Genomic DNA, 72,089 nt, shown 5'->3' with positions numbered 1-72,089 from the left:
TGGCCACAGCGGGAGGGGGTTAAAGAGGCTCTGTCACCACATTATAAGTGCCCAATCTCATACATTAGGAGATCGGCGCTGTAATGTAGGTGACAGTAATGCTTTCTATTTAAAAAAAAACGATCTATTTTCACCACTTTATTAGCGATTTTAGATTTATGCTAATGAGTGTCTTAATGCCCAAGTGGGCGTGTTTTTACTTCAGACCAAGTGGGCGTTGTACAGAGGAGTGTATGACGCTGACCAATCAGCGTCATGCACTCCTCTCCATTCATTTAGGCAGCGCATAGGGATCCTTTTAGATCGCTATGTGCTGTCTTATACTAACACATTAACAATACCGAAGACAGTTTTGACAGTGAATAGACATTCCACGGGATGTCTATTCACAATCCCTGCACTTCGTTAATGTGTCTATGGTAGTTACAGATGAAAGGTTACAACGAGATGTTGCCCTAGAAAAGGGCCAAAACAAAGAGAGCCCTAAAGAGGCCAAATAAATGGTACCCAAATGAGGACCATAGAAATGGTTCCTGAGTAAGAACTATATAAATAGTGGCCGAGGACCACTGAAATGGTGCCTGCGTATGGCCAAAAACAGATGCCCTAGAAAAGGGTCAAAACAAATAGAGCCCTAAAGTGGCCAAAATAAATGGTACCCAAATGAGGACCATAGAAATGGTGCCCGAGAAAGGACCATATAAATAGTGCCCGAGGACCACTGAAATGGTGCCTGCGTGTGGCCAAAAACAGATGATGCCCTAGAAAAGGGCCAAAACAAAGAGAGCCCTAAAGAGGCCAAATAAATGGTACCTAGATGAAGACCATAGAAATGGTTCCTGAGTAAGGACTATATAAATAGTGCCCGAGGACCACTGAAATGGTGCCTGCGTGTGGCCAAAAACAGATGCCCTAGAAAAGGGTCAAAACAAATAGAGCCCTAAAGAGGCCAAAATAAATGGTACTCAAATGAGGACCATAGAAATAGTGCCCGAGAAAGGACCATATAAATAGTGCCCGAGGACCACTGAAATGGTGCCTGCGTGTGGCCAAAAACAGATGCCCTAGAAAAGGGTCAAAACAAATAGAGCCCTAAAGAGGCCAAAATAAATGGTACCCAAATGAGGACCATAGAAATGGTGCCCGAGAAAGGACCATATAAATAGTGCCCGAGGACCACTGAAATGGTGCCTGCGTGTGGCCAAAAACAGATGATGCCCTAGAAAAGGGCCAAAACAAAGAGAGCCCTAAAGAGGCCAAATAAATGGTACGTAGATGAAGACCATAGAAATGGTTCCTGAGAAAGGACTATATAAATAGTGCCCGAGGACCACTGAAATGGTGCCTGCGTGTGGCCAAAAACAGATGCCCTAGAAAAGGGTCAAAACAAATAGAGCCCTAAAGAGGCCAAAATAAATGGTACCCAAATGAGGACCATAGAAATGGTGCCCGAGAAAGGACCATATAAATAGTGCCCGAGGACCACTGAAATGGTGCCTGCCTGTGTCCAAAAACAGATGATGCCCTAGAAAAGGGCCAAAACAAAGAGAGTCCTAAAGAGGCAAAATAAATGGTACCTAGATGAAGACCATAGAAAAGGTTCCCGAGTAAGGACTATATAAATAGTGCCCGAGGACCACTGAAATGGTGCCTGTGTGGGGCCAAAAACAGATGCCCTAGAAGGGTCAGAGCACATAGAGCCCTAAAGAGGCTAAAATAAATGGTAATGGATGAGTATAATATAGTGAGTGTGGGTAGGTTTGTGTAAAATGGAAGTGTGTTATTTAGTGAGTGCAAAGAAGTATATAATAGATGAGTGTAAATTAGTGATTTTGGGTAGGTAGGTATATAATCGATGAGTGTAATATAGTGAGTGCAGATAGGTAGGTATATATTGGATGAGTGTAATATAGTGAGTGCAGATAGGTAGGTATATAATGGATGAGTGTTATATAGTGAGTGCAGGTAGGAAGGTAGGTATGTAATGGATGTGTGCAATATAGTAAGTGTGGGTTAGTAGGTGTATGTCACGTAGTGATGGAGGTATGTGGTGGTGGCCAGGAGCCAGAGGACGTCATGTAGAGGTAAGTATATGGCAGCCGCAGAGAGCCTTATGCCCCCTCTTTTTAGCCTTGTGGGGAAAGTGAAGACAACATTTCCAGAGGAGAGATGAAGCATGATCATTTTCCTCAGGTTCCCAAGATTTCTCCTCAGACCAAAGATTTTCTAATTGACCAGGTACCGGAGCTTCCCTCTGGACCTCTTGGTGCCCAGAATCCCGTTGACTTCATACTCTCTATCAGGAGTGGAGGAAGCAGGAGAACGAGGAAACTTCTTGGAGAAGTGATTCCGGAACAGAGACTTGGGAAGAGGCACATGAAAACATTTGGGAGTTTTCAAAGACTGTGGGAGTCGGAGCTTGTAGAAAACCAAGGATCCAATTTAAAACAGTGGGTCCTCAAACAAATGTACTTGGTGGATAACTAGACCTTGTCTCCTGGGTGGAATTGTGGAGGAACTCTATACTTCTTGTATGCATTTCCCTTCAATCGGCCTACTCCTTTACTTATAGACTCCTTGGCCTCCTGCCCTTTGTGCAAGAATTGAGTGAAACTGGCTGCTGGAACTTTGGACAGTGTTGGAACTGGCAGAGGGATTCTTGGATGCTGTCCATAAATCAAGAAAAAAGGTGTGAATTCCCAGGTGTAGTTATTATAAGCAAACTCTGCCCAGGGAAGAAGACTAGTCCAGTCATCTTGAAGTGCGGACACAAAATTGCTGAAAAAGTTTTCCAAAACCTGGTTGAGCCATTCCAATTCTCCATTAGATTAATGGTGGTAGGCGGAAAGAAAATCCAACTTAACTTCAAACAACTTGCAGAGTGGCCTTTAGAACTTTGAAGTAAATTTCACTCCTCTATCGAACACGATATGCTTAGGGAGTCATCGCAGACGAAAAATGTGTTTACTGAAGAGATTAGACAGACTTTTAGCAGAAGAAAGGCCGGTCAGAGGAATAAAGTGTGCCATCTTCAAAAAACAGTCAACTACGAACCAGATTACAGTACAACCAGAGCAACTTGGTAAGCCAAGTCCAACCTGCTTGATGAGGGTTTAGTTTATATGCCGTTTGCAGATACAATAAATTTTTGTGATCGGTGTAGACAGTGATGGCATAATGAGCACCTTCAGAACCGATAAAAACACAGGGACATATACAGAAACACCGACAAAGGCCATACTTACAAATGGACACAGCCAGGCCAGAAATGCTGATGAAAGGGCGAGCAGGTGCTTTAAATAATAATAGCCACTCCCACTAGTCTTGAGGGGAGTGGTGTGTGGTGCATGGGATGTGTAGTAAGAAATAATAAATGAATAGTGTGTGTGCAAGTGTAATACTATAAGTGAAATATAGGGGGCAGTAATAAATGAAGTGCCTCAATAGAAATAAATGGATAATGGGGTGCAAGTGAGTGAAACATGGAGGGATAGTGTGTACGTCATGAGGCACAACGTGTATAGCCAGGTAGAAGCCTATTTGTGACGCCTTGATAATTCATAGAGCGGGCTACCCTGCTTGCTATGCCAAACAACAACACACCATGCTCTCCCAGCATCAAAGACCCGGCTGTGTCCAAGAGAAGCGAATATACATAATAATGAAAAATACCTGGGGTATTGGTAATCATTTTGGCCAAAAGGACGCAAGCTCGCAATCCACGACAAGGATCCCCAGACTTGCGAGTCCCTAACTCCTAAACTGGAACAGAACGTTCCTGATGCACAAACAGAACCGATAAAAACACAGGGACATATACAGAAACACCGACAAAGGCCATACTTACAAATGGACACAGCCAGGCCAGAAATGCTGATGAAAGGGCGAGCAGGTGCTTTAAATAATAATAGCCACTCCCACTAGTCTTGAGGGGAGTGGTGTGTGGTGCATGGGATGTGTAGTAAGAAATAATAAATGAATAGTGTGTGTGCAAGTGTAATACTATAAGTGAAATATAGGGGGCAGTAATAAATGAAGTGCCTCAATAGAAATAAATGGATAATGGGGTGCAAGTGAGTGAAACATGGAGGGATAGTGTGTACGTCATGAGGCACAACGTGTATAGCCAGGTAGAAGCCTATTTGTGACGCCTTGATAATTCATAGAGCGGGCTACCCTGCTTGCTATGCCAAACAACAACACACCATGCTCTCCCAGCATCAAAGACCCGGCTGTGTCCAAGAGAAGCGAATATACATAATAATGAAAAATACCTGGGGTATTGGTAATCATTTTGGCCAAAAGGACGCAAGCTCGCAATCCACGACAAGGATCCCCAGACTTGTGAGTCCCTAACTCCTAAACTGGAACAGAACGTTCCTGATGCACAAACAGAACCGATAAAAACACAGGGACATATACAGAAACACCGACAAAGGCCATACTTACAAATGGACACAGCCAGGCCAGAAATGCTGATGAAAGGGCGAGCAGGTGCTTTAAATAATAATAGCCACTCCCACTAGTCTTGAGGGGAGTGGTGTGTGGTGCATGGGATGTGTAGTAAGAAATAATAAATGAATAGTGTGTGTGCAAGTGTAATACTATAAGTGAAATATAGGGGGCAGTAATAAATGAAGTGCCTCAATAGAAATAAATGGATAATGGGGTGCAAGTGAGTGAAACATGGAGGGATAGTGTGTACGTCATGAGGCACAACGTGTATAGCCAGGTAGAAGCCTATTTGTGACGCCTTGATAATTCATAGAGCGGGCTACCCTGCTTGCTATGCCAAACAACAACACACCATGCTCTCCCAGCATCAAAGACCCGGCTGTGTCCAAGAGAAGCGAATATACATAATAATGAAAAATACCTGGGGTATTGGTAATCATTTTGGCCAAAAGGACGCAAGCTCGCAATCCACGACAAGGATCCCCAGACTTGCGAGTCCCTAACTCCTAAACTGGAACAGAACGTTCCTGATGCACAAACAGAACCGATAAAAACACAGGGACATATACAGAAACACCGACAAAGGCCATACTTACAAATGGACACAGCCAGGCCAGAAATGCTGATGAAAGGGCGAGCAGGTGCTTTAAATAATAATAGCCACTCCCACTAGTCTTGAGGGGAGTGGTGTGTGGTGCATGGGATGTGTAGTAAGAAATAATAAATGAATAGTGTGTGTGCAAGTGTAATACTATAAGTGAAATATAGGGGGCAGTAATAAATGAAGTGCCTCAATAGAAATAAATGGATAATGGGGTGCAAGTGAGTGAAACATGGAGGGATAGTGTGTACGTCATGAGGCACAACGTGTATAGCCAGGTAGAAGCCTATTTGTGACGCCTTGATAATTCATAGAGCGGGCTACCCTGCTTGCTATGCCAAACAACAACACACCATGCTCTCCCAGCATCAAAGACCCGGCTGTGTCCAAGAGAAGCGAATATACATAATAATGAAAAATACCTGGGGTATTGGTAATCATTTTGGCCAAAAGGACGCAAGCTCGCAATCCACGACAAGGATCCCCAGACTTGCGAGTCCCTAACTCCTAAACTGGAACAGAACGTTCCTGATGCACAAACAGAACCGATAAGGCTCTTGAGGCACTTTTCTTTGATGCTGGGAGAGCATGGTGTGTTGTTGTTTGGCATAGCAAGCAGGGTAGCCAGCTCTATGAATTATCAAGGCGTCACAAATAGGCTTCTACCTGGCTATACACGTTGTGCCTCATGACGTACACACTATCCCTCCATGTTTCACTCACTTGCACCCCATTATCCATTTATTTCTATTGAGGCACTTCATTTATTACTGCCCCCTATATTTCACTTATAGTATTACACTTGCACACACACTATTCATTTATTATTTCTTACTACACATCCCATGCACCACACACCACTCCCCTCAAGACTAGTGGGAGTGGCTATTATTATTTAAAGCACCTGCTCGCCCTTTCATCAGCATTTCTGGCCTGGCTGTGTCCATTTGTAAGTATGGCCTTTGTCGGTGTTTCTGTATATGTCCCTGTGTTTTTATCGGTTCTGTTTGTGCATCAGGAACGTTCTGTTCCAGTTTAGGAGTTAGGGACTCGCAAGTCTGGGGATCCTTGTCGTGGATTGCGAGCTTGCGTCCTTTTGGCCAAAATGATTACCAATACCCCAGGTATTTTTCATTATTATGTATATTCGCTTCTCTTGGACACAGCCGGGTCTTTGATGCTGGGAGAGCATGGTGTGTTGTTGTTTGGCATAGCAAGCAGGGTAGCCCGCTCTATGAATTATCAAGGCGTCACAAATAGGCTTCTACCTGGCTATACACGTTGTGCCTCATGACGTACACACTATCCCTCCATGTTTCACTCACTTGCACCCCATTATCCATTTATTTCTATTGAGGCACTTCATTTATTACTGCCCCCTATATTTCACTTATAGTATTACACTTGCACACACACTATTCATTTATTATTTCTTACTACACATCCCATGCACCACACACCACTCCCCTCAAGACTAGTGGGAGTGGCTATTATTATTTAAAGCACCTGCTCGCCCTTTCATCAGCATTTCTGGCCTGGCTGTGTCCATTTGTAAGTATGGCCTTTGTCGGTGTTTCTGTATATGTCCCTGTGTTTTTATCGGTTCTGTTTGTGCATCAGGAACGTTCTGTTCCAGTTTAGGAGTTAGGGACTCGCAAGTCTGGGGATCCTTGTCGTGGATTGCGAGCTTGCGTCCTTTTGGCCAAAATGATTACCCATACCCCAGGTATTTTTCATTATTATGTATATTCGCTTCTCTTGGACACAGCCGGGTCTTTGATGCTGGGAGAGCATGGTGTGTTGTTGTTTGGCATAGCAAGCAGGGTAGCCCGCTCTATGAATTATCAAGGCGTCACAAATAGGCTTCTACCTGGCTATACACGTTGTGCCTCATGACGTACACACTATCCCTCCATGTTTCACTCACTTGCACCCCATTATCCATTTATTTCTATTGAGGCACTTCATTTATTACTGCCCCCTATATTTCACTTATAGTATTACACTTGCACACACACTATTCATTTATTATTTCTTACTACACATCCCATGCACCACACACCACTCCCCTCAAGACTAGTGGGAGTGGCTATTATTATTTAAAGCACCTGCTCGCCCTTTTATCAGCATTTCTGGCCTGGCTGTGTCCATTTGTAAGTATGGCCTTTGTCGGTGTTTCTGTATATGTCCCTGTGTTTTTATCGGTTCTGTTTGTGCATCAGGAACGTTCTGTTCCAGTTTAGGAGTTAGGGACTCGCAAGTCTGGGGATCCTTGTCGTGGATTGCGAGCTTGCGTCCTTTTGGCCAAAATGATTACCAATACCCCAGGTATTTTTCATTATTATGTATATTCGCTTCTCTTGGACACAGCCGGGTCTTTGATGCTGGGAGAGCATGGTGTGTTGTTGTTTGGCATAGCAAGCAGGGTAGCCCGCTCTATGAATTATCAAGGCGTCACAAATAGGCTTCTACCTGGCTATACACGTTGTGCCTCATGACGTACACACTATCCCTCCATGTTTCACTCACTTGCACCCCATTATCCATTTATTTCTATTGAGGCACTTCATTTATTACTGCCCCCTATATTTCACTTATAGTATTACACTTGCACACACACTATTCATTTATTATTTCTTACTACACATCCCATGCACCACACACCACTCCCCTCAAGACTAGTGGGAGTGGCTATTATTATTTAAAGCACCTGCTCGCCCTTTCATCAGCATTTCTGGCCTGGCTGTGTCCATTTGTAAGTATGGCCTTTGTCGGTGTTTCTGTATATGTCCCTGTGTTTTTATCGGTTCTGTTTGTGCATCAGGAACGTTCTGTTCCAGTTTAGGAGTTAGGGACTCGCAAGTCTGGGGATCCTTGTCGTGGATTGCGAGCTTGCGTCCTTTTGGCCAAAATGATTACCAATACCCCAGGTATTTTTCATTATTATGTATATTCGCTTCTCTTGGACACAGCCGGGTCTTTGATGCTGGGAGAGCATGGTGTGTTGTTGTTTGGCATAGCAAGCAGGGTAGCCCGCTCTATGAATTATCAAGGCGTCACAAATAGGCTTCTACCTGGCTATACACGTTGTGCCTCATGACGTACACACTATCCCTCCATGTTTCACTCACTTGCACCCCATTATCCATTTATTTCTATTGAGGCACTTCATTTATTACTGCCCCCTATATTTCACTTATAGTATTACACTTGCACACACACTATTCATTTATTATTTCTTACTACACATCCCATGCACCACACACCACTCCCCTCAAGACTAGTGGGAGTGGCTATTATTATTTAAAGCACCTGCTCGCCCTTTCATCAGCATTTCTGGCCTGGCTGTGTCCATTTGTAAGTATGGCCTTTGTCGGTGTTTCTGTATATGTCCCTGTGTTTTTATCGGTTCTGTTTGTGCATCAGGAACGTTCTGTTCCAGTTTAGGAGTTAGGGACTCGCAAGTCTGGGGATCCTTGTCGTGGATTGCGAGCTTGCGTCCTTTTGGCCAAAATGATTACCAATACCCCAGGTATTTTTCATTATTATGTATATTCGCTTCTCTTGGACACAGCCGGGTCTTTGATGCTGGGAGAGCATGGTGTGTTGTTGTTTGGCATAGCAAGCAGGGTAGCCCGCTCTATGAATTATCAAGGCGTCACAAATAGGCTTCTACCTGGCTATACACGTTGTGCCTCATGACGTACACACTATCCCTCCATGTTTCACTCACTTGCACCCCATTATCCATTTATTTCTATTGAGGCACTTCATTTATTACTGCCCCCTATATTTCACTTATAGTATTACACTTGCACACACACTATTCATTTATTATTTCTTACTACACATCCCATGCACCACACACCACTCCCCTCAAGACTAGTGGGAGTGGCTATTATTATTTAAAGCACCTGCTCGCCCTTTCATCAGCATTTCTGGCCTGGCTATGTCCATTTGTAAGTATGGCCTTTGTCGGTGATAATGAGCACCTTCTAGCAAACGTCTCCATTCTTCGAGAGCTAATTTTATGGCCAAGAGTTCCTGATCTCCAATGCCATCATTTTTCTGGGTAGGGGACAAGGCATTGGAGAAGAATCCACAGGAAAGCGTTTTTGCTTTATAATTTTTTTGAAAAAGAACAGCACGCACTCCTTACAGATGAGACCTGCTTCTCCAAGATGGAGGTTTTACTGTAGTCCGGTCCATGGAGAACTAAGGCAGAGGAGAAGGCCTGTTTAAGGCTGAGGAAAGCAGAAACAGCTTTAGAAGTCCGAATTTTGGCAATGAAACCCATTTTGGTGATAGCAGAGATGGGTGCCACCAGGTAAGAAAATTTAGGAATTAATTGTCGATCATAATTAGTAACTTCAGGAAGTCGTTGTATGGCTTTGAGTCCATGGGGACTAGACAATTTAAGTACTGCTGGATCTATTTGAATTCCTTGATCAGAGATATATCCTACAAAAGACAGTCTGGATCACTCAAAAAGCAATTTTTTAAGCTTGGCATATAGATGATTCTCTGTAAGTCGGTGCAGAACAAGACTCTATTGCTTGCGATGAGTATAGTGGTCTAGGGAGAAAACAAAAATGGCATCCAAATATAACAAAACACAGCCGTATAATAGATCTTGCAAAATGTCGTTAACTTGTTCTTGAAAGACAGCCGGGGGATTTCTGAGACCAAAAGGCACAATTAGATATTCATGGTTTCCATCTCTAGTGTTAAACATGATTTTTCCCTCATTCCCTTCACAGATGTGAATCAAATTGTAAGTACCACGTAAGTCTAGCTTGGTGAAAATCTTAGCACCTTGCAGTCAGTCAAAGAGCTTGGAAATGAACGTGTTTTTTTTTTTATCGTGATTTCATTAAGACCTCGGTAGTTAATACAGGGCCTGTTCATCCTTGATGCGGTCTGCCAGACCTTTCCAAAACATAGCGACAAGAGAATCAATGTTCCACTGTAACTCTGTGGATAATGTGCAAAACTGGATGGCATATTGTCCTACTGGAGTAGTGACGAAGAAGCAGATGATGACTTTTTTAAAAGTCGTGAAAATTTCTTGGATAACAAAGATGATGGGTTTTTCCTTTTCCATAGAGGTGAAGCCCAGGCCTGCGCCTCACCAGACAGTAGAGACAAGATGTTGGCTACCTTAGCGTGGTCGGAAGCTAATTGCTGCGCTACTAGCTCAAAACGGATTGTGCATTGATTTAATCCTCTACAAGGCTTGGAGTCGCCTTTGTAACGTGGAGGAGTTGGAAGATGCAATCCAGGACTGAAGGCAGCAAATTGAGGAGGTGGCGATTGCGCCCCAGCAGCAGATAAAACACTTAAATGTGAAGAAACATTTTGTAATAACTGATACAATTGATACTAGCGGACACGTTGCCTGAAATGGTGTCGAAAGTTCTCTAGGATCTGGTTGACCCTCTCCACTTGGCCATTGAACTGTGGATGGTATTCAGAAGAAAGATCTGACTTGACTTCCAGCAGGCCACACAGAGCTCTCCAAAATCTTTAGGTGAACTGTACACCGTGGCCTGAAACAATATGATGGGAAAGAACATGCAGGCGAAATATATGCTGTATAAAGAGACCGGCAAGATGAGGAGCAGAAGGCAAACAAGACAAAAGACCAAAATGTGCCATTTTGAATAAGCGATCTACCACCGGCCAGATGGTATTGCATTTGGATGAAAGGAGTAGATCCCTCACAATGTCCATCGCAATATGTTGCCACAGAGAATCAGGGACTGGAAGAGGTAGAAGAAGACCAGGTGGTCTGGACTTGGAGGTCTTGTTCTGGGAGCAGAAGGAACAGGAAGCCACATAGTCCTGAACATCCTGGACCATGGCTGGCTACCAAAATTGATGAGAAATGAGCTCTCTGGTTTTACGCACTCCTGCGTGACCGGCCAGTTTAGGGTTATGTCCCCAGGAAAGCACTGTCCTTCTTCTGGCTGAGGGAACAAAGGTTTTACGATGATGGATATCCTTCAGTAGGACCGGAGCCACCAGAATGATGCGAGAAGGATCGATATAATATGTTTCACTTGATCAGAGTCATCAAATCACTGAGACAGATTCGGATATTACATCGCTGAAAGGTTTGGCCTCAGCTTACTTGTCCTTAAACACCCACAGCTCATTTCTCAAATTGAAATACATGTCTCAGTGGGAGACGGATATGGGTCGGGACTGGAGGGCTGCTTTACATCACTCACATAGGATATCCAAATGTGTCAATCATATAGAAGCCGTTAGGAAAATTCAGTTTCGTTGGTACCTCACACCTGTTACAACATATGCAAGCCAGGGCTTCTCCTTTGTGTTGGAGGGAATGTGGAGCAAGGGGCACATTATTTCATCTATGGTGGACATGTAAATCAGTCTACCCATTCTGGAAGCTTATCTTCCGCTACATATCAGAATTAATGGGAGCAGAACTTTTACCTTCCCCTGCATTGGCTTTAACTGATATGCAGATGGATGAGATCCCTTTAGAATATAGGTGGCCAATAAGCCATATTCTTATCGCTTCCAGATTCCATATAGCCAAGAGATGGAAAACAGCTGAGGCTCTGAATCTCTCGGAGGTGCTAAACAGGGTTTATCTTCACTTCTATTACGTATTGCACTTTGCTACATCTAAAGGTTATAGGCAGAAGTGTTTGTCTCAATGGGCCCCTTGGACGGAGTTACCCCATGTTCAACTTCTGCTCCGCAAGAACTCTGTCACTCTGTGAATGTATCTGTGCTAACTTATACATGGTTTTCGTATCCTGCATCATCCTGTTCCTTTTTGACATCTCATATGTATAATTGCTTGTATTTATCACCACCACTCTTTGTATGTCTGTTTTTATGTTTGTTTGTCTGTTAATATGTCAGTATGTCAACGTCCGAGGCACGTTTCTGATATCTAAAGGTGCAAGCTTTTTCTGTGTTCTGTATACAACACTGTGAGACTGTATCATTGGGATGTTGTATACTTTTGTATTGTACTTTGGAAAAATAAAAACCAAGTTAATTTCAATTCACCGAGACAGAGCGTCAGCCTTAGTATTCCTTTCGGCAGGACGGAAATGTAACAGAATTTCAAATCAGGCAAAGAAGAGCGCCCACCTGGCCTGGCGCGGATTCAACTGCTGAGCGGTCTGTAGATAGACCAAATATTCGTGGTCTGAAAATAATTACAGGATGCATGACCCCTTCTAGCAGATGTTTCCACTCTTCCAATGCCAATTCAATGGCCAGAAGCTCCTGATCTCTAAGAGTAATTCTTCTCGGCAGGAGAAAATAACTAGGAGAAGAAGCCGCAGGTGACAGTCTTGCCGGTAAGACCTTTTTGCGTCAGGTCTGCACCTGCATCGATAGTAGAGGCATCCACCTCAAAGAAGAATTGCTTGGAGATGTCCGGATGCTGCAATATAGGGGCGGCAGAGACAGACTGAGTTGAAGAAATGCCAATTTGGTCTCTTGGGTCTCATTTTTGGCATTCACTCCTTTCTTTGTAAGAGCTGAAATAGGCGCCAGTAATGAAGAGTAGTGGGGAATAAACTGCCGGTAGAAATGTGCAAATCCCAGAAAGCGTTGAATTGCACGGAGACCCTGAGAACAAAGCCAGTTCAACACAGCAGATGTTTTGTTGGTGTCCATCTTCAATCCCTGGTCAGAGACTATATAATCTAGAAAGGGAAGGGAGGATTTCTGGAAGACCCACTTCTCCAACTTTGCACAGAGCTTATTCTCCAGCAACCGTTGAAAGACCTGTCGAACACGTTTCCAATGTGTAGTCAAAGCGGGTGAGAAAATCTTGATGTCGTCTAGATACATCACCACATTGACATATAACGGATCCCGGTGGATGTCGTTAACTTGCTTATCATTGCTTTGCATCAAAAGAGCCTTACAGGCAAAGACATTGCTGCTTGTAAGATTACCCCAAAATGAACCATTTATCGGATCATCCAGTACTTCAAGGAGAGAGGTTCATTTGCTATGAAGAAGGCTTCAGGGTGTCCATGAAATTCCAGCAAGTACCAGGACCTTCTCCTAAAGAGGATTCAGCTATGGGATCGGTTCAACAGCAGTGCAGCGCTTCCTCAGACATCTGTCAGTGCATCTGCACGCACAGTGAGGTGAAGGCTTTTGGAGGCTGGACTGGTGTCAAGAAGAGCTGCAAAGAAGCCACTTCTCTCCAAGAAAAACATCAAGGACAGACTGACATCCTGTTTTAAGTATATTGATTGGACTGCAGAGGACTGGGGTAAAGTTATTGTAACGCTGGCGGCAGGTCCCTCTCCTGCCAGTGGTCTCCGTCGCTGGATCCTGTACCTTGCTTGACCGCCTCCTCCACCACGAGGTCACTAACGTCCACTGATGTCTCCTGCTCACGGCAGCCGGATCCCAAGTGCGCGCTGGCCCAGGCCGTTTCTTAAAGGGCCAGCATGTAAGTATATAATGGATGAGTGTAATATAGTGAGTTCAGGTAGGTATATAATGGATGAGTGTAATATAGTGAGTGCAGGTATGTATATAATGGATGAGTGTAATATAAAGAGTGCAGGTAGGTATATAATATATGAGTGTAATATAATGAGTGCAGGTAGGTATATAATGGATGAGTGTAATATAGTGAGTGCAGGTAGGTATATAATGGATGAGTGTAATATAGTGAGTGCAGGTAGGTATATAATGGATGAGTGTAATATAATGAGTGCAGGTAGGTATATAATGTATGAGTGTAATATAGTGAGTGCAGGTAGGTATATAATGTATGAGTGTAATATAATGAGTGCAGGTAGGTATATAATGGATGAGTGTAATATAATGGGTGCAGGTAGGTATATAATGGATGAGTGTAATATAATGAGACAAGTAATGTAGGGAGAATTTCTCCAGCTCACCTTGTAAAAGTTGATTTGGTTTTTGTAATGGATAATCCTGGTGCTCGGATCCTCGTGGTGGCTCACGAAAAAAGTTTACTTTGAAGAAAAGGATGGTTGGATCCTGCGTTCGTGGAAATAAAAGGAATCTTTTTCCAAGTTTTAATTATTCTTGTTAAAAAATAGGGTATTCGATGGCGTATATAGTATCTTGCAATGAAGAAAGGAGTAATGGTAGGTAGCCTACGCGTTTCAGACGGTGTCTCCGTCCTTATTCATGGCTTAGGATCCTAAGCCATGAATAAGGACGGAGACACTGTAATATAATGAGTGCAGGTAGGTATATAATGGATGAGTGTAATATAATGAGTGCAGGTAGGTAGGTATGTCAGTAATACACTGCAGAATTAAGGCGGGATTCACACGACAGGGTTTCCCGGCCGGGTGCCGGCCGTTCATAAATCGGCCGGCACCCGGCTGCATTAGGAATAATAGACCCCTAATGGGGCTATTCACACGACCGATTTTTTGACGGGCCAGGAAAACCGGCCGTCAAAAAATGGGACATGCCCTATATTCGGCCGGGTACCCGGCCGCCCGGCTCCCATAGAAGTCTATGGGGCCGGGTAATACACGGCCAGCACCGGAATGTGTCCCGAGTGATGGCCGGGTCAACCGTCACTCGCGCACTCTCTCCTCCTCACAGTGCAGAGTGCATGTGAGGAGGAGGAGTTGATGCCATTCGGACGAATGGCTACGCTGGTGATACTGTGTGGCAGGGTCGGGGTGTACAGCAGGTGGAAGGGAGCGCTGCGCTGGCTCCCTTCCCCTGCTTGTTACGGTTCCCGACCGCTGGCTGTGTTTTTACGGCCAGCGGTCAGGGTCCTTAAAACCCGAGCCATAGACTTTTTACGGCTCGGGTTTTAACTTGCTGCCCGCGCGATCGGGCAGCTGAATGTCGGGTCTCCGGCTGTCCGTGACTGCCGGGGACCCTGAGGAGAGGATAGAAGCAGCTTTCACTGCTTCTGTCTTCTACGATGTATTTTTACACAACGCTCAATGAACGCTGTGTATAGAAATAGAGACAGCAGCGGTGCTGTCTCTATTCCTCCCGGTGATCATGTGACTGGTCACATGATCACCGGGTGCCGTTAGTGACAGACTGCTGCTGGGTCTTACTAGACCTAGCACAATCCTATTAGTGACAATCGTCACTGTGAGAGGGCTGATTTCCCCTGTAACTGGGGCTGCTGTATAGCTCCAGTTACAGGGAAAAACATGGTGTAAAAGAAAGAAAAAAAATATTAAAAGTTCCAAAAAGGTCTTTTTTGACCTTTGAGGGACAGAACATAATAATAAAAAAATAAGTAAAGTGCAAAAAATTAATCCGATTAAAAAACGGTCAGGGAAAAAACCGGATGCAAATCGGGTCCAAATCGGCCGGTAAAAACAGCAACACGGCCCGGAACGGAATCGGAACGGATGCAAACCGGCCGGGAAAATCGGCCAAAAACGGCACATTTTCCCGGCCGACACTCGGACCCTGTCGTGTGAATGAGGCCTAAGGCGGGATTCACACGACCGGGTCGCGCCCGAGCCTGAGTGCCGGCCGGTAAAATCGGCCATTCTGCCCGGCCGGTTTGCATAAAGTTTTGCATCCGGGCCGGGCAGATCTGGACAGTGACATCAGCGGCAACTCCTGAAGGGGAATCCCCATGTGTTCGGGGATTCCGCTTCAGGAGTTTCCCCTGATGTCACTGCCCAGATATGGACAGAGACATCAAGCGCTCTGTCCAGGAGCGGAATCCCCGAAAACACGGGGATTCCGCTCCTTCAAGGAGCTAAAGTGCGGCTAGCACATAGCAGAGCGGGGAGATACCTCCCCGCTCTGCGATAGTGGCGTCGCTGCAGTAGTAGCAGCCGCAGCAGCTGCTAGCGGCGCCATCGAAGGTGTCGCCGGGCCAGGGTGCTTTTAAAACAAGCAGGGGAAGGGAGCCAGCGCAGCGCTCCCGTCCACCTGCTGTACACCCCGGCCCTGCAACACAGTGTACAGCGATGCCATTCGTCAGAATGGCATCAACTCCTCCTCCTCACATGCACTCTGCGCTGTGAGGAGGAGGAGATAGAGCGCAAGTGCCGGAAAACCCGGCCATCACTCGGGACACATCCCGGTGATGGCCGGGTATTACCCGGCCTCATAGACTTCTATAGGAGCCGGGCGGCCGGGCACCCGGCCGAAGATAGGGCACCCGGTCGTGTGAATAGCCCCATTAGGGGTCTATTATTCCTAATGCAGCCGGGTGCCGGCCGATTTATGAACGGCCGGCACCCGGCCGGGAAGCCCTGTCGTGGGAATGAGGCCTAACGCAGCATGTGATTACGATTTTTATAAATATTATTCACTTGTATTAAATAGATTTCTACTACATGTAACCATAAAGGTTTTCTATATTTTCTTTGCTATCTTTTCTCTACCCCACATGGCCACTCTATGGTGATGCAGGTGGTGGCGCTATTTCACTGTTTACCTCCGGCAGCAGAAGGGCGAGGGGCAGCCCTGCCACACAACAACAATCCTGGTTCCGCAGTAGAATTTTCTGTTTTTTTGGTGTAAACTTTTTGCATAGATTTTCATTGTAGGATCTGTACAAAGTGGAGCTGCCAGGAGATGGGAGACTTGATGAGATGGACGCATGCAGCTCCCGTCAGGAACATACTGGTTAGCTGAGTAGTCCCACCTCATAATATCCATGAAATATGGAAATAAATAGGTTTTGGACAAATATCAAACTATCACTGCCAGGCAAAAAACTTTAAAACAGAATTTTTAATAAATATTAACTGTAAAAAAAATAATCAAATACCAATTTAATTTTACTACAAAACACATAGCACCTCGATCAGTGGTACAAGCATCTTTGGGGTACTCCAGCGGGTAGAGTTCATAGAACAGGGTATAATACTAGTAATACCAGTTCAGTATCAGGGCATAATAAATGAGTAGTCCCACCTCCCCTTTCTCATCCATATTAGGCTCTGTTCACATCTGCGTTGGGGTCCCGTTCTGACGTTCCGTCGGAGGTTTCCGTTAGAACGGGACCCTGAGCAGACACCGACGAAAACCAGGGGTTTCCGTTTCCATCACCATTGATTTCAATGGTGACGGAGCCGGTGCCCGTGGTTTCCGTTTGTCTCTTTTGTGCTCCGGACCCTTCGTTTTGCCGGAAGCAATAGCTTAGTCGACTACTGAAATCAATGGTGATGAAAACGGAAACCCCTGGTTTCCGTCGGTGTCAGTTTGTGTCTGCTCAGGGTCCTGTTCTGACGGAAACCTCTGACGGGAACGTCAGAACGGGACCCCAATGCAGATGTGAACAGAGCCTTAGGGCATGACCAGACGTGGCGGAATTGCTCTGCAATTCCGCTGCGGATAGTCCGCAGCGGAAATCCGCAGTGTACACGTTTCTCCATTGCTTTCCACAGCTTTTTAGTTGGGTTCGTTTACACGTTGCGGACAATTCTGCGGAGCATAGGCTGTGGTGCAGAATTTGGTGTCCGCAGCATACACTGGCTGTTGCGGACGTGTAGCGGACTTGTTGCGGACTCATTGCAGAATTTCTCCATTGACTTCAATGGAGAGTGAAAATTCCGCAATGAAGTCCGCAGATGTTATGTGTGCTGCGGAGCGTACTGGTTTTACTAACATGATAGTTCTTCATTCTGGCTAAACCTATGTATCTCTAGATCTACAGCCAGACTGAGGAAGTCAATGGGGCTCCCGTAATTACGGGTGATTACGTGTGTGCACCCGTAATTACAGGAGCGTTAATAGGCGATGTCAGTAAATAGTCACTGTCCAGGGTGCTGAAAGAGTTATACTATTGGCAGTAACTGTTTCAGCACCCTGGACAGTGACATCCGATCACAATATACATCAGCCTGTAAAAAAAATAGAAGTTCATACTTACCCATAACTCCCTGCTTCTTCCTCCAGTCCGGCCTCCCGGGATTACGTTTCAGTCCAAGTGACGGCTGCAGCCAATCACAGGCCAATCACAGGCTGCAGCGGTCACATGAACTGCCGCGTCATACAGGGAGGTCGGGCTGGATGTCGAAAGAGGGACGCGTCACCAAGACAACGGCCGGGTAAGTATGAATTTCTTTTTCTTTTACTAGGGAAAGGGCTGTCCCTTCTCTCTATCCTGCACTGATAGAGCGAAGGGAAGCCCTTTCCCCCTCAATACGCAACGGCCAGTCCGCATCAATTTAATGCCCATTTTAGGCAAAGCCGCGACAGAATCTGCAACGCAGATTATGTGCGGCATTGATGCGGACAGTGTATGCAGAACTCCGCCACGTCTGGTCATGCCCTTAGACTGTCACACAGAAACCTCTGCATTTTCTTTATATCCACAATTTCTAGTTATAATCCCTCCTCATCTGGCTGCAGCGGCCAAACCGCAGGAGAAGTGGGGGGTGTGAACATAATCTTAGGCAGCCTTGGCTGGAATTACAGCTGTGATTGGATAGAGTAGGTCACATGTGAACACGAAGTCCCTGTTTACACACCAAGTTTTTTGCAGGTGGAAAAATCTGCCTCAAAATTCCTTCTGCCGCTTTTTTTACGCATTTTTCGACCACGGCCATTGAGCACCGCAGGCAAAAATGCTGCGAAAACCATCTTCTTTGCCTCCCATTGATGGCAATGGGAGGTCAGAGACGGAAACACTTGAAGAAAGGGCTTGATGCTGCTTTTTACTGTGAGTGTTTTTTTCTCGTGGGAAAAACGCCTCTGCATCCCATTGAAATCAATAAGATTAGTTTTCGGACGTTTTTTGGTGCGGTTTTCGATGCGTTTTCCACTTAAAAAAACGCTCCAAAAAAACTCTGTGTGAACTAGGCCTAATATTTCTCCATATATTACATGTGGCTTTTGCAGAATATTTGGCTGTGCATCCTTTGCATTACAATCTACTGCAGATTGTTACTGCTGCAAGTTTATGCAGTTTTCTAGAACCCTATTCACATTCATACTTTGTGTCAATTTGACCATGGAAATCTGCAATAAATATGTAACATGTGAACATAGACTTAGGAGCTACACGTGATGTTTCAGGCTACATTTACACACTGCAACCAGGTTACATCACACTTGTCTTCTCTCCCAGATTGTCCTGGAGACTTCCAAACTAGGGAAGATCTTACATGATGTAGCTGCATAAAGGAAGGCACTCTGCTGGGACTATTTGTGAGGGGGAACTCTGCTTGTAGTGGTTATTGGGGGCAGTCTGCTGGCACTAATTATTGGAGGCACTTTGCTGGCAATATGGTTTATTGAGGGGGTCTCTGCTGGTAGTGTTGTTTATGAGGGGGCAGTATACTGGCACTGTTTAAGGGACAATACTCTGCTGGCACTGTATGGGGGCACTCTGCTTAGTCTAATGATGGGGTCGCTCGCTGATAACTGAGGCTTCTTAGCTATCCTTATGGGTGGCGTTTACATAGGAAAGAAATTCTCAAACCACATCTCAAATCTCCCTGTAGTTGATTCTAAAAACAGACAAGTATGGCTCAGAAAAACGGCTGCAAACAAATAACCATTGATGTGAATGGAAATGAACAAAATCTTTTTTGCTTTCTGCGATTATTATTGACATGTTTTATAAGACATGTTACATCTCGTGTTATACACAGCAGGAGGCAACAGCACACGTCTTATCACACAGGAAGAGGAAATACATCAGAAAGGGAAACGGGAAGAGGAAGAGCAGCCATGTCATACAGGAAATACAGGGAAGTGACATCATCACAGGAGGTAACGTATATCCTGTGTGCGGGGACCCCAGAAATATGATGACACTGACGTATCAGGGCTGATACATAGTAATGTTATGTTAATGTTATGTTATTATATATCATTACGTGTGTGTTTAGGCTGTGCTTATATATGTTAGTAGGTCGGACCAGAAGGATCGCGTGTTCTGTATACAAGCTCCAGATAAGAAGAACATGGATCAGCACAACAACACCAGCGCTCCTGGGACTGCGCTCCAACCACACAGCATTTCATCCGGAGGATCGACTGTTCCGTAGTCCAAAACGTCACTTCTCGGGTTCTATTCCTACAATGGAGGAAAAAGTCAATTACATATTTTCAGTAATTATTGTTACAATATCTCCATTAAGGAAATCTCATGTATGGAATATTTTTTTGTATCACCTTAACTTCTGGTTACACCTGAAATGCCCTATAAGGGTATTTAGATATCATAGAGGGGGGTATCACGCTGGAGACCCTCTCTATGACCCAAATGGAAGCTCTGCGCCACCTCTGTCCAGAGGCTGTGTGTGGTATTGCAGCTTTTCTGTATTGAAATGTATAGGGCTAAGCTGTCCACACACCGCACATCACCTGTGGACAGGTGTGGCTCTGTTTTTGGAAGATATCAGCTCTATTTTTCTAATTATGTACAACCCCTTTAATTACATCATCTCTTTAGAGGGTTTTCTCCATCTCAGACGTTTATGTGATATCCACCTATGCGCATGCACGCAGCTCTCTCCGTTCTGTACTATGGGAGTTACGCAAATAGTTCAACAGCGCTCAGCTGTTTCCGAAACTTCCATAGAACAGAATAGAGAGAGGGACGTGCGAGGCCTTTCCGAAGTCATTCTCCACCTGGAATCAGCAGCCATTAGACGGGACAGGGATCTGGGAACAAAGCAGGAGAGGGTCAGGGAGAGACCTCCGTTTTCCACATAGGTGTGAGTCCCAGAGAAATAGTAAGATGGGAGTACCCCTTTAAATAAAACTTCTTAGTGATGATCCATTTTCTTAAGGTGTTTAATTAAACTATGGACAGTGAGGTCGAAGAACCCGCACCCAAAATATCTATACTGGAGTGACATGCCTGTTACTAACGCTGTATACAAGCTCCCCCCGTATAACAGACAGGGCCCTCACTGAGACTTTGTAGGGGCTCCTAGAGACAAATATATATTGATGTACAGACATTTTCCCCTCCGTTATTGTGCAGCACGACCTCCCCACATATAACAGGCAGGACCCTCACTGACCCCCTGGACAGACACATAGGCCTGAATATATTTATATCTTTATATTTTCCATTATTCACCTGCAGGAAATGTTATTTTTAGAAATGGGGAGAAATACTTGGAATTGTGTTTTTTTAGTTTCTGATGTTATTTTTGTTACTTCTCAGGTATAAGGAGAAAAGTATCCGGCACAGACAAGATGAGACGTGGATGAAGATGTGCGGAGGACTGTACCCCACCGGGAAAGAGCGGGCTGTCACTGGTATTACCATGGGGCAGATTTACTAAGGCCTCATGCACACGACCATAGTGAGGTGCATTGACCATGACTTACGGCTCGTACGTCCGCGGAGTGTCACCCACGGCCACCCTCAAATCGCGGGCCGTGCATATGACCGCGTGCATTATTTTCTATGAGCCTATACCGCAAAACACGACCGTAATAAGACATATCCGTTGTTTTTGCGGTCCAGGTTCCTGGGCAATGCATGGACCGTGGAAACCAAGGTCGTATGCATGGGCCCATTGAAATGAATGGGGTCGCAATTCACCTGCAGATTTGCGGGTGAATTGCGGCCGCAAAAATAAGTTAGTGTGCATGGGGCCTAAAACTATCTGAGTTTTACACAGTGTAAACTGATACAAGGAAGTCAGAAATTGCGCCAAATTTATCACAGTGGTGCACGATGTATGATAGATTTTGCTAGACATGTTAGACACTTTTCTCTTCCTTATACCACCTCTTGGTTGGCTTAGTTTAAGACACGCCCCTTTATTTTAGGCCACGCCCCTTGTCAAGCACGCCGCAAAATGTGTCTAAAACAATTAATAAATATGGCGCACAACGTTTACGCCATAATTCTGGCTCAATTTGAATAGTAAATCTGTCCTACTATAAATGTAATATAAATTTGGGGTTAGTATTCAGGGCATATTCCCTATTTAAAGAATTGATAAGAGTCGGGAATCCTTCAGCTTAGTCCATTCTCTCTACTATCAGTCAGTACAGGGAGTAGTAGTACATATAAAACATTACATTGTCACCATGTCAGGTTTATTCTGCCTGCACTGACAGCACAAAGTCTTCATGGTGACTGCAGGACTGGAAGTCAAGGACCACCTCTATGATGTCCGCGGGACCTAATAGGGATATGGCTCTTTTTCCATTTATTTGTTGTTGTACTGTAATGAGAATATTATTTACATGCAGTATTTATTGCTAGGGGTATTTTTTTTTTCTGAAAATTCAATAAAGAGCAAGTGGCGTAGGATTGTTTCAGACTAGTGACATCAAGACACAAATGTGACCTCAAGAATTCGTCAATGAGCTGATAATCCCGGTGCCAATTCTGGCTGCAAGTAATATATAAAGGGGCACACCTACCTCAAGTACTGGCACAGTATAAGGTCATCAGGGTGACTGCAGGACTGGAATTAACGCTCTTTTATGAAAAGTGTGTTTTGCAATGTTCAGCACATGGCAGCTTTGTGTATATAGTAGTATATAGACCCTACTGCACTGATTCTTCATACTATACCCTAATATAGCATAGTTGACAATATTTGGAATTTCTTTCTAGGGACACTTCGGTTTCAGATGGATTGAGACAGGACTTGACAGGGCGTACCTTTGACAGAACGTGGTTCATTGGGCATGGCTTATCATGGGGCAGGGTTAGTCAGAATACGCTTTGTGTACCAGATATTCCCTGTATTCTGTCCTCACTATAAAAACCTTGCAGTAAGGACAGTATAGAGGGAGGGTATCGCCTGCAGAAGTGATCTAAGTAAGTATGGCACGTGACCACTGTGGCCAGTGATTGACTAGTGCGATCATGTGCCGATACGGGACATCACTGGTCCAGCCTATGTAAACAGGCCGGCAGGGGATTGTGAACCGCCGGCACTGGAGCCGCAGAGATTTAGAAGGTGGGTATTTGCTAAATGGTGCAATTTTCAGTTTGAATTACAATTTTTATAATGCCTGGAAAACCCCTTTAATACCAAACCCTAAAATGTATTCAGACCCCGGACAAATCCCCTTTATGTACTTCCCGCTCCTTCAGCAGCTCTGGGTCCCATTCGGCTCCGGACCCCACCTCTGCTGGCTGAGCCAGGAGCTGTTAGTGATATTGGCCTTTACATATTGGAGTAATCAAATAGATAAAAGCTAATTTTTTAAATAAAATCTTGCGATGTAGTTTGGGTGGGCACTGCGCCTTTAATTGCATGACACACTTTTCTTGGAGTTCCCCTTCAAAAATAGATAAGCAGCGGGTAACACAAATACTTCACACGGGGACAGTAAAGTAAAGCCCATTTTATTTTGACGGTGTTTCTGGACTGGACTGGTTCGGGACTAAACTTGACTGATCCCTTCGTCAGGTTAAGATCAGATAAAGGGACCAGTCGTGCCAGAAACGCGTATTTAAATAAAATTCTACCATTGCTTGGCGCCCTATCTGTCCCCGTTTTTAAACATTTCTGTTAACCGCATCTTAAAGTTGAGCAGATTTACTTGTGAATTTATTTAACTTAGTTGAACATAGAACGCACTATCTACCTACCTGGCAGACAAAGGGTCTTGGTGTGGGTCACGGGGAATATCTTCAAGAGAGCAACTCTTCACTAGGACATTTTATTTATTCTTGTTTCAGAACTGAAGGGAATGTACCGTACAACATCAGCAGGAGGAAGCCCTGGTGTCGAGAACGTCAGCCATGGAAAGGGATGTGCCAGATCAAGGTCTGAAAGCTAAAGAGGCAGCAGATATGAACCACTAATGTCCATCTAAGAATGCCGGAACGTCATCCGTCCACACCTCCTCCTTCCCATCCCCCACTGTCCAGAAGGGGTTTTTAAGATCCATCCAATTAAAAGACAACTGTGCAGAAGTCTTTGAAAATGAAGCCTTGTCCATGATTCGCAGGGCTGCGGTGAAGTACAATGGTTTTGGGTGTTTAATGGCAAGTCTCTTCAGATGCCCGGCAATGGACTTCCTCCCCTCGTCCTGTTTGGTAGGGTCTCTGCACTCCCTTTCCTGTAGAACAGCTGCCTCTACAGATTCCCAAGGCCATCCATATTTTTTTCCCTGTCTGGCTGATAGCAACACATGTCAATAAAAACATACCTCAATATATTTATTGTATTTCTAATAAAAATGGATAGACAAATACATAAAAAGAACTTGTTTTAATTCCAAAGATCTATCATGAAATCTATATTATACCTGTGTAATCAATTGTGGACATGGTCACTGATTCATTGAAGAATGAGTAGGCTGGGTAACCCATGGAGTAACATCCAAACAAGAAAGACATCTTCCTGCTACAAAAACAGAGGTCATAATCAGGACGAACGTACACCACCATACAACAAAGTCCAGCAAAGAGATCCCCCAGCCTGAGACATACTGTACTCCGTGTCAGAAGAACAAGAATCTACAAAAAGAGAGACAACTGCATCCAGTCGATGTTCTTATCAACCAAGAGGTTCACAAGGTGAGAAGACTAGTTTACATTTTTTTTCAAGGTATTACCCTAGGGAGCGCTCCTGATAACATCTTTTTCTCACACTGTATTTTCCTAAGGTACTGTATACATTTCACTCATTAATGCCGACCTAGTCAAGTGAGCACACAACAAACTAAGCCTGCGCACCCAAATAGAGTACCAACCATCTACACATCATTCCAATAAAGGAGTTTTGCCTTTGCACAGCGCTCCAAGGGGAGCACAATACAACTTCAATGCTGCAAATACCTAACCTGAACGTCACATCTGCACCTTCCTCTTCTCTTTTGAAGATGTTAGTGTACAGAGTAGTAGGGGAATTGACCAGACATGATGTGCTGCCTCGTGGACTGTCCTATATTTCCAGAGCGAAGGAAAGATAGGTGGTCTGGCCAGTTGTAGACTTCATCCCTAACATCTGACACAGACCAAAATAAGTATTCGGCACTCAAAGCTAAAGTTTTAAGAAATCTCAAGTGTGCCAACTACAGCGGTCAGCCGCCATTCGGAACGAAGCGCCAACTACTGGATGTACCAGCAATCAGAACGGCACAGTGCCTGATGAAGGTCATGTAATGACCGAAGCGTCGCACTAAGGCTGGGTTCACACGAGCATGTTACGTCCGTAATGGACGTAACGTATTTCGGCCGCAAGTCCCAGACCGAACACTCTGCAGGGAACCGAGCTCCTAGTATCATAGTTATGTATGATGCTAGGAGTCCCTGCCTCTCCATGGAACTACTGTCCCGTACTGAAAACATGATTACAGTACGGGACAGTTGTCCTGCAGCGAGGCAGGGACTCCTAGCATCGTACATAACTATGATGCCAGGAGCCCGGCTCTCTGCAGTGTGTTCGGTCCGGGACTTGCGGCCGAAATACTTTCCGTCTATTACGGACGTAACATGCTCGTGTGAATCCAGCCTTAGCCTCTGGCATCTACAACAACTTGAAATAAAATCAAGATTTCTTCTTTAAACCTCAGCTTTGTGTGCCGAATACTTATTTTGACTATGATTGGGTTGGGACCCTATTCGTGCACCTACATCGTCCAGTGCGTTCTGAACCACTACTTATCTGGCACAGACCATCCTGGAGCTGAATGTCTCTGAGGCTGCTCTTTCAAAGTTGCTAATGTAGCTCATCTGGGCTCCATAGACCCAACCTTTATATATGACTCCTAGAGAAATGAGTTAGTGAAAGAAAAAGGTATAATTCAGATCCTGGAGGCCATTGAGTATGTCAACCTTTAGACCTTGATTGGCACCTACGCCATATTTTCAGAGTAATCCATCAGATGTCTCAAGAAGAACATTTTATGAGGAAAGGACAATGTTGATGAGATTGCAGGTCCTCCTGTTTCTAACTCAGATAATTATTACCCAGCATCCAGGTAAATAGTGCATACAAAGTCCAGAAAAATAACCAGGCGACTGTCCAGATAAACATTGGATACAGCGCCCAGAAATGGTGCATTGTGCCCCGATAAATATTTCCTTAAAAGGATTGTCCGAGAATTAAACTAGTTGCATGGAATGTTTTGAAATGAAAAAAACAGCCATTACTCTCCTGTTAAATCTCCTGCGCCCATGATCTGGTGGTCAACCCGATGGGTTGATTGAAGAGACTACCCTACGTGGATTGACACCCGCTACAAAATTCTCACCCAAAAATTAAGATATGGAATAGGTTACCCCCTTCTATGGCAGATCGAATAGCCGTAATTAAAATGATAGTATTACCCCAGTTGTTGTATCCACTGATTAACAGTCCCATATGGATAGAAAAGACATAGAAAGTTTAATGAGGGAGCTAATTTGGAGAGGAAGGAAACCCAGGGTAATGTTAAAATACTTGATGGATAGAGGAGAAGAGGGTGGACTGGCAGTACCTGACGAGAATATATTTTTTGTCTGGACAGTGGAGAAATATTTTGAGTGGGAAACAATCTCCATTTATACAAAATATTACTAAGTCTAGTAGGGGCCATCTTCAGAATATACTTGAGGTAATGGAGTCCGGGCAATTGAGAAATTGTAAGGAGTATCCAACAATATATATGATGCATGAAATTGGGGTTAAATTAAGAAAAATGTTTCATTTAAATGGAGCATTGAGTTTCACAACATTAATTGGCAACTTTAATATATTAGAGGTTAATAAAATAACTGATTGGAGTGGATGGTCCAAATATGGACTCAGGTTGGTTAGACATTTTATTTTTTTTCTCTGTGGGAGCTGGAGGCCTTGGTACTGGAAGAAAATATAGATATAGTTGGTGTTGCTGAAACATAGCTGGACTCTTCACATGACTGGGCTGTAAATCTACAGGGTTTTACACTTTTTCGGAAAGACAGGACAAATAGGAAAGACGGTGGTGTATGTCTGTATGTGAGAAGTGATATGAAGGCGAGCGTGAAAGAGACAATAGTGGGTGAATACTGTGAGGAGGTTGAAACCTTGTGGGTGGAACTAGAAAGGGAGGTAAACACTGAAAAAATTACTTTTGGTGTAATCTATAGACCCCCCAATATAACTGAGGAGATGGAAGGTCAGCTATATAAACAGATGGAGCGGGCTGCACAGGCGGGTACTGTAGTGATAATGGGAGATTTTAATTTCATGGATATTAATTGGTGTCATGGTTCGGCTTCAACTGCAAAGGGGAGACATTTCCTCAACCTGTTGCAGGAAAATTTTATGGGCCAGTTTGTGGAAGTTCACTGAAGTAACAATAAAGTAAAAAATACCTTTTAATTAGTAACTAGTTAAAAACAGGGGTAACACACCACTGTGACATAAGCCCCACCGTGATTGTTAAAAAACGTATTAAACAAAAAACACTGAGTCATTGTGATACATCTAACTCGGTGTTTATAACAATATTATGTAAATAAAATTTTATGGGCCAGTTTGTGGAAGACCCGACTAGAGGTGAAGCTCTGTTGGATCTGGTCATTTCTAATAATGCAGATCTTGTTGGGAATGTCAATGTTCGTGAAAACCTTGGTAACAGTGATCACAATATAGTTACATTTTACCTATACTGTAAAAAACAAACGCAGGCTGGGAGGGCAAAAACATTTAATTTTAAGACAGCCAATTTCCCCAGGATGAGGGCTGCAATTCAGGATATGGACTGGGAAGAACTAATGTCAAATAATGGGACAAATGATAAATGGGAGATTTTCAAATCTACTTTGGGTAATTATAGTGCAAAATGTATTCCTATAGGTAACAAGTATAAACGACTAAGACTAAACCCCACATGGCTTACACCTTCTGTGAAAGGGGCAATACATGACAAAAAAAGGGCATTTAAAAAATACAAATCTGAGGGTACAGCTGTAGCCTTTGTAAAATATAAAGAGCTTAATAAAATCTGTAAAAATGTAATAAAATTAGCAAAAATACAAAATGAAAGGCAGGTGGCCAAGGATAGTAAAACAAATCCCAAAAAATTCTTCAAGTATATAAATGCTAAAAAGCCCAGGTCTGAACATGTAGGACCCCTAGATAATGGTAATGGGGAGTTGGTCACAGGGGATCAAGAGAAGGCAGAGTTACTAAATGGGTTCTTTAGCTCTGTATATACAACTGAAGAAAGAGCAGCTGTTGTAGCCGGTGCCAGTGCTGTTAATATATCAGTTGATATACTGAATTGGATGAATGTAGATATGGTCCAAGCTAAATTAAATAAAATAAATGTGCACAAGGCCCCAGGACCGGATGGGATACACCCTAGAATTCTTAAAGAGCTTAGTTCAGTTATTTCTGTCCCCCTTTTCATAATATTCAGAGATTCTCTAGTGACTGGTATAGTGCCAAGGGACTGGCGCAGGGCAAATATGGTGCCTATTTTCAAAAAGGGCTCTAGGTCTTCCCCGGGTAATTATAGACCAGTAAGCTTAACATCCATCGTGGGGAAAATGTTTGAGGGGCTATTGAGGGACTATATACAGGATTATGTGACAAAAAATAGTATCATAAGTGACAGCCAGCATGGTTTTACTAAGGACAGAAGTTGTCAAACTAACCTAATCTGTTTTTATGAAGAGGTGAGCAGAAGCCTAGACAGAGGGGCCGCTGTGGATATAATGTTTTTGGACTTTGCAAAGGCATTTGACACTGTCCCCCATAGACGCCTAATGGGTAAATTAAGGACTATAGGTTTAGAAAATATAGTTTGTAATTGGATTGAGAATTGGCTCAAGGACCGTATCCAGATAGTTGTGGTCAATGATTCCTACTCTGAATGGTCCCCGGTAATAAGTGGTGTACCCCAGGGTTCAGTGCTGGGACCACTATTATTCAACTTATTTATTAATGATATAGAGCAGGGGTCTCAAACTCGGCCGGGTAAGTGGGCCGCATATAGAAAAAATGGGAAGTTGACGGGCCGCATTACTTTCAAATTTGATACAATACAAAATTATTGTTAATCAATTAGTTATTTGAACTACTATAACACTATATTACTAGAATAATAATACTACATTACTATAATAATAGCGCTAGGTTTAAAATGTGAGATATTTCTCCACGTGCTTATTTCAACAATCCAGCTTTCCAGTTTAAGTGTCGCTAAATGCAGTCCAGCAGCTCAGTTAGCACACATGTCAAGATTGGGCAGCCCCTTTTTAGATAGTGCCGCAGTGCCCTCTGTGGATGCTGCCGCAGTGCCCTCTGTGGATGCTGCCGCAGTGCCCTCTGTGGATACTGCCGCAGTGCCCTCTGTGGATAATGCAACACACCCCAAGATAAGGCCACAGTGCCCTCTGTAGATAAGGCCACAGTGCCCTCTGTAGATAAGGCCACAGTGCCCTCTAGATAAGGCCACAGTGCCCTCTGTAGAGAAGGCCACAGTGCCCTCTGTAGAGAAGGCCACAGTGCCCTCTGTAGAGAAGGCCAGAGTTCCCTCTGTAGAGAAGGCCACAGTGCCCTCTGTAGAGAAGGCCACAGTGCCCTCTGTAGAAAAGGCCCACTGTGCCCTCTGTAGATAAGGCCACAGTGCCCTCTGTAGATAATGCAACACACCCCTAGATAATGCCAGTGTCCTCTTCAGATACTGCCACACACCCACTTGTAGATAAGACCACAGTGCCCTCTGTAGAGAAGGCCACAGTGCCCTCTGTAGAGAAGGCCACAGTGCCCTCTGTAGAGAAGGCCACAGTGCCCTCTGTAGAGAAGGCCACAGTGCCCTCTGTAGAGAAGGCCACAGTGCCCTCTGTAGAGAAGGCCACAGTGCCCTCTGTAGAGAAGGCCACAGTGCCCTCTGTAGATAAGGCCACAGTGCCCTCTGTAGATAAGGCCACAGTGCCCTCTGTAGATAATGCAACACACCCCTAGATAATGCCAGTGTCCTCTTCAGATACTGCCACACACCCACTTGTAGATAATGCCACAGTGCCCTCTGTAGAGGCTGCCACAGTGCCCTCTGTAGAGGCTGCCACAGTGCCCTCTGTAGAGGCTGCCACAGTGCCCTCTGTAGAGGCTGCCACAGTGCCCTCTGTAGAGGCTTCCAAAGTGCCCTCTGTAGAGGCTGCCCCAGTGCCCTCTGTAGAGGCTGCCCCAGTGCCCTCTGTAGAGGCTGCCCCAGTGCCCTCTGTAGAGGCTGCCCCAGTGATGTCAGGGGCTTGCCCAGAGCTGGAGTCCCGGAGCAGAGCCGCTTCTGGCACTCTGCCTGGGATTCCAGCTCTGCTCCTGACATCACTGTCCATATATGGACAGAGATGTCAGGGGCAACCCCAGAGCTGGAGTCCCAGGCAGAGCGCTAGTAGGCTCTTCCTGGGACTCCAGCTGTGCTCCTGACATCACTGGGACTACTGCTCTGGGGAAGCCCCTGACATCATTGTCAATGTATGGACAGCGATGTCAGAGGCTTCCCCAGAGTCCCGGAGCAGAGCCGATACTAGCGCTCTGCCCGGGACTCCGCTCTGGGGATGACCCTGACACACTGTCCACATATGGGCAGCAATGTCAGGGAATTCCACAGAGTCACGGAGCAGAGCCTGTACTAGCGCTCTGCCCGGGACTCCGTCTCTGGGGAAGCCCCAGACATCGCTGTTCATATGTGGACAACGATGTCAGGGAATTCCACAGAGTCCCGGAGCAGAGCCGACACCAGCGCTCTGCTCGGGACTCCGGCTCTGGGGAAGCCCTAGACATCGCTGTTCATATGTGGACAGCGATGTCAGGGAATTCCACAGAGTCCCGGAGCAGAGCCGACACCAGCGCTCTGCTCGGAACTCCGGCTCTGGGGAAGCCCCAGACATCGCTGTTTATATGTGGACAGCGATGTCAGGGAATTCCACAGAGTCCAGGAGCAGAGCCGACACCAGCGCTCTGCTCCGCTCTGGGCAGGACCCTGACACACTGTCCATATATGGGCAGCTATGTCAGGGAATTCCACAGAGTCCCGGAGCAGAGCCTGTACTAGCGCTCTGCCCGGGACTCCGGCTCTGGGGAAGCACCAGACATCGCTGTTCATATGTGGACAGCGATGTCAGGGAATTCCACAGAGTCCAGGAGCAGAGCCGACGCCAGCGCTTTGCTCCGCTCTGGGCAAGACCCTGACACACTGTCCATATATGGGCAGCGATGTCAGGGAATTCCACAGAGTCCCGGAGCAGAGCCTGTACTAGCGCTCTGCCCGGGACTCCGGCTCTGGGGAAGCCCCAGACATCGCTGTTCATATGTGGACAGCGATGTCAGGGAATTCCAGAGTCTCTGAGCAGAGCCGATACTAGCGGCTCTGTGTCCCGCGGGCCGCAGATGACAGCCCCAGGGGCCGCATGCGGCCCGCGGGCCGTGTGCTTGAGACCCCTGATATAGAGGATGGGATTAATAGCACAATTTCTATTTTTGCAGATGACACCAAGCTATGTAGTAATGTTCAGTCTATGGAAGATGTTCGTGAATTGCAAGCGGATTTAAACAAACTAAGTGTTTAGGCATCCAGTTGGCAAATGAAGTTTAATGTAGATAAATGTAAAGTTATGCATCTGGGTACCAACAACCTGCATGCATCATATGTCCTAGGGGGAGCTACACTGGGGGAGTCACTTGTTGAGAAGGATCTGGGTGTACTTGTATATCATAAACTAAATAACAGCATGCAGTGTCAATCAGCTGCTTCAAAGGCCAGCAGGATATTGTTGTGTATTAAAAGAGGCATGGACTCGGGGGACAGGGATATAATATTACCACTTTACAAAGCATTAGTGAGGCCTCATCTAGAATATGCAGTTCAATTCTGGGCTCCAGTTCATAGAAAGGATACCCTGGAGTTGGAAAAAATACAAAGAAGAGCAACAAAGCTAATTAGGGGCATGGAGAATCTAAGTTATGAGGAAAGATTAAAAGAATTAAACCTATTTAGCCTTGAAAAAAGATGACTAAGGGGGGACATGATTAACTTCTATAAATATATTAATGGCACATACAAAAAATATGGTGAAATCCTGTTCCATGTAAAACCCTCACAAAAAACAAGGGGGCACTCCCTCCGTCTGGAGAAAAAAAGGTTCAAGCTGCAGAGGCGACAAGCCTTCTTTACTGTGAGAACTGTGAATCTATGGAATAGCCTACCGCAGGAGCCGTCACAGCAGGGACAGTAGATGGCTTTAAAAAAGGGTTAGATAATTTCCTAGAACAAAAAAGTATTATGTGTAGAAATGTTTCCCTTCCCCTTTCCCATCCCTTGGTTGAACTTGATGGACATGTGTCTTTTTTCAGCCATACTAACTATGTAACTATGTAACTATGTAATGGCAATCTGAAAGATTGGGATACACTGAGAACAGAATAGAATATTCCTTCACATATGAGATGTAAATATTTTCAATTACATCACGCGGTGAGTGTGACTCGGGATAAAACTTTATTCCATTTGGAGTCTTCTGACTCGTTATGGAACTTACATCAATTTGGGAGGGGAAAAGGTTTACTATCACGGATTTATAAGAAATTAAAATGCGGGTCTAGAGGGGAGGGGAATCAAAGAGGAAGGGGGAGTGGGAATATCTTTTTGGGATAATAGATGACAATGAATGAGAAAAATAAGCAGATGCACTGGTAAATTTTAATTGAATAGATCCCATAGAATGACATAATGTTTTATTATTCACTGTTTGTATTTAACGCCAAAGAAAATGAAAAGGTTTTGAGGAAAAAATTGCGGGAAATGCGTCAGATGTTGGATATCAGAGGCAGATTTCTCGCACTTGTTTTGGAATTGTCCTATGGTTCACCAATTCTGGGTAAGCATGGCACAGAATAATACTAAGGAATATAAACATGGAGTTTGGATATTATAATAGCAAAAATAAAAACTTTACATTTGAACAACTATGGGAACCATGGATCAAGAGCATGACAGATGAACAAAGGGTTATGTTCAACTCAAGGATGACAATTGGGTAAAGATGTGAGGGTGGTCGGAGAGCTACGTATGGGAGAGAGTTGAAGGTTTTTGCTTTTTTTAAACTAATAATACATATGTATACGCCTAAAATGCACTTTGTTATGTATAAGTAAGGTTTTTGTATTAGGATTAGGTTGGGGGAGGGGGAGGGATTGTTTTTTTGTTATATGTATTAATATCTTATTGGAATGAGAATAAAAAAAAAAACCAGAATCGCACTCTGTTTCCGCTTATCTGGATTCTGGAGCGACTGCGAATTTCATCCAACAGGCCTTAGTAGACCGTCTCTATTTGCCCACGACGCCTTTGGAGAAACCTCTAGCTGTCGCTTCTGTGAATGGTCAACCTCTGCCAGACCCAATTCTTTCCATTACTGAACCTAGTGAAAACATGCCGTTCATCCATGTGAACACTGCAGCCAATCACTGGTCTCAGCGGTCATGTGCTGTACATGCTAGCGTCACTGCTGAGGTCAATGACTGGCTGCAGTGGTCTTGTGGATGTACGGCATATGTCTAATGTATGAGTGGTGTGTACAGCATGTATCCTATGTGTGAGTGGCGTGTACAGCATGTATCCTATGTGTGAGTGGCGTGTGCAGAATGTATCCTATGTGTGAGTGGGGTGTACAATATGTATCCAATGTGTGAGTGGCGTGTACAGCATGTATCCTATGTGAGTGGTGTGTACATCATGTATCCTATGTGTGAATGGTGTGTACAGCGTGTATCCTATGTGTGAGTGGCGTGTGCAGAATGTATCCTATGTGTGAGTGGCGTGTACTGCATGTATCCTATGTGTGAGTGGTGCGTGCAGCATGTATCCTATGTGTGAATGGTGTGTACAGCGTGTATCCTATGTGTGAGTGGCGTGTGCAGAATGTATCCTATGTGTGAGTGGGGTGTACAATATGTATCCAATGTGTGAGTGGCGTGTACAGCATGTATCCTATGTGAGTGGTGTGTACAGCATGTATCCTATGTGTGAGTGGCGTGTACAGCGTGTATCCTATGTGTGAGTGGTGTGTGCAGCATGTATCCTATGTGTAAGTGGTGTGTACAGCATGTATCCTATGTGTGAGTGGCGTGTACAGCATGTATCCTATGTGTGAATGGCGTGTACAGCATGTATCCTATGTGTGAGTGGCATGTGCAGCATGTATCCTATGTGTGAGTGGCGTGTGCAGCATGTATCCTATGTGTGAGTGCCGCGTGCAGCATGTATCCTATGTGTAAGTGGCGCTTGCAGCATGTATCCTATGTGTGAGTGGCGTGTGCAGCATGTATCCTATGTGTGAGTGGCGTGTACAGCATATATCTTATGTGTGAGTAGCGTGTACAGCGTATATCCTATGTGTGAGTGGTGTGTACAGCATGTATCCTATGTGTGAGTGGCGTGTGCAGCATGTATTCTATGTGTGAGTGGCGTGTGCAGCAGGTATCTTATGTGTGAGTGACATGTACAGCATGTATCCTATGTGTGAGTGGCATGTACAGCATGTATCCTATGTGTGAGTGGCGTGTACAGCAAGTGTCCTATGTGTGAGTGGCGTGTACAGCATGTATCCAAAGTGTGAGTGGTGTGTACAGCATGTATCCTATGTGTGAGTGGCGTGTACAGCATGTGTCCTATGTGTGAGTGGCGTGTACAGCATGTGTCCTATGTGTGAGTGGCGTGTGCAGCAGGTATCTTATGTGTGAGTGACGTGTACAGCATGTATCCTATGTGTGAGTGGCGTGTACAGCATGTATCCTATGTGTGAGTGGCGTGTACAGCATGTGTCCTATGTGTGAGTGGCGTGTATAGCATGTTTCCTATGGGTGAGTGGCGTGTACTGCATGTATCCTATGTGTGAGTGGTGTGTGCAGCAGGTATCCTATGTGCAGGGGCGTAGCTAGGGGGGGCAGATGAGGCATGTGCCCCGGGCGCAACTAAGTTGTAGGGAAGGGGGGGTGCAGAGCAGCTGATCGCTGCTGATAGGCGCCCTGTATGTCAGACACCTGCAGCAGCTTTAGGAAGAGCCAGGAAATCACGCAGCGTCGTTCTGACTGAGGTCTGTGTCGGCCAGGGAGTGGACCAGTCCAATCACCCTACCTGTCACTTGACCTCACGTCAGTGACATGAGGTCAGATGACTCAGGTCAGGGGACTGGACTGGTCCACTCCCTTGCTGCACCCTCCCAGCATGTAGGGGGTGCCACTGGGCTCTGCCTCTACTTTGTGCTCTGCTGTTACACACACGGAGTAAATAACAGCCGAGAAGCAGAGGAGGAAGCTCTTGTCCTGAAAGAAACTTGTGATCCTGTCAGCAAGGATACATGGTGAGCGTCTGTGTGTATATGTGTGTGCAGTGTGTATACAGTATGTGTCTCTGTGTTTGTATGTGTATATGTTACAGTGTGTGTGTGTGTGTGTGTGTGTGTGTGTGTGTGTGTGTGTGACTGTCTCTGTGTCTCTGCATGTGTTTGTCTCTTACATCTACTACATTATCTGTACTCAGAGAGTTATCACTGTGTTATCTGTGGTGTTACATAGGACTGCAGGTAACATCTACTTAATTATCTGTACTCAGAGAGTTATCACTGTGTTATCTGTGGTGTTACATAGGACTGCAGGTAACACTACTACATTATCTGTACTCCGTTATTACTGTGTTATCTGTGGTGTTACATAGGACTACAGGTAACATCTACTGCATTATCTGTATTCAGAGAGCTATCTGTAAAGGATCTGCCAGGCACAACTTCTGTGTATACGCCCATAGGTAATCAGTCTGCACCTGAGTCTATGTCTCTGAGACTGACTCCATCTTCCACCACTCAGGATGGCAGGCTTAGGAGTGGGAGAGCCTATCGCAGCCTGGCCAGACGGAGCTAGCTCCCGCCCTATGTCTATTTATACCTGCCTTTCCAGTTCCTCCTTCGCTTGTGATTCTTCTCGTGTGGTTTCCTGGCCCAGCTACAGCTTCTACTATTTGATCCTGCTCCATACTGACCCTGGCTTACTGACTACTCTCCTGCTCTGCGTTTGGTACCTCGTGCTCTCCTGGTTTGACTCGGCTCGTTCACCACTCTTATTGCTCACGGTGTTTCCGTGGGCAACTGCCCCATTTCCCATTTCCATTTCCCATAGCTTTGTGTACCCTTGTCTGTTTGCCTAGTGCACTTACTGAGCGTAGGGACCGCCGCCCAGTTGTACCCCGTCGTCTAGGGCGGGTCGTTGCAAGTAGGCAGGGACAGAGTGGCGGGTAGATTAGGGCTCACTTGTTCGTTTCCCTACCCCCATTATAACATAATCACAAGCCCATATACCTAGTCTACTCTGGTCCCTGACACGACTATGGACCCCCTTGAGACCGTGGCCCAGCAAAAGCAGGGTCTCTCCCTACAGGTCCAGGACCTGGCTCAGAGGGTCAACCAGCCTGACGCTACCATGGTAGTGCCCCTCACCTGACCTCTTGAACCCCACCTCAAGTTGCCTGACCAGTTCTCAGGGGACCGGAGGACTTTTCTCTCCTTTCGGGAGAGTTGTAGGCTCTACTTTCGCTTAAAGCCTCACTCCTCAGGTTCTGAGAGCCAGCGGGTGGGTATAATTATGTCCCGGCTCCAGGAAGGGCCCCAAGAGTGGGCCTTCTCCTTGGCTCCTGACGCCCCTGAACTTTCCTCCGTTGATCGTTTCTTTTCTGCTCTTGGACTCATTTATGACGAGACTGACAGGACTGCCTTTGCCGAGAGTCAGCTGGTGACCTTACGTCAGGGTAAGAGACCTGTTGAGGAGTATTGTTCTGACTTTAGGAAGTGGTGCGTAGCTTCTCGGTGGAATGACCCTGCCTTAAGGTGCCAGTTTAGGTTGGGTCTGTCGAACGCCCTGAAAGACCTGCTAGTTAGCTATCCCTCTTCTGACTCCCTAGACCAGGTTATGGCTTTAGCGGTACGACTTGACCGACGTCCCAGGGAACGACAACTTGAACGTTTTTGTGTTTTCCCCTCTGACTCCCCCATGATGCCTCCCGAGGTCCCGTTACATCGCTCTTCCATGGAAGACTCGAAGGTACCTATGCAACTTGGGGCCTCCGTGTCTCCCCGACAACGTAGAGAGTTCCGCAGGAAGAATGGTGTCTGCTTCTATTGTGGGGATGACAAGCATCAAGTGAACACCTGTCCTAGGCGTAAGAATAAGTAGCCGGAAAACTTCCGCGCCTAAGTGATCATCGGGGAGGTCACTTGGGCGCACAGGTATTTCCCGTAAATATGAAACGTAATAAGATCTTGCTTCCCTTTCAGGTCTCTTTTGGTGGTAGGTCTGCTACCGGCAGTGCCTTCGAGGATTCAGGGTCTTCTACTAATATCATGTCTGTGGAATTTGCTATGTCTCTAGCTATGCCTTTGATTGTTTTGCCTAAACCTGTCCCGGTAGTGGGTATCGACTCCACTCCTCTTGCTAATGGTTATTTTACACAGCATACCCCTGTTTTTGAACTCCTTGTTGGCTCCATGCATTTGGAGCAGTGCTCTGTACTGTTGATGCAGGGATTATCGTCCGATTTGGTTTTAGGCCTTCCCTGGTTGCAGTTGCATAATCCCACGTTTGACTGGAATACTGGGGAGCTTACCAAATGGGGTAATGAATGCTTGACGTCATGTTTTTCTGTTAATTCTATTTCTCCCCCTGAGGAGGTGAACACGCTACCTGAGTTTGTTCAGGACTTCGCTGATGTTTTCTCTAAGGAGGCCTCCGAAGTGTTACCTCCTCATAGAGAATACGATTGCACTATCGAATTGGCACCAGGAGCTAAGCTCCCTAAGGGTAGGATATTTAATCTTTCTTGTCCCGAACGTGAAGCCATGAGAGAGTATATCCAGGAATGCCTCACCAAGGGTTACATTCGCCCCTCTACTTCTCCGGTAGGTGCTGGCTTCTTCTTCGTAGGGAAAAAGGATGGTGGTCTTAGGCCATGCATTGACTACCGTAACTTGAATAAGGTCACTGTAAGGAACCAGTATCCCCTTCCTTTGATTCCTGATCACTTCAATCAGGTTCAGGGGGCCCAATGGTTCTCTAAGTTTGATCTACGGGGGGCGTATAACCTTATCCGCATCAAAGAGGGGATGAGTGGAAGACTGCGTTTAACACGCCCGAAGGTCATTTCGAATACCTTGTTATGCCCTTTGGGTTGTGTAATGCTCCTGCGGTCTTCCAGAATTTCATAAATGAGATTTTAAGAGATTACCTGGAGGTATTTCTTGTAGTGTACCTTGATGACATACTGGTGTTTTCCAAGGACTTGTCCTCCCACATTGAGCATGTCAGGAAGGTGCTCCAGGTCCTTCGGGAAAACAAACTGTTTGCGAAAACCAAAAAATGTGTGTTTGGGGTACAGGAGATACCATTTTTGGGTCAAATCCTCACTCCTCATGAATTCCGCATGGACCCCGCCAAGGTCCAGGCTGTGGCGGAATGGGTCCAACCTGCCTCCCTGAAGGCGTTACAGTGTTTCTTGGGGTTCGCTAATTATTACAGGAGATTTATTGCTAACTTCTCGGTCATCGCTAAGCCTCTTACGGACCTCACTCGCAAAGGTGCTGATCTCCTCCACTGGCCTCCTGAGGCTGTCCAGGCTTTTGAGGTCCTTAAGAAGTGCTATATCTCGGCCCCGGTGCTGGTTCAGCCCAACCAAATGGAGCCATTTATCGTGGAAGTTGACGCATCCGAGGTGGGAGTGGGGGCTGTCTTGTCCCAGGGTACCAGGTCCCTCACCCATCTCCGTCCCTGTGCCTACTTCTCCAGGAAGTTTTCACCCACTGAGAGTAACTATGATATTGGCAACCGCAAACTCTTAGCCATTAAATGGGCATTTGAAGAGTGGCGCCACTTCCTGGATGGGGCTAGGCACCAGGTAACGGTTCTTACCGACCACAAGAATCTGGTTTTCCTAGAATCTGCCCGGAGGCTAAACCCGAGACAAGCTCGATGGGCGCTATTTTTTACCAGATTCAACTTTTTGGTTACCTATAGGGCTGTGTCTAAAAATATTAAGGCCGATGCACTGTCGCGTAGCTTCATGGCCAGTCCTCCTTCGGAGGAAGATCCTGCTTGTATTTTGCCCCCAGGTATAATCATTTCTTCTATTGATTCTGATTTAGTCTCTGAAATTGCGGCTGATCAAGGTTCAGCTCCCGGGAACCTTCCTGAGGACAAGCTGTTTGTTCCCCTGCAATTCCGGCTAAGGGTACTTAGGGAAAATCAAGACTCCGCACTATCTGGTCTTCCAGGCGTCCTGGGTACCAAACACCTCATTGCCAGAAACTATTGGTGGCCTGGGTTGCCTAAAGACGTTAAGGCCTACGTCGCCGCTTGTGAGGTTTGTGCTAGGTCCAAGACTCCCAGGTCCCGACCAGCGGGCCTACTACGTTCTTTGCCCATTCCCCAGAGACCTTGGACCCATATCTCCATGGATTTTATCACCGATTTGCCTCCATCTCAAGGCAAGTTGGTGGTGTGGGTTGTAGTAGACCGCTTCAGTAAGATGTGCCACTTTGTGCCCCTAAAGAAACTACCCAATGCCAAGACGTTAGCCACCTTGTTTGTCAAACACATCCTGCGTCTCCATGGGGTCCCTGTCAATATTGTTTCGGACAGAGGGGTACAATTTGTTTCATTGTTTTGGAGAGCCTTCTGTAAAAAGTTGGAGATTGATCTGTCCTTCTCCTCTGCCTTCCATCCTGAAACTAATGGCCAAACTGAGAGGACTAATCAATCTCTAGAACAATATTTAAGATGTTTTATCTCTGACTGTTAATATGATTGGGTCTCATTCATTCCCCTCGCCGAATTTTCCCTAAATAACCGGGTCAGTAACTCGTCTGGGGTCTCCCCCTTTTTCTGTAATTTTGGGTTTAATCCACGGTTCTCCTCCGTCTCACCTGGTAGTTCCAACAATCCCGAGGTAGAGGTCGTTCATCGGGAACTGTGCACAGTCTGGGCCCAGGTTCAGAAGAACCTAGAGGCGTCCCAGAGCGTACAAAAAACTCAGACTGATAGAAGACGTTCTGCTAACCCCTTGTTTATGGTCGGGGATCTGGTGTGGTTATCGTCTAGGAACTTGCGCCTAAAGGTCCCGTCCAAGAAGTTTGCTCCCCGGTTTATTGGGCCGTATAAGGTCATTGAAGTCCTCAATCCTGTCTCCTTCCGACTGGAGTTGCCCCCATCTTTTCGAATACACGACGTGTTTCATGCCTCCCTCCTTAAACGCTGCTCCCCGTCCTTGGCTCCCTCGAGGAAACCTCCTGTTCCCGTTCTCACCCCTGAGGGGGTGGAATTCAAGGTGGCCAAGATTGTGGACAGCAAGATGGTCCAAGGCTCCCTCCAGTACCTGGTCCATTGGAAAGGATACGGGCCTGAGGAGAGGACTTGGGTACTCGTCCGGGATGTTCACGCTGGGGTATTGGTCAGGAAGTTCCACCTTTGTTTCCCCAATAAACCAGGTCCACTTAGAAAGGGTCCAGTGGCCCCTCATAAAAGGGGGGTACTGTAAAGGATCTGCCAGGCACAACTTCTGTGTATGCGCCCATAGGTAATCAGTCTGCACCTGAGTCTATGTCTCTGAGACTGACTCCATCTTCCACCACTCAGGATGGCAGGCTTAGGAGTGGGAGAGCCTATCGCAGCCTGGCCAGACGGTGCTAGCTCCCGCCCTCTGTCTATTTATACCTGCCTTTCCTGTTCCTCCTTTGCTTGTGATTCTTCTCGTGTGGTTTCCTGGCCCAGCTACAGCTTCTACTATTTGATCCTGCTTCATACTGACCCTGGCTTACTGACTACTCTCCTGCTCTGCGTTTGGTACCTCGTGCTCTCCTGGTTTGACTCGGCTCGTTCACCACTCTTATTGCTCACGGTGTTTCCGTGGGCAACTGCCCCATTTCCCTTAGCTTTGTGTACCCTTGTCTGTTTGTCTCGTGCACTTACTGAGCGTAGGGACCGCCGCCCATTTGTACCCCGTCACCTAGGGCATGTCGTTGCAAGTAGGCAGGGACAGAGTGGCGGGTAGATTAGGGCTCACTTGTTCGTTTCCCTACCCCCATTATTACACTGTCACTGTGTTATCAGAGGTGTTACATAGGGCTGCACGTGAAATCTACAACAATATCTGTACTGGGTATATATGGGTCTGGAATAAAGGGGACAAAAGTCGATGGTCCAGCGCAGTCAAGTTTAAAACAGAACGTAGTTCCAATTTTATTTGGATAGTTAAAACAAGATCATTACCGAATGCAAGGGTGAAAATGTAGGTAAGGTGCCTACGCGTTTCAGACGTATACCACGTCCTTCCTCATGGCTTTAATGCTAACAACTAAATGTCAGAATGAGGTTTATATCCGGTTGCCAACAGGTGAAAATTAGTGATGTCACAGAAAGGTGGTGCTGTCCAGCATAGTAGTGTTGAACTAGGGAGACACCTATAAAGCATCAGTATTCTGTGAAAAAAAGCTATCCAGCACGGTGGAGCTGTCCAGCAGAAGTGGTGCTGAAACAGAGAGCCGGTGATAGAACATCACTGCTCCACTAGTAAGTTGTGTGCTTACAGCATTGGTTGATGGCTAGTAATAAATAATAAGATGAGGGATAATAATGATCCAAAACTATCCTAGAGTAGTGGATAGAATATTAATGCTTATTTCTATTTATTAGGCTGTCGGATATGAACCTCTGAAATACTCACATCGAAAAATTAAAACATAATTAGACGCTAAAAAATACATGATATTAAACAGTTTAAGACAATACATTAACTGGAAAGAAGGGGAATTATGTATTGGTCTTCAAGGATAATTAGTATTGGAAAATTGGTTTTCCTTTGTATACTAGACCGTCAATTGGTTAACGGGAAATCTGGTGGGCGAAGGACCCGTTAATATGGATAATTAGGTGTCATCTGTAAAAACTATGAACATTAACAAGTATTATTAATTATTAGGCCATATTCAATTCTGCCGATCATTTCATAGATTCTTTTGCTAATAGTGGAACATTAATTCTTTTTTTAGGTTCAGACATATAGACATTCCAGGTTTTGATATGTGTCTGCAACATAGGCATACTCAGTGAGGACGTGCCCGTCCCACAGTGAGTGAGTATGTACGTGTAGGCGGGAATATATTTACAGCCTGTAGTCACCCCATTTGCATGTGGACCTTTCTCGTGTTTATGGAGGGGTAGTGAGAGATGCTGTTTGAGCATGAATCTCTATATGTACATATACCTATGGTTTGGGGGGGAATATTTTTGTATGTTTGGTTATTTTTCACTTTGTTTGTGTGATTGGGTAGTATGTAGGAACCCTTAGGGACAGGTAAGGTACACACAAACCCTTGATGTTATTTGCCACCTCAACCTGAGAACTGGTATGGTCAATATGATGATGGATTGAATGTCAGAGGGGAAATGGAAGGCGATGCTCCACCCCACAGTAGATTCCTGGGTACCAAGACCTCACCTCCTCCTCGGGGATGATAACCTGCCATGATAAAGACCTGGATATCGGCCCACAAAGATTGTTTCGTCTTCAATCAAGATGCTGGGAAAAGTTGGAAAAGTAATGGATCACGTACAAAAGGTTGTTGAAAGGCGGGCTAAGCCATTCCAAGGCTGACCATATGAGGGCACAAGTAGCCTTACACGGGTCAGCATGCTAAAATTGGATCGGCAACTGGAAATACCTGCTGACGCCACTCAAGAGGAAGAAACTCCAAGCAAGAAAGAACAAGAAATCTGCGGTTCATGGACTTTGAGATTTTCAAATGAGCTTTGTTCATTTGATGAGCTTTGAGGCTTCGTTCTATGTACTGTGAGTTTATTTCAACCCCGTTCTATGGACTATGAAGGTTTAATTTCAACTTCGTCTGATGAGCTTCGAGGCTTCGTTCTATGGACTGTGAGTTTTATCTCAACTTTGTTCTATGGACTAGGAGATTTAATTTCATCTTCATTCTGTGAACTTTGAGGTTTTGTTTCTTTGGACACTAGACTCCAGAGTCAGAGGACTGGCGGGAAGGTGTCCTTGAGGAGATAACTGATGTCGAGTATCTAGGTCCAATAGTATACTTCCTTCCATCTCAGACCATTACCAGTAACCAGGGAGGTTGAGGGGGTAAATAGAACCCCACAAACACTTCCCCAAATTGCATTGTCGAGTCCCCGACAACAGGGGGATTGTAAAGGGAAGTGTCCCTATATATATATATATATATATATATATAGTGTGTATGTATATGTGTGTATATATACAGTGTATATGTATATATATATATACACATATATATAATATATATGTGTGTGTATAATACATATAATGTATCATGAGCCAGGGCTGTAACAACAACAGCCCTGGTCATGAATGCGGTTCTAAGCAAAGCAGGACAATTAGCATGGCCCTGCTTTGTTTGGAAACCATGGAGACAAGGGATAGTTATCCCCTGTCTCCATTTCAAGTCTCCCGCACGCACGGACTGTCTCGTGCGGGCGCTCATGGGTCGGCTGGTGATACATTATCACCATGCCGACCCATGCTAGCCAGGGGCAAGCGCCACATCCCCCGCTACGAGCGTACCGACAGGGTTAAATAGCCCTGCGTCGGTACGCTCGGGAGCCGAAGCTAGCTGGAGCTAGCTGAAGATGACCTCACCACCAGCTGGGACCTGCATGCCTGCCTGCCTCCCACACCACCAGGAACTGGCTCACCTCCCCTGTCCTGTCTCTCTCCTCCAACGACCTGCTATGGCTCCTGCTTCTGCCACCAACGCTAAGTATGTCTGAATAGAGTCAGTTTCAGCTCCTCGGAACCTGATTCAATTGAAGTATTTAATGAAGCCTCAGATAGTGATAACTCTAGGAACCTATACTCCCAAAGATACCAACCAGTCAGCAAACCAAGGAAGTAAAAAAACGGGAAAGGAGGGGCGGTAGGAAACATCACCCAAACAGACCAGGAACAAAACCGCCGCCTACGGAACCACAGGAATCCACACTCAGCATTAATGTGATCAACCTTTCCTCATCCGAACTGACTCCAGCACAAGTCAAAGTTAGGTCGTTGGGCCTCAATTTTGCCCCTAATCGCATGTTCGATTCTTTCAACACACTACTGGACATTAATCGATTTGTAAGGAATTTAACAGTAAAGAGGCATTTTTATAATACGCTCTCAATGACAACAGACTCTGAAGATTTTTATCTCAGAGAATCCAATACAAACATCCATGACCATAGATCACTATCGTTTGAGGAACATAGGGCAATCCAATGCTTAGAGAGTCTGAACCCAGAACTTCCTACAAGAAATATTCATTTTTCTGCGGACTTTGTTACGAAAAATCCAAGCTTCTATGCTCTGGCATCTAGGACAGACTCTATGGACAGATTTCAATGGGCAATTGAAAAGGATCTCCAGCAACTATCTGAAAATTTGAAGTGTTGCAATAAGAAGTTTAATATCTCTAAAGAGCTGAATATGGCAAAAAAAATCGTTCAAAAATAACAAGGATATTATTATTAAGATGTCGGATAAAGGGGGCAGTATCACTGTGTTAGATAGGGAAATGTACAAAACCCACATTTTGAAACTTCTAGCAGACACAGACACATATAAAAAACTAACGTGTAATCCAACATCCATGTTCCAAAAAAAGCTCAACAAACTAATAAACAATGGTTTAGGTAGTGGTGTATTAACAAGTAAACAAGCAGAATATATTATGGTCCAATGTCCCTCAAATTCCAATCATGCACGCATTGCCCAAGACTCATAAAGGCATAAACCCCCCACCTATGCGCCCCATAGTGTCAGGGATAGGATCACTAACAGAAAAACTCTCTGTATGGCTAGACTCCTTGTTACAACCCCTTGCACTGACACCAGAGATGTGTTATGCTCATTTCACAAAAAAAGATGGGAAAATAAATTTACATGGCTGAGCTGTGATGTGACCTCACTCTATACTAGTATCTCACATGAAATAGCCCGTAGGGCACTAGAATATCATCTTTTTAAACACAGCAACTACAGCTTTGAGCTACAATCATATACACTAGAGGTCCTTGTCTTCCTGATGACACACAATTTCTTCCAGTTCGATGGGTTGTTTTACCTACAACTTAAGGGAGTATCAATGGAAGCTAAATTCTCCCCTTCTCTGGCAAATCTTGTGATGGCGTTGTGGGAGGAACTTTTCATTTTTTCTAGTGATAATCCTTTTGGCAGATCTATTAACTGGTATGCAAGGTATATAGACGACCTGCTATTTATATGGGAAGGCAATATGTCAGATATCCCAAATGTAATCAATTATCTTAATGACAACCAATTCAACTTGAAATTTACCTATTCTTCACAAAAAGATACTATCCAGTTTCTGGACCTAGAACTCACAGGTCATGCAGGGGAAATAATTGATACTAAACATATCGTAAGCCTATCTCAGGAAACACCATCCTGCATGCTACAAGCGGTCACCCGAGACAAACCATCTCATCAATCCCAGTGGGAGAAATGTACAGAGCAAAAAGAAATTGTAGTAACGACCCCAATTACCGGGTGGAACAACAGACAATTTGTAGGAGACTACGCAAAAGAGGGTATGCAGAATGGACCCTCAAAAGAGCAACCTCCATTGTAGAAACAAAGCCCCGAGATCTACTTCTAGAGCCAAAACCTAATAATAAAGATACTGGTCTAAACGTACCTACTTTGGTGTTACAACACAGTAGTCAGTTTAATGAAATCAAGAAAATCGTCCATAAAAATTTAGCCATTCTAATGTAAGACGAGGCTCTGTCAGATATTTTGAAGGATTGTTGTCGTGTAGTGTCCAGAAAAGCTCCTTCCTTCGGTGACCTGTTGTCTCCTTCTATATTTTCCTCAAACACTCCCAAACTGACATGGCTTCAATATACGTGTTTCTTTAAATGCGGCTCGCATCCATGTAAAATCTGTTCATATGCTAAGCCCACTAAGACTTTTAGAGATTCAGATAACAATACAAATTTTTCAATTCAAACTTACATTAATTGCAACAGTGAGGCAGTGATATACATTGTGGAGTGTTTGGAATGCAACCTAATGTATGTAGGTTGCACCAGTCGCAAATGTAAAACTAGGATACTAGAACATTTGGGCTATATAAGAAATCCTAACCTCACCAATATCTCCAATGTTGTAAAACATTTCATAACCTTCCATAATAGATCAATTATAAGTCTGAGATGTTATGCCATAAAAAAAGTCAAAACTCCAACCAGAGGGGGGAACATCAAACATAAAATCTTATCACGAGAAGCATACTGGATATTTACACTAAAAACGAGGTTTCCTAAAGGTTTGAACTTAAAAAAAGAATTAATGTTCCACTAATAGTAAAAGAATCTATGAAATGATCGGTAGAATCTAATATGGCCTAATAATCAATAATACCTGTTAATGTTCATGGCTTTTACAGATGACACCTAATTATCCATATTAACGGGTCCTTCCCCCATCAGATTTCCCGTTTGACGGTCTAGTATACAAAGGAAAACAAATTTTCCAATACTAATTATCCTTGAAGACCAATACATAATTCCCCTTCTTTCCAGTTCATGTATTGTCTTAAACTGTTTAATATCATGTATTTTTTAGCGTCTATTCATGTTTTCATTTTTCGATGTGAGTATTTCAGAGGTTTATATCCGACAGCCTAATAAATAGAAATAAGCATTAATATTCTATCCACTACTCTAGGATAGTTTTGGATCATTGTTATCCCTCATCTTATTATTTATTACTAGCCATCAACCAATGCTGTAAGCACACAACTTACTAGTGGAGCAGTGATGTTCTATCACCGGCTCTCTGTTTCAGCACCACTTCTGCTGGACAGCTCCACCGTGCTGGATAGCTTTTATTCATAGAATACTGATGCCCTATAGGCGTCTCCCTAGTTCAGCACTACTCTGCTGGACAGCACCACCTTGCTGTGACATCACTAATTTTCACCTGTTGGCAACCGGATATAAACCTCGTTCTGACATTTAGTTGTTAGCATTAAAGCCATGAGGAAGAACGCAGAATTAGAAAAATATGGCTCTTTTCTTCCAAAAACAGCACTACACCTATCCACAGGTTGTATCTGGTATTGCAGGTTAGCTCCATTGAAGTGAATGGTAATGAGCTGTAATACCACACACAACCTATGGACAGGTGTGGTGCTGGTTTTTGGAGAAAGCAGATAAGTTATCTCATCCTGGACAACCCTTTGTCATGGATTGTTCTTGTGCGGAGATGCTCCCTGTATTACCCCTTTTCCTTTATGGCCGCTGATATGTTCTATTCAGCTTTATGGCCTCTGTGGTAAGTACACTGCCAGTCATTAAAGGGTTAAAACTTCAGACCACTGTGGGTGACGTCATAATGTATGAGTTGTGCAGTGGTAATAAATTCCTGTAGTAATGATGATGAAGGTACTGATGTCATAAATACAAATGTTTATGACATAAAGAAGATTCCATATTAGAAAGTTTTACTGCCACATTCAGCGCCATATTGGATGGGACTGAGGACCTTGAGCTTGACTTCCCCACCAATACCGACCTGATGTAATTTGTAGGTTCTAGCAGGGAAACCCTTCACCCCAGACCACTTCTTCATTACAGTGATGCCATCCTCTTCATACGGGTTGTCTGTAGTAGAGGGGGGTTTCCAGCAGGAGATCCCCCTCTATTAGCCAGAGCGGAGACAGGTGCTACAAGGAGGCATCTGGAGGACCCGTCTCATCCGTGGATCGTCCATTAATTTTAATGGGTGCCCAGGAAGAGAGACACCCGCCTAGCCAACCAGATCAGCCGATTTATGTGTTTTATGTCATTCGTTCGTTCGTTCGTTCGTTCGTTCGTTCGTTCGTTCGTTCGTTCGTTCGTTGTATTGTCTTTCCTTAAAAATCTGAGAAAACTTACAAATTCTGTTACAAATTCTATTTTGGCACCTTCTAAGCCTAGAGGAAGGGCAATCCTCCAGCCATGGTTTCCCTAGAGGTTTCCCCCACAGGGGGTTTTTCCTTTCCTGCGTGCTGGAGGGTGACTCTTCGTGAGTCGGAGGTTTGCCATTTTGGGTTTGGTCATATAATATAATAAAAGTTTTGACCATTTAACACCCAATTATAATGTTTTGTGTCTTTATTTTGCATTCTTTGGTTTGGTGATTGGGATTCTGGGTCTATCACATATCACAAAATCATAAGGCCGGACATCTACTTCCCACACTGACATAGAATGGAGACAACAAGCGTTGCTGCACAATTAAGTGTACACATCCTTACATTAAGATATTGTATTACGGTCTGTAGCCTTTGGGGGGAATATATTAACCTTTCTACAACAGTTTATTAGCGTAGAAAATTCACAAAATACGCAAATGTCAGGATTTTTGGGGGCAAAAAATGAGCGGGGCTTAGCAGAAATGGGCAACAATTTTACTATAATTTACGCCAGTAACTGATGTAAATTATAGCAGAAATCTATATGTATAATGCGGCCCAGATTTATCTCTGGTGGGCGTAACAAGGCAAAGGTCCGTGCCAGACCCATACCTCCCCCCCAATCAGACTGTATGCCCCCCCCCCCAATCAGACAAAAAAATAAATTTTAAAAATGTACTTACCTCACCACTCCGATTCTCCCTCCCGGATTCCCTCAGGCTCTTACAGCACGCCGCAGCACGTAGAAAATACTGATGACAGGCCGCGTTGCAGCTAAAAGATGCGACACATTTATTAAGAGTCATTCGCCTGTTAATAAATGTGTTGCATCTTACTCCAGCAAACTGTTTAATAGGACTGGTGTATGAAACGCCAGTATTAAAGGGAATGTGTCGCTAGTAATTTTTTTTTTTTCAGTTAAACAGTTAGTATATAAGTGATTAAACATTGTTTTAATTTTTTAATTTTTTCACAAGTCAGTAAATATTATAAATCAGATTCTAATTTATAACATTTCCATGTGCTGGTCACTAGAGGGAGCAATTGGCATGTGGTAAAGCAACCTCATTGCCTTATGCTGCAAATTTGGAGTAGGCACACTCGCTCTGCCCCAGCACACACCAGTAAACATACCTACCAACTTTCAAGTATCTAATCTAAGTAATCTCCACCCACACATACCCGGTTCAGCCCACTCATTATTATGTTCCCATAGGACCCCCCACACAGTATAATGACAAATAGCTGCCCCCATACAGTTTAATGCCCCCTTAGCTACCCCTAATACCAGTGCGCACATATAAAGCGCCAGTGCCCATATAGATAGTGTCACACACAGTGCCCATGTAGATGGTGCCACCCCCCTAGGGATTCCACTCCAGGAGGAGCCCCTGCCGTCACTGTCCATATATGGACAGTGACGTAAGGCATTCCCTATAGGAGCAGAATCTCTGTCCAGATGGGGCGCCCATCAAGAGCGGTAAGCCGCCCAGTACTCACTATAGCAGCGCTACATACGCATTATATTTTGCACCGATCCAGTCCCCAGCACGGCTCAGTGCGCGACGAAGGTCTTATCGACCGAAACGTCTACGTCGCACATGTAGCCTCTGGCATCCATCCAATAAAGATATATATTCCTGGGACAGCGTAACAGCGCCCGGAATCCTGGACTGCCGCCCTATATCCGGGACGATTAGGAGGTATGCAGTAATTAGGACCATGCACATGCGCAGATTCCACAGTAAATGCTTGTTCATGAGCCTGCAAAGGGGGAGCTGCTCAGTTTGCCATTAGGGTGATGACTGACGGATAAGGCCTCGTTCACATCTGCACTATTGTCTCAGGTAAAATCACGTCCCCCCGCCTGACGGAAAGCCAATGGAACCCACTAAAGTCAATGGGTTCTGTCGGCAGGTGGCGGTGTCCATTGTGCGACGGAACAGTTACTTACGTTATTCCTTTGTTCTGCACCACTGATGGAGCAGAACAACGAAACACACCAACGTAGGTGTGAACAGGGCCTTAGAGAGATAACTGAATACAGCAGCTGGCCATGAACTGAAATACACTGCAGGTACAGAAGACAAATGGTAGACCAATTAGAAATGTGATTTATTTTACAAAATACATACAAGGCAATTAAACAGGGCAAAGGTGTACATAGCCTTTAAGGGTATGTGCACACGGTAGCAGGCTTTTACGTCTGAAAAGACAGACTGTTTTCAGGAGAAAACAGCTGCCTTGTTTCAGACGTAAATGCTCCTCCTCGCATTTTGCGATGCTTCTCTGACAGCCGTAAATTTTGAGCTGTGCTTCATTGAGTTCAATGAAGAACGGCTCAAATTACGTCTGAAAGAAGTGCCCTGCACTTCTTTTGACGAGGCTGTATTTTTACGCGTTGTCGTTTGACAGCTGTCAAACGACGACGCGTAAATGACAGATTGTCTGCACAGTACGTCGGCAAACCCATTCAAATGAATGGGCAGATGTTTGCCGACGTATTGTAGCCTTATTTTCAGATGTAAAACGAGGCATAATACGCCTCGTTTACGTCTGAAAATAGGTCGTGTGAACCCAGCCTAAGCAATGAGGAGGAATATTTTCAGATTCTGCTGGACTTCTCCCATATACCGGCATTTCAGGCATCCTATTGGTCCACGGTGTCCTCAATGCCCACCCCATTTACTTCTTCTTTAGCCACAATGCCCGCACGCCACAGCAAGCTGACAGTGCCCGCCCTAATGGTATATACAGGGGTGATGGAGATTTTATACTGAGATAATGGTGGGCTGGTACATACATGGATAATGGTGGTTATATATGGGGATGATGGCTGGTATATACAGGGATGATGGGAGTCCCTTATATAACCCCCATATTCCCTGTATATTACCCCCAAAAGGGGAGATCAGCAGCACATCGCAGTCCAAAACTCATGGAAAACGATTTTATGTTTCACCCATCCCACCCATCGCTGGATGTGGGTATACTAGGACACATGACCAATATGATAATATTTGAATATAGAATTGTACATCCTAGTATAAAGCTAAAGAAAATTAGCTTATGAGGTTTAGAGTTAGTTATATGTCGAAATTTTAATCTAAGGTATGCGCACCGTGATGGGCGGTAGTCATGTAGACTGAACACTTCCATGATTTGAATAAGCTGTGACGTGGCACATTGGGTCACGTGAACGTGGCATACAGGTTACATCAACACTTTCATGACATATCTTGTGGTTCGCGCTTGGGCATTGGAGATGAAGAAGACTGGAAGTCAACATGGTGTTCTGGGCCGGATGAAGAAGAAAAGAGAACATGAACGACTCCATTCTGAGAAGATGTCACCTGTGAGTCACTGAATTTCACTGCACTGTATTCACTTACACTACCGTTCAAAAGTTTGGGGTCACCCAGACAATTTTGTGTTTTCCATGAAAACTCACACTTATATTTATCAAATGAGTTGCAAAATGACTAGAAAATATAGTCAAGACATTGACAAGGTTAGAAATAATGTTTTTTATTTGAAATAATAATTTTCTCCTTCAAACTTTGCTTTCGTCGAAGAATGCTCCATTTGCAGCAATTACAGCATTGCAGACCTTTGGCATTCTAGCTCTTAATTTGCTGAGGTAATCGGGAGAAATTTCACTCCATGCTTCCAGAAGTCCCTCCCACAAGTTGGATTGGCTTGATGGGCACTTCTTGCGTACCATACGGCCAAGCTGCTCCCACAACAGCTCTATGGTGTTGAGATCTGGTGACTGCGCTGGCCACTCCATTACAGATAGAATACCAGCTGCCTGCTTCTTCCCTAAATAGTTCTTGCATAATTTGGAGGTGTGCTTTGGGTCATTGTCCTGTTGTAGGATGAAATTGGCTCCAATCAAGAGCTGTCCACAGGGTATGGCATGGCGTTGCAAAATGGAGTGATAGCCTTTCTTATTCAAAATCCCTATTACCTTGTACAAATCTCCCACTTTACCAGCACCAAAGCAACCCCAGACCATCACATTTCCTCCACCATGCTTGACAGATGGCGTCAGGCACTCTTCCAGCATCTTTTCAGTTGTTCTGCGTCTCACAAATGTTCTTCTGTGTGATCCAAACACCTCAAACTTCGATTCGTTTGTCCATAACACTTTTTTCCAATCTTCCTCTGTCCAATGTCTGTGTGCTTTTGCCCATATTAATCTTTTCCTTTTATTAGCCAGTCTCAGATATGGCTTCTTCTTTGCCACTCTGCCCTGAAGACCAGCATCCCGGAGTCGCCTCTTCACTGTAGACGTTGATACTGGCGTTTTTCGGGTACTATTTAATGAAGCTGCCAGTTGAGGACCTGTGAGGCATCTATTTCTCAAAGTAGAGACTCTAATGTACTTGTCTTGTTGCTCAGTTGTGCAGCGGGGCCTCCCACTTGTCTTTCTACTCTGGTTAGAGCCTGTATGTGCTGTCTTCTGAAGGGAGTAATACACACCGTTGTAGGAAATCTTCAGTTTCTTGGCAATTTCTCGCATGGAATAGCCTTTATTTCTAAGAACAAGAATAGACTGTCGAGTTTCACATGAAAGCTTTATTTTTCTAGCCATTTGGAGAGTTTAATCGAACCCACAAATGTAATGCTCCAGATTCTCAACTAGCTCAACGGAAGGTCAGTTTTATAGCTCCTCTAAACAGCAAAACTGTTTACAGCGGTGCTAACATAATTGCACAAGGGTTTTCAAGTGTTTTATAATCATCCATTAGCCTTCTAACACAGTTAGCAAACAGAATGTACCATTAGAACAATGGAGTGATGGTTGCTGGAAATGGGCCTCTATACACCTATGTAGATATTGCATTAAAAACGAGACGTTTGCAGCTAGAATAGTCATTTACCACATTAACAATGTATAGAGTGTATTTCTAATTAATTTAATGTTATCTTCATTGAAAAAAACTGTGCTTTTCTTTCAAAAATAAGGAAATTTCTTAGTGACCCTAAACTTTTCAACGGTAGTGTATATGGTCTGCAGAATGCCTGTGTAGGACTGATATCTGTTCTCTGAAAACAGCTCTGTAATTTTCAGCCATTTTTGACTTTGCGTGTGAACCCTAAGACTATGTGTAAAGGGTTTGCCAGACATAGGTTCAGTGCCGACGCCCGGGGTTAACCAGCCTTCATCAGCTCCAAGGTCTGCTAGAGTGACGCGGTCTCTTACCACTCAGTCTGGCAGGCTAAGGAGAGGGAGAACCTATCACAGCCTGGCCTGACGGTTCTAGCTCCCGCCCTTGGTCTATTTTTACCCTCGCTTGGGCGCACAGGTATTTCCCGCAAACATGAAGCCTAATAAAATCTTGCTTCCCTTTCAGGTCTCTATTGATGGAAGGTCTGCCACCGACAGTGCCTTTGTGGATTCAGGGTCTGCTACTAATATTATGTCTGTGGAATTTGCTTTGTCTCTAGCTATGCCATTAATTGATTTGCCTAAACCTGTCGCGGTAGTGGGTATTGATTCCACTCCGCTTGCTAATGGTTATTTTACGCAGCATACCCCTGTTTTTGAACTCAATGTTGGCTCCATTCATTTGGAGCAGTGTTCTGTGTTAGTGATTCAGGGGTTATCGTCCGATTTGATTTTAGGCCTTCCTTGGTTGCAGACACATAATCCCACTTTTAACTGGAATACTGGTGATCTTACTAAATGGGGTAATGAATGCATGACGTCATGTTTTTCTAATAATTTGGTTTCTCTCGTTGAGGAGGTGAACACTCTACATGAGTTTAGTCAGGACTTCGCTGATGTCTTTTCTAAAAGGGCCTCCGAACAGTTACCTCCTCATAGAGAGTACGATTGCGCAATCGATTTGGTACCAGGAGCTAAGCTCCCTAAAGGTAGGATATTTAATCTCTCTTGACCTGAACGTCAAGCCATGAGAGAATATATCCAAGAAAGCCTGGCCAAGGGTTACATTCGCCCCTCTACTTTTCCGGTAGGTGCTGGATTCTTCTTCGTGGGGAACAAGGATGGTGGTCTTAGGCCGTGCATTGATTACCGAAATTTAAATAAAATCACTGTAAGGAACCAATATCCCCTTCCTTTGATTCTTGATTACTTCAATCAGGTTCAGGGGGCCCAATGGTTCTCTAAGTTCGATCTTCGGGGGGCTTATAACCTTATTCGGATCAGAGAGGGGGATGCATGGAAGACTGTGTTTAATACACCCGAAGGTCATTTCGAATATCTCTACGCGGTCTTACAGAATTTCATAAATGAGATTTTAGGAAACTATATGGGGGTATTTCTTGTAGTGTACCTTGATGATATACTTGTGTTTTCTAAGGACTGGTCCTCCCACATTGAGCATGTCAGGATGGTGCTCCAGGCCCTTTGGAAAAACAAACTCTTTGCAAAAAACGAAAAATGTGTGTTTGGTGTGTAGGAGATACCATTTTTGGGTAAAATCCTCACTCCTAATGAATTCCGCATGGACCCTGCCAAGGTTCAGGCCGTGGCAGAATGGGTCCGCCCTGCCTCCCTGAAGGCCGTACAGTGTTTCCTGGGGTTTGCTAATTATTACAGGAGATTTATTGCTAACTTCTTGGTCATCGCTAAGCCTCTTACGGACCTTACTCGTAAAGGTGCTGATCTCCTCCACTGGCCTCCGGAGGCGGTCCAGGCCTTTGAGGTCCTTAAGAGGTGCTTTGTCTCTGTCCCAGTGCTGATTCAGCCTAACCAAATGGAGCCATTTATCATGGAAGTTGACGCCTCCGAGGTGGGAGTGGGTGTTGTCTTGTCCCAGGGTACTAGGTCTCTCACCCATCTCCGTCCCTGTGCCTACTTCTCCAGGAAGTTCTCCTCCACTGAGAGAAACTATGACGTTGGCAACCGCAAACTCTTAGTGTAATGTCGGGGTAGGGAGACAGACAGGTGAGCCCTAATCTACCCGCAACTCAGTCCCTGCCTACTTGCACGGCCCATTCTAGGTGACGGCGTACAACTGGGCGACGGTCCCTACTCTCAATATGTGCACGACAGAAAAAACTTACAAGGGTACACAGAAGCTAAGGGAAATGGGGCAGTTGCCCACGGCAACACCGTGAGCAACAAGAGTAGTGAACGTGTCGAGTCAAACCGGGAGTGTACGTGGTGCCAAACGCAGAGCAGGAGAGTAGTCAGTAAAGCCAGGGTCAATATGAAGCAGAGGTCAATAGGAAAAGCAGGAACAGCAGAGCCAGGAAGCAAGAGAATCACAGGCAAAGGACAAGCAGGAAATAAAGGTATAAGTAGACAAAAGGCGGGAGCTAGGACCGTCTGGCCAGGCTGTGATAGGTTCTCCCACTCCTCAGCCTACCAGCCTGAGTGGTAGCATAACGAGTCACTCTAGCAGACCTAGGCACAGATGCAGGCTGATTAACTACGGGCGTTGACACAGACGCTGGGTCTGGCAAATTCTTTGCAGTACCCCCTCTTTTATGAGAGGCCACTGGACCCTTCCTAGGTGGACCTGGCTTGTTGGGGAAACGAAGATGGAACTTCCTAAGCAATAACCCGGCGTAAACATCCGGGGGGGGACCCAAGTCCTCTCCTCAGGCCCGTATCCTCTCCAATGGACCAGGTACTGCAGGAAGCCTTGGACCATTCTGCTGTCCACAATCTTGGCCACCTCGAATTCTACCCCTTCAGGGGTCAGAACAGGGACCGGAGGTTTCCTCGAGGTAGCCAAGGACGTGGAGCAGCGTTTCAGGAGGGAGGCATGGAACACGTTGTGTATTTTAAAAGATGGGGGTAACCTCAGCCGGAAGGAGACAGGGTTAAGGACCTCACTGACCTTGTAAGGCCCTATATACAGGGGAGCAAATTTTTTGGACGGAACTTTAAGGCGCACATTTTTTGAAGACAACCACACCAGATCCCCGACTACAAACAAGGGTTTAGTAGAATGTCTTTTATCTGCCTGAGTCTTTTGTGTGCTGGGACGCCTGAAGGTTCTTCTGAACCTGGGCCCAGACTGTGCACAGTTCCCGATGAATGACATCTACCTCGGGATGGTTGGACCCACCAGGGGAAACGGAGGAGAACCGTGGGTTAAACCCAAAATTACAGAAAAAGGGGGAGACCCCTGACGAGTTACTGACCCGGTTATTAAGGGAAAATTTGGTGAGGGGAATGAAGGAGACCCAATCATCTTGACAGTCAGAGATAAAACACCTTAAATATTGTTCTAGAGACTGATTAGTCCTCTCAGTTTGGCCATTAGTTTCAGGATGGAAGGCCGAGGAGAAGGACAGATCAATCTCCAGACTCTTACAGAAGGCTCTCCAAAACAATGAAACAAATTGTACCCCTCTGTCAGAAACAATATTGACAGGAACCCCATGGAGACGCAGAATGTGTTTGACAAGCAAGGTAGCTAACGTCTTGGCATTGGGTAGTTTCTTGAGGGGTACAAAGTGGCACATCTTACTGAAGCGGTCTAGTACAACCCACACCACCGACTTACCTTCGGATGGAGGCAGATCAGTGATAAAATCCATGGAGATATGTGTCCAATGTCTCTGGGGAATGGGCAAGGAACATAGTAAGCCCGCTGGTCGGGACCTGGGAGTCTTGGACCTAGCACAAATTTCACAAGCGGCAACGTAGGCCTTAACGTCTTTAGGCAATCCAGGCCACCAATAGGTTCTAGAAATTAGGTGCTTGGTACCCGGGATGCCTGGATGGCCAGATAGTGCAGAGTCATGATTCTCGCTGAGCAACCTTAGCAGGAATTGCAGGGGAACAAACAGCTTGTTCTCAGGAAGATTCTCGGGAGCTGAACCTTGATCAGCCGCAATTTCGGAGACTAAGTCTGAATCCACAGAGGATATGATTATACCTGGGGGCAAAATACAAGCGGGATCCTCCTCAGGCTGGCAGGCTGAGGAGAGGGAGAACCTATCACAGCCTGGCCTGATGGTTCTAGCTCCCGCCCTTGGTCTATTTTTACCCTCACTTGCAGCATATTCCTTGCCTGTTATTGTCTGGTTTCCTGGCTCTGCGATTCTTGCTATTTACCTTATTAACCGTTGTTACCTATTAACCCTGGCTTAACTGACTATTCTCCTGCTCTGATTTGCTACTTTGTACTCTCCTGGTTTGTCTCGGCTCGTTTACCACTGCCTGTTGCTCACGGTGTTTCCGTGGGCAACTGCCCCTACATCCCCCTTTTTCTTCTGTGTGCCCTTGTCTTGTGTTGTCTGTCTTGCACTTATTGAGCGTAGGGAACGTCGCCCAGTTGTACGCCGTCACTTAGGACGGGCCGTGCAAGTAGGCAGGGACTAAAATCCATGGAGATATGGGTCCAAGGTCTCTGGGGAATGGGCAAAGAACATAGTAAGCCCGCAGGTCGGGACCTGGGAGTCTTGGACCTAGCACAAATTTCACAAGCGGCGACGTAGGCCTTAATGTCTTTAAGCAACCTAGACCACCAATAGGTTCTAGAAATGAGGTGATTGGTACCCAGGATGCCTGGATGGCCAGATAGTGCGAAGTCATGGTTCTCCCTGAGCAACCTTAGCCGGAATTGCAGGGGAACAAATAGCTTGTTCTCAGGAAGGTTCTGGGGAGCAGAAGCTTGATCAGCCGCAATTTTGGAGACTAAGTCTGAATCCACAGAGGATATGATTATACCTGGGGGCAAAATACAAGCGGGATCCTCCTCAGGAGGAGGGCTGGCCATGAGGCTACGCAACAGAGCATCAGCTTTAATATTTTTTGACCCAGCCCTATAGGTAACCACAAAGTTGAATCTCGTAAAAAAACAACGCCCATCGAGCTTGTCTCGGGTTTAGCCTCCGGGCAGACTCTAGGAAAACCAGATTCTTGTGGTCAGTAAGGACCGTTACCTGGTGCCCAGCCCCCTCCAGGAAGTGGCGCCACTCTTCAAAGGCCCATTTAATGTCTAAGTGTAAAGGATTTGCCAGACACAGCATTTGTGTCAATGCCCGTGGGTAATCATCCTGCATCTGTGCCTAGGTCTGCTAGAGTGACTCGTTCTGCTACCACTCAGGCTGGTAGGCTGAGGAGTGGGAGAACCTATCACAGCCTTGCCAGACGGTCCTAGCTACCGCCCTTTGTCTATTTATATCTTCACTTGCTGCTTGTCCTTTGCCTGTGATTCTCTTCCTTCCTGGCTCTGCTGTTCCTGCTTTTCCTATTGACCTCTGCTTCATATTGACCCTGGCTTTACTGACTACTCTCCTGCTCTGCGTTTGGCACCACGTACACTCCTGGTTTGACTCGGCTCGTTCACTACTCTTGTTGCTCACTGTGTTGCCGTGGGCAACTGCCCCATTACCCTTAGCTTCTGTGTACCCTTGTCTGTTTGTCTGTTGTGCACATATTGAGCTTAGGGACCGTCGCCCAGATGTACGCCATCGCCTAGGACGGGCCGTGCAAGTAGGCAGGGACTGAGTTTCGGGTAGATTAGGGCTCACCTGTCCGTCTCCCTACCCCGTTTCATTACACTATGGCACCTGATAGCTCTGCTACTTGATAGGAGACAGCGGCTTAGCAGACAGTATCACATATAATATGCTTAGATACAACGGCTTAGAGGACATCACACATGCTAGGCCCAATTAGAAGGTTCATTGTGAAAACATTTCTTGGTGTTTTTCGATAAAGGTCACTTGAACTGGTATCATTTAAACAGTTAACCGATGAATGGCGATGTTTATGTGGAATTTACCCTGCGGCCTAATGTACCATATAATGTTTTAATTTTTTTTTTTAAAAAACCTACATTTTGTGGGGTGAATTGAAAAAAAACCTGTAATTCCGCCATTTCTGTTTTGATTTTACAATGTTCATCGGGTGGCATGAATTGCATGATAACTTGATTCTGCGGTTCGTTACGATTATGGTGATACCAAATTTATATAGTTTTATTTTTTACAAAACAATTTGTTTTTGTGACGCTGCATTCGAAGATGAACTGCATAGTTTTTCAATGCAACAGCACTTCATAGGGCGGGAAGGGGTTAAAACCCACTCTCTGAAGCCCCCCTTCAAGATACATTTCAACTAATCTGGTCCCCATAGCAGAAATATGTCTTTCCATCTGGCACCTCCAGCAGACTCCTTTCAGTCTAGTTTGATTTCTTTTACCTCAGAGTTCCTCTTTTTACCTTTTTTTAATTTATTTTCTCCCCCTTTTTTTTTTCTATTTCTAACAGGGGCTGTGCAGGATTAGAAAAATATGGCTGCTTTCTTCCAAGAACAGCACCACACCTATCCACAGGTTGTTTCTGGTATTGCAGGTTTGCTCCATTGAAGTGAATGGTAATGAGCTGTAATACCACACACAACCTATGGACAGGTGTGGTGCTGGTTTTTGGAGAAAACAGACAAGTTATCTTATCCTGGACAACCCTTTGTCATGGATTGTTCTTGTGCGGAGATGCTCCCTGCATTATCCCTTTTCCTTTATGGCAGCTGATATGTTCTATTCAGCTTTATGGCCTCTGTGGTAAGTACACTGCCAGTCATTAAAGGGTTAACACTTCAGACCACTGTTGGAGACGTCACAATGGATGAGTTGTGCAGTGGTAAGAAACTCCAGTAGTAATGATGATTAATGCGCTGATGTCATAAATACAAATGTTTATGACATAAAGAAGATTCCATATTAGAAGGTTTTACTGCCACATTAGGCGCCATATTGGATGGGACTGAGGACCTTGAGCTTGACTTCCCCACCAATACTGACCTGATGTAATTTGGAGGTTCTAGCAGGGAAACCCTTCACCCCAGACCACTTCTTCATTACAGTGATGCCATCCTCTTCATACGGGTTGTCTGTAATAGAGTAATAGAGGGGGGTTTCCAGCAGGAGATCCCCCCCTATTAGCCAGAGCGGAGACAGGTGCTACAAGGAGGCATCTGGAGGACCCCTCTGGAGGACCCGTCTCAACCGAGCATCGCCCATTCATTTTAATGGGTGCCCAGGAAGAGAGACTTCCGCCTAGCCAACCAGATCAGCCGATTTATGTGTTTTATGTCGTTCGTTCATTGTAATGTCTTTCCTTGAAAATCTGAGAAAATGTACAAATTCTGTTACAAATTCTATTTTGGCACCTTCTAAGCCCAGAGGAAGGGCAATCCTGCAGCCATGGTTTCCCTAGAGGTTTCCCCCACAGGGGGCTTTTCCTTTCCTGCGTGCTGGAGGGTGACTCTTCGTGAGTCGGAGGTTTGCCATTTTGGGTTTGGTCATATAATATAATAAAAGTTTTGACCATTTAACACCCAATTATAATGTTTTGTGTCATTATTTTGCATGACTTGGGGTAAGTCGAGTGATGTATGTGTATGCAAATTACACTTACCTATATAGCTGTTCCCCATTCATAACCCACACCTTTCTCTCAAGAAGACTCGACACCGAGGGTTTGGATAAAGTGGCCACAGCAGCCATTTTATTAAGAAATAAATATAAAAGTTAGTTAACTCAATTAACCATAAATAAATAATATCCATATTATTTATTAACAAAAACAATAATAAATCAATAATGCACGAACCATAAATTATAACCCAAACACGTCAGACACCACTGACAAACAAACATTAACACATAGACTAGGAGAAGTCCTTGGAGCTATCATTAACTTTTTATGTTACCGGCTATCTGCCCCACCATTTTACCCCCAGCCGTAAAAACCCGGCTCAGAAGCACCAATATTCCTGGCAGATGACGTAAGGTAACTGCCACCTCTCCCAAGGGATAACACCCTAAGGAAACAACACTATCCAACCACCAGACAGTGTCCTTTCATCTTTAAAACCCGGGAGGATCCATACCCACGATGCATCCCCCCCCCCCACATAATTATTTGTCTAACTCCAAGGACTCCCCAGCAGCTGCCATGACAAAACGAAAATACCCACCGAAAGACCCCACCCGTCCTCATACTTCCCTGACCATATGATCCAATACTAACAAAAAAGGGGGAGGGCGGGCGGGGATGTCTTACTCCGTGTGCTGCTCCCGACCAAAAGACCGAGAAGTCAGCACACTTCCGGCTAACCCTCACCGGATCCCGTCCCTCTCCTAGACCCACCCCCTCCACTAACCCTCCCTTTTGGCTGTGACACGATCCTCCCTCCTAGCCTCGTCATGTCTGGCCTACCCTCCACTGTGGTATGGTCCGTCTGGCCTGTGCTTGACTTGGGGTAAGTCGAGTGATGTATGTGTATGCAAATTACACTTACCTATATATCTGTTCCCCATTCATAACCCACACCTTTCTCTCAAGAAGACTCGACACCGAGGGTTTGGATAAAGTGGCCACAGCAGCCATTTTATTAAGAAATAAATATAAAAGTTAGTTAACTCAATTAACCATAAATAAATAATATCCATATTATTTATTAACAAAAAAAATAATAAATCAATAATGCACGAACCATAAATTATAACCCAAACACGTCAGACACCAAATGACAAACAAACATTAACACATAGACTAGGGGAAGTCCTTGGAGCTATCATTAACTTTTTATTTTACCCGCTATCTGCCCCACCATTTTACCCCCAGCCATAAAAACCCGGCTCAGAGGCACCAATATTCCTGGCAGATGCCGTAAGGTAACTGCCACCTCTCCCAAGGGATAACACCCTAAGGAAACCACAATATCTAACCGCCAGACAGTGTCCTTTCATCTTTAAAACCCAGGGGGATCCATACCCATGATGCATCCCCCCCATAATTATTTGTCTAATTCCAAGGACTCCCCAGCCACAGCGTACAGGCCTTGACCCCCTCAAGCCTGAGAGTCCCGCCACAACAAAATAGCCCTCTCAATGCCATCCTGCAAGCCCAAGCACCACAAATCTGTTCCCACACCATTCAGGTGAACACCATCTGCACTCCAATACGCTCCAACTCCAGCTTCCAAGTCCCAGTGCCGAACACATATGCCACCATTCCGTGCAACAAATGCAGACACCGCCTTGTTAACTTTAATGCTGGCTTTGTTGATCCGCTCCACCGACCGTGCCAAACGCCAGGATTTTCTAGGCACAATATCCGACCACACCGTGATCAAGTTCGGGTAAAACGACCACAGGTGCAACAGATCGTGTTTTATCTCCCGAACCAATTCACGGAACGGGCGGGCCCCAAGATCGTTGCGCACAAGAAATCGTCTAAATAATGAATGATCGAATCCACCCCCGCCACAGATTTGACCAACCATTCCAAAAATGAGTTAAACGCCTCAAAGTACGCACAAGAAATGGAACAACCCATGGGGAGACACCGATCCACATAAAAACTGCCCCCCAAAAACACCCCAGTAAACGCTGATTATCCACATGCACCGGCAACAGCTGAAAAGCCGCCTCGACATCCGTCTTGGCCATTAACGCCCCCCTACCATGGAAACGCACCCACTGCACCGCCGCATCGAATGACGTATACACGACCGAGCAAAGATCCCTATCTATCCCGTCATTAACCGACAAGCCCTTAGGATAAGACAAATGGTGAATCAAATGGTATTTGTTTGCCTCCTTCTTCGGGACAACCCCCAGCGGGGAGACGACCAAACCCGGGATGGGGAGAGAACTAAAGGGCCCCGCCATGCACCCAAAATCCACGTCTTTTGCCAATTTCTCCCTAACCACGTCAGGATGCTGGTAAGCTGACTTCAGATTTTTTATGGAAAAGGGGAACCTGTGAGGAGGGGAGGGGATACAAAAACCCACATTAAAAACATCAAACAACAACAACTGCGCGTTGGCCCTGTCCGGATAACTATTTAGAAAACTGACCATCCTTTCCTTCTTCACTGGCATCACCACCATGACTGGCATTAAACCCCCCTCCCCCACCTCGTTTTCCCTTGCGCAAGCATTTAGATGCCCCGTGGGACGCACCATTGCATTGAGAACAAAGGTGCTTGAACTTGCAACCTGCACCGAATTTACACTGCCCCTCATTGTATTGCCAGCACAGCCCGAGCTTTGCGTTGCCCCCTGAGCTGGATTGACCAGATTGGCCTGCTGCCCCCCCCCCGGCTCCCGGGAAAGGACTGGCCCGGTCGAACCGGAGCCGTTACCCATAACCAGAGGGCAATATCCTTGTGGTCCCACCTAATATTGGGCCGAACTGCCTTCCGTTGTCTAAACTGCTTAACGTAGACAAGCTACCCCCCATATACCCTATGGGCTTCACTGATGGCATCCATATAGCAAAACAGGGGGGAGCAATGTTCCGGAGCCTTTTCACCAATAATACTGGCCAAAATGGCGAACGCTTGCAACCAGTTAACAAATGTCTTAAGGATAAGGCGGTGACGACGCTTTTCCTCCTCCTCCTTCTTACTCTCATCTCGCTTCCCCTTCTCCAGATTAAATTTTTCCAGGGGCAACAATGAAAAAATGTCTACGTACTCGTCCTTCCAAATTTTTTCCCGAACTTCCTGCTTCAAGTGTGCCCCCAAAGGTCCTTCAAAACACACATAAACCTCCCCCCTGGCTATATCGTCCAATCGAACACCATCAACCGCCGCCGCCGAGTCGGTCGGAACAGACACCGCCACCGATTCTGTATTTGCTCCTACACTCGCAGCGACCGCCGCCGGGGCATTAAACCCTACCCCACCAGCCCCCACCCACGCCGCCACAGGAGACCGTGAAGGGGCGACCCCCGTCCCGTCGAGCCGGCCTAACAATTCCTTGACGCAACCGACCAACTCTCGCAGACTATCCCCCCCACCCCCAACATTCACAAACCTAGACCCCACATCACATACCCACTCCCCAACCGTGGAACCCTCCCCCGACACAGGAGACATAAGTATAGCAGGAAAAGGTAAAGACGGTGAAAACGACTCACCGAGATGCACAGGCGCTGTGGACCCATCAGATGGACCGCCCTCAAGGTCTTTGGCAGATCTGGTCCCCGATCCATGGCAGCACGCACAGGCGTGCTCAACGGGCGGAATCGAGGTGGGGGAGGGGTGGGCTCCCAGGCTCTCTCTCGCCGCCCGGAAGTCACCCTCGAAACGGACGACCTAGGCCTGCGGCCGAATGCATGTCCCTTGCTTCCTCCAGATCGCCGTGGAGCTCCACCCCCAGCCGGCACATCCCCAGGGGCAGCCGTCCAAACCATGGAACCCAGCGTAGAACTGGCGAGTGGAGGGGTGACCGGAAGTAGGGGCCACACCCCCCCACCTCCGCTGAACTCCGCCGCGAAGCGGGATTCCTCCCGACCCTGGCACCGGCTGCAGTATCAGTGTTGCCAGACGCTCGAGCCGGAGGGTCCCTCACAGGGCTCCCTCTGTGGCGCCGGGTCCGAGGAGCCACGTCGGGGCTCAGCCTTTCTGGAGTACGCGAGCGCCGGGCCCGGCGCGGGGGAGAGACAGCCAAAGGTACCGGAGCGTTGGCCACCGCTGCAGCTTGTTCCTCCAACCAGGCGGGGCCGAATGCAGCAGCCGCCGCCCGCATCTGCTCAATGAACTGCTGCGCTGACATGAGGTAAGATGGCCGCCAGATGGGAGATGCGTGGATGGAAGTCTTACTCCGTGCGCTGCTCCCGACCAAAAGACCGGGAAGTCAGCGTACTTCCGGCTAACCCTCACCGGATCCCCTCCCTCTCCTAGACCCACCCCCTCCACTAACCCTCCCCTTTGGCTGTGACACGATCCTCCCTCCTATCCACGTCATGTCTGGCCTACCCTCCACTGTGGCAGGGTCCGTCCGGCCTGTGCTTTCTTTGGTTTGGTGCTTGGGATTTTGGGTCTATCACATATCACAAAATCATAAGGCCGGATATCTACTTCCCACACTGACATAGAATGGAGACAACAAGCGTTGCAGCACAATTAAGTGTACACATCCTTACATTAAGATATTGTATTACGGTCTTTAGCCTTTGGGGGAATATATTAACCTTTCTACAACAGTTTACTAGCGTAGAAAATTCACAAAATGCGCAAATGTCCAAATTTTGGGGGCAAAAAATGGGCAGGGTTTAGCAGAATTGGCCAACAATTTAACTGTAATTTACGCCAGTAACTGATGTAAATTATAGCAGAAATCTATATGTATAGTGCGGCCCAGATTTATCTCTGGGGGGCGTAACAAGGCAAAGGTCCGTGCCAGACCCATACCTCCCCACAATCAGACTGTTTGCCCCCCCCCAATCAGACAATAAAATACATTTTAAAAATGTACTTACCTCACCACTCCGATACTCCCTCCCGGATTCCCTCAGGCTCTTACAGCAGGCCGCAGCATGTAGAAAGTACTGATGACAGGCCGCGTTGCAGCTAAAAGATGCGACACATTTATTAAGAGTCGTTCTTTCGCCTGTTAATAAATGTGTTGCATCTTACTCCAGCAAACTGTTTAATAGGACTGGTGTATGAAACGCCAGTATTAAAGGGAATGTGTCACTAAAATTTGTTGTTTTTTTTCAGTTAAACAGTTAGTATATAAATGATTACACATTGTTTTAATTTTTTTAATTTTTTCACAAGTCAGGAAATATTATAAATTAGATTCTAATTTATAACATTTCCATGTGCTGGTCACTAGAGGGAGCAATTCCCAAAATTGCAGCATTGGCATGTGGTAAAGCAACCTCATTGCCTTATGCTGCAAATTTGTAGTAGACACACTCACTCTAGTGTCCTCACAGAATCCCCCCTCCTTTATCCTGGCTAGTGCCAGGAGAAAGGAGGGGGTTGAATGTTCACACCTCCTACACTGTGTGCCGCCATTTTCTGAGCGAAAGGAGGATTAGATACAGTGCTCAGCAGACAGTATAACACTAACATACACACACATCACATACACAAACATAATTTACATGCTCCTGCCGCCGCTGCCGCCTCCGCCCTGCCGCTCCTAGTCCTTGCGTCTGCGCTGCTTTAAACATATGGCCGGAAGCCACGACTGGAAGTCGTCATCTTACTGTCCGGCCGTGGCTTCCGGTCCACATGAAAATGGTGCCGGATGTCGCTCTACCAAAGACCTTCCTTTTGGTCTGTGTGGGAGTGGCGCATCCGCCATTCCCACACAGACGGCGTACGCTATAGTGAATGGAACGGCTCCCGTTCACATTCTCTATGGGGATGTATGTGCCGAATTCCGTGACACCTTCCGTGACACCTTCCCTTTAAAGGGGTTTTCCACGTTCTGACAACTGATGACCTATCCACTTGATAGGTCATCAGTATATGATTGATGCGTGTCCGACACCTGGACCCCGCACCGATCCGGCACTCCAGCTGCCTCCGTGCACCGGACAACACTGCCGGAAGCAGATGGCTCCGGTCAAAGAATAGAGGCCGAGCTGCAGTTCTGCCGAACGGCCGCTATGCAGTGATTGGAGCCATCTGCTTCAGGCAGTGTTGTCCAGTGAACGGAGGCCACTGGACTGGCAGATCGGTGCGGGGTCTGGTGTAGTAACGATTGTTTGCCCCCATACATTACCGATGATTGCTCCTTGTGACACGCTGTATCGACGATTGGCGCTGGTTTTCATGGTCAGTATCGGGAAGTCTAAAAGGACCTTTATTTCCTCAGACACCACCATAACTAGGCATTGGAACCAACCCTCCCACCTTAGCGGGTAAAGATTAACCTTCTAAAAGGGTCACTATATACACATAAGGGCTAAAGGAAAAACACAGAGGTGCTCACCATATATCCAGCGTATAACTGTGTCCTCCAAATCTTACGGAGCAGGAGTTGTTCTAGATTCCTGTTTATATCCCAGACACGTTCATACCATTTTAGACAATGAATCGACATATCGCAAACTTGTGGTGAAACCAAGCACCGCATGTAAAGAATCTTTAAAAAATCTGCTAGAAGAAGGAATTGAATTAGGAGTATTAGCCAAGAAACAGGCAGAATACTTACTGATAGAATTCCCTATTGTTCCCATATTCCATGGGATGCCAAAAATCCATAACTTTGCATGGCATTGAAACTTGGGTTATCTGTGACGTAGTTGGCTAGTACCCCTGCAAACATGCCTGCCATCAGGGTAGTACCGCTGGTACTACTGTCAGGGCCCTGGCCACAAAAGTAAAATAAATTGGGCAGCCGCCGCTCATCAAGGTTAGAGATGAGCGAAACGGTCCGAACATCGGGAAAAGTTCGGTTCGCAGCGAATCCGAACTTCACTGGGTTCGGCCGAACACGTTTTGACCGAACCCGGTCAAAAATATTATACAAATCGGCAGCCACTTGTCTCTATCAATCACTGATAGAGAAAAGAGGCTGCTGATTAAAAATAAAATAAAAAGCATTTCATACGTACCCGGTCGTTGTCTTGGTGACGAGTCCCTCTTCTTCCTCCAGTCGGACCTTCTTTCCTGACGCGGCAGCCTGTGATTTGCTGCAGAGGCCGCTGCAGCCTGTGATTGGCTGCAGAGGCCGCGGCAGCCTGTGATTGGCTGCAGCGGTCACATGGGCTGTAACGTCATCCAGGAATGTCGGGCCGGATGTCGAGAGGGACGCGTCACCAAGGCAACGGCCGGGAGACCGGACTGAAGGAGGCAGAAAGTTTTCGGTAAGTATGAACGTCTTTTTTTTTTTACTTGTTACTCTATATTCTGATCGGAATTCACTGTCCAGGGTGCTGAAACAGTTACTGCCGATCAGTTAACTCTTTCAGCACCCTGGACAGTGACTATTTACTGACGTCGCCTTGCAACGCTGCCGTAATTACGGGTGCACACATGTAGCCACCCGTCATTACGGGGCCTCATGCACACGACCGTAAAAACACCCGTTATTACGGGTCGTAATTACGACCCGAAATAGCGGGCCCATAGACTTCTGTTAGCCACGGGTACCTTCCCGTTTTCTCACGGGAAGGTGCCCGTGCCGTTAAAAAGATAGAACATGTTCTATTTTTTTATTTTACAGGCCGTGCTCCTATACTTTATAATGGGAGCACGGCTCGGAAAAACGACCGGCTGCCCGTGGCCGGCCGTGCCCGGCCGTGCTCATCTCCTGAAATACTCTGTGCTGCCTTAAACTCTGTGGATTTCTAAATGCTGCTGGGGAACCCGATCCACTATACAAGGCTGCGCTATACAAGGAACAGGATCCTGACCTGTCCACAGAGTTTAAGGCAGCACAGAGTATTTCAGGAGATGAGCGTGCGGATCTTGTGCGGGGTGGTGACTTGCCAATCATGTGAAGGTGTTATTGAGGACAGGAGTGGAAGAGAGGTAACAGACTGAGAGCTACGTAATGGTAATAGCAGAGTTCACAGCAGCACTGAATCTGCACACTCCTCTCCTGAAATATTCTGTGCTGCTGTGAACTCTGCTCTTACCATTACGTAGCTCTCAGTCTGTTACCTCTCCTCCACTCCTGTCCTCTATAACACCTTCACATGATTGGCAAGTCACCACCCCGCACAATATCCGCACGCTCATCTCCTGAAATACTCTGTGCTACCTTAAACTCTGTGGACAGGTCAGGATCCTGTTTCTTTTAAATGCTGCTGGGGAACCCGCTCGATCCACTATATAAGGCTGCGCCTCCATCCTCTTCTGCCCCAGTCACTTATTCCCAAGCACTGTAGCGCAGCCTTATATAGTGGATCGAGCGGGTTCCCCAGCAGCATTTAAAAGAAACAGTTTAATAATTTTTTTTATGTTGCCCCTCTGCTCCCACCTTCCCACCTGTATCTCTCCCTTTTCCCTCCCCAGACCCCAGTCAAGCGTCATATTCACTCTGGCCCAACTCCCGCCTCGGCCACTTTCCGTTCTCTTAGCCTACTCCTACGCCTACATCCTGGTATAATAGTTAAAGAAAATTACCTTATGAGGTTTAGAGTTAGTTAGTTATATGTCGAAATTTTAATCTAAGGTTTGCACACCATGACGGTCGGTAGTCATGTAGACCGGATGCTTCCATGATTTGAATACGCTGTGACGTGGCACATTGGGTCACGGGAACGTGGTGTAAAGGATTTGCCAGACACAGCTTCTGTGTCGACCTCCGTCGTTAATCAGTCTGCACCTGCTCCTAGGTCTGATAGAGTGACTCGATCTGCTACCACTCAGGCTGGTAGGCTCAGGAGTGGGAGAACCTATCACAGCCTGGCCAGACGGTTCTAGCTCCCGGCCTCGGTCTATTTATACTTTCATTTCCTGCTTGTCTTTGCCTGTGATTCTTTCCTGTTTTCTGGCTCTGTTGCTCCTGCTATTATTATTGACCTTGCTACATTTTGACCCTGGCTTTACTGACTACGCTCCTGCTCTCAGCCATTACATAATCACAGGCCCATATGCCTTTTCTACCCTGGTCCCTAACACAACTATGGACCCCCTTGAGACCCTGGCTCAGCAAATGCAGGGCCTCTCCCTACAGGTCCAAGCCCTGGCTCAGAGGGGCAACCAGCGTGATGCTACCCTTGTAGTGCCCCCCACCTCACCTCTTGAACCCCACCTCAAGTTGCCTGACCGGTTCTCAGGGGACCGGAAGACTTTTTTCTCCTTTCGGGAGAGTTGTAGGCACTATTTCCGTCTAAGGCCCCACTCCTCAGGTTCTGAGAGCCAGCGAGTGGGTATAATTATGTCCCGGCTCCAGGACGGGCCCCAAGAATGGGCCTTCTCCTTGGCTCCTGACGCCCCTGAACTTTCCTCTGTTGATCTATTTTTTTCTGCTCTCGGGCTCATTTATGACGAGACTGACAAGACTGCCTTTGCCGCGAGTCAGCTGGTGACCTTACGTCAGGGTAAGAGACCCGTTGAGGAGTACTGTTCTGACTTTAGGAAGTGGTGTGTAGCTTCTCGGTGGAATGACCCTGCCTTGAGGTGCCAGTTTAGATTGGGTCTGTCGAACGCCCTGTAAGACTTGTTAGTTAGCTATCCCTCTTCAGACTCTCTAGATCAGGTTATGGCTTTAGCGGTATGTCTTGACCGACGTCTCAGGGAACGACGACTTGAACGTTTTTGTGCTTTCTCCTCTGGCTCCCACATGATGGCTCCCGAGGTTCCGTTGCTTCGTTCTTCCACGGAAAACTCGGATGAACCAATGCAACTCGGGGCATCCGTGTCTCCCCAACAACGTAGAGAGCTCTGCAGGAAGAATGGTCTCTGCTTCTACTGTGGGGATGACAAGCATCAAGTGAACAACTGTCCTAGGCGTAAGAATAAGCAGCCGGAAGAACTTCCGCGCCCAAATGACCATCGGGGAGGTCACTTGGGCGCACAGGTATTTCCCGTAAATATGAAACCTAATAAGATCTTGCTTCCCTTTCAGGTCTCTTTTGAGGGTAGGTCTGCTACCGGCAGTGCCTTCGTGGATTCAGGGTCTTCTGCTAATATTATGTCTGTGGAATTGGCTATGTCTCTAGCTATGCCTGTAAAGGATCTGCCAGGCACAACTTCTGTGTATACGCCCATAGGTAATCAGTCTGCACCTGAGTCTATGTCTCTGAGACTGACTCCATCTTCCACCTCTCAGGATGGCAGGCTTAGGAGCGGGAGAGCCTATTGCAGCCTGGCAGATGGAGCTAGCTCCCGCCCTCTGTCTATTTATACCTGCCTTTCCTGTTCCTCCTTTGCTTGTGATTCTTCTCGTGTGGTTTCCTGGCCCAGCTACAGCTTCTAACTATTTGATCCTGCTCCATACTGACCCTGGCTTACTGACTACTCTCCTGCTCTGCGTTTGGTACCTCGTTCCCTCCTGGTTTGACTCGGCTCGTTCACCACTCTTGTTGCTCACGGTGTTGCCGTGGGCAACTGCCCCATTTCCCTTAGCTTTATGTACCCTTGTCTGTTTGTCTCGTGCACTTACTGAGCATAGGGACCGCCGCCCAGTTGTACCCCGTCGCCTAGGGCGGGTCGTTGCAAGTAGGCAGGGACAGAGTGGCGGGTAGATTAGGGCTCACTTGTTCGTTTCCCTACCCCCATCATTACATAATCACAAGCCCAATACCTAGTCTACCCTGGTCCCTGACACTACTATGGACCCCCTTGAGACCCTGGCCCAGCAAATGCCGGGACTCTCCCTACAGGTCCAGGCCCTGGCTCAGAGGGTCAACCAGCCTGACGCTACCATGGTGGTGCCCCTCACCTCACCTCTTGAACCCCACCTCAAGTTGCCTGACCGGTTCTCAGGGGACCGGAGGACTTTTCTCTCCTTTCGGGAGAGTTGTAGGCTCTACTTTCGCCTGAAGCCACACTCCTCAGGTTCTGAGAGCCAGCGGGTGGGTATAGTTATGTCCCGGCTCCAGGAGGGGCCCCAAGAGTGGGCCTTCTCCTTGGCTTCTGACGCCCCTGAACTTTCCTCCGTTGATCGTTTCTTTTCTGCTCTCGGACTCATTTATGACGAGACTGACAGGACTGCCTTTGCCGAGAGTCAGCTGGTGACGTTAGGTCAGGGTAAGAGACCTGTTGAGGAGTATTGTGCTGACTTTAGGAAGTTGTGCGTAGCTTCCCGATGTGGAATGACCCTGCCTTAAGGTGCCAGTTTAGGTTGGGTCTGTCGAACGCCCTGAAAGACCTGCTAGTTAGCTATCCCTCTTCTAACTCCCTTGACCAGGTTATGGCTTTAGCGGTATGACTTGACCGACGTCTCAGGGACCGACAACTTGAACGTTTTTGTGTTTTCCCCTCTGACTCCCCCATGATGCCTCCCGAGGTCCCGTTGCTTCGCTCTTCCACGGAAGACTCGGAAGTTCCTATGCAACTCGGGGCCTCCGTGTCCCCCCAACAACGTAGAGAGTTCCGCAGGATGAATGGTCTCTGCTTCTATTGTGGGGATGACAAGCATCAAGTGAACACCTGTCCTAGGCGCAAGAATACGCAGCCGGAAAACTTCCGCGCCTAAGTGATCATCGGGGAGGTCACTTGGGCGCACATGTATTTCGCGTAAATATGAAACGTAATAAAATCTTGCTTCCCTTTCAGGTCTCTTTTGGTGGTAGGTCTGCTACCGGCAGTGCCTTCGTGGATTCAGGGTCTTCTGCTAATATCATGTCTGTGGAATTTGCTATGTCTCTAGCTATGCCTTTGATTGATTTGCCTAAACCTGTCCCTGTAGTGGGTATCGACTCCACTCCTCTTGCTAATGGTTATTTTACACAGCATGCCCCGGTTTTTGAACTCCTTGTTGGCTCCATGCA

At 46.0% G+C, this 72,089-nt stretch overlaps 1 long non-coding RNA gene across 1 annotated transcript; it reads left to right on the top strand.

Moving 5' to 3' along the window:
- The first annotated feature begins 18,454 nt into the window (after positions 1 to 18,454).
- Positions 18,455 to 24,162, top strand: LOC142728771 (uncharacterized). Its single transcript, XR_012877752.1, has 3 exons — positions 18,455 to 20,110; positions 21,177 to 21,271; positions 23,667 to 24,162. It is a non-coding gene; the product is annotated as an uncharacterized LOC142728771 (long non-coding RNA).
- Positions 24,163 to 72,089: the final 47,927 nt, after the last annotated feature.

The sequence above is a fragment of the Rhinoderma darwinii genome, unplaced genomic scaffold (genome assembly GCF_050947455.1).
Source record: "Rhinoderma darwinii isolate aRhiDar2 unplaced genomic scaffold, aRhiDar2.hap1 Scaffold_69, whole genome shotgun sequence".
Taxonomy (NCBI): Eukaryota; Metazoa; Chordata; class Amphibia; order Anura; family Rhinodermatidae; genus Rhinoderma; species Rhinoderma darwinii.
This window is presented reverse-complemented; position numbering and strand designations above follow the sequence as displayed.